This window comes from Spermophilus citellus (assembly GCF_964194105.1).
Source record: "Spermophilus citellus genome assembly, chromosome: 4".
Lineage (NCBI taxonomy): Eukaryota > Metazoa > Chordata > Mammalia > Rodentia > Sciuridae > Spermophilus > Spermophilus citellus.
The window spans coordinates 107,968,830-108,039,988 of record NC_138185.1 but is presented as its reverse complement, the minus strand read 5'-3'; the positions used below and the strand labels follow the sequence as shown (position 1 = coordinate 108,039,988).

Genomic DNA, 71,159 nt, shown 5'->3' with positions numbered 1-71,159 from the left:
TTGGCAGAACCCAACATGCCTGCTCTGTACTGAACAGGTGATTGAGAGCTGCTTAGGCCGGGAAACCTCTCACCCGAGTCTTGTAGAGTGGCGGCTGCACTAATTGCGTTTAAGTAGCCGTCGGGTGCCCACCTTACCCTCCAGAAAGAAAGAGAGAGAAAGATGCACCTCAAACAGACATGGGGTGCATAGAGAGGCGCTTACCTCGGTGTAGATCTCGGTGGGACCTCCAATATGATACCGCTGTTGACCGGTGACGAGTTCTTGCTTTCCCGATGTTGAAGAATAACACCAAAGAAGCACGCCGAGGCAAGGTCAGAGTAGAAATTAGAAGTTTATTAGAGGACAGAGGAAAAGACTTCTCCCGGAGGAAGAAGGGGACCCAAGAGGTGGAATCCGCGGAAGTGCGGTTGTTTCCCCTTCTTATAGTTTTGGTGATGGAATGTAGGTGGGAGGGGTTGGGACACAGGTGGACCAAAGAAGTCATCTGGGCAGGAAGGACTTCATTATCATTTCTTTGGGATGGGGTATCTTTAAGTTTGCTGGGGGCTGTTCATTAACACTTCTTTGAGGTGGACTTTGGCCTAGGGCCTTTTCGGGACTTCATTAACATTCCATTGTCCTGTGTTTTCCTTGAGTCATTCTCAGCATGGCCTCCATTTTAGATTTCACTCGGTATTAGACCCGATTTACCTAACTACACTGACTACTAACTTTAAATCTGGCTTCATTCATACTTTATATACAAACAGAGATATGAAAATTTTTGGTATATATATGTAATAAGAATTGTAATGCAAAAAAAGTACATGAATTGGCATGAACATACTTTGCATACAAAGATATGAAAAATTGTGCTCTGTATGTGTAATAAGAATTGTAATGCATTCCACTGTCGTGTATTTAAAAAAATAAAATCAATTAAAAAAGGAAATTCTAAAATATTTTTTAATAATCCAGTATGTTATAAAGATATTTAAAAATAAGAAAAATATTTATTATATTTATATATATATATTATCATTTCCAGTATTCTTTATTCTTATACATAGATCCAAATTTCCATTTGGATCATTTTTATCCTGCCTAAAGACATCATTGACAAGTTTGCTGGTGATGAATTTTCTATGTATTTGTTTATTTGAAAAAAAATCTTCATATTCTCCCTCTCCGGCTTCCTCTCTCTCGCTCTCCACTGGGGATTGAACCCAGGGTCTCACACATGCTAGGCAAGTGCTCTACACTGAGCTCCATCCCCAGCGCTCATCCTCTCTTTTGAAGGGTATTTTTTCCAGGTATGGAATTCTGCTAAGTCAACAGATCATTTTTTTTTTCAATTCTTTAATGATTTTTTGGTCTCAAATAATTTCTAATGAGAAGTCTACTATTGTTGTGGTATAAACTAATCAATAAAATCAGTAAGAGTATAAGTTATAGGTTATAGTTGGTATTAGCTTGATCATATAGACATAAGGCTTATAGATATCAGTAGTAAAATGATGAGTAAATGAGATAACTGCAAGCATCAAATAAGTACTGGGATAGCGGTGAAGCCAGATTTAAAGTTAGGTAGTCAGTGTAGTTAGGTAAATTGGGTCTAACATCGAGTGAAATCTAAAATGCAGGCCATGCTGAGAATGACTCAGGGAAAACACAGGACGACTCATGGAATGTTAATGAAGTCCGAGGCCCTAGGCCAAAGTCCACCTCAAAGAAGTGTTAATGAACAGCCCCCAACAGATTTGGGGATAGCCCATCCCAGAGAAATGATAAGCCCATCCCAAAAGGTGATAATTAAGTCCTTCCTGCCCTTTTGGCCCACCTGTGTCCCACCCCTCGGGCCCTCCAACCTACATTCCATCACCAAACCTATAAAAAGGGAAACACATTTGCCTGCCAACTGGATTCCACCTCTTGGGTCTCCTTCTTCCTCCGGGAGAAGTCTTTTCTGCTGTCCTTTGATAAACTTCTAATCTCTACTCTGACCTTGCCTCGGCGTATGCTTTTCTGGTGTTATTCTTCAACATCGGGGAAGCAAGGACTGGTCACCGGCCAACAGCGGTAACAGCGGGATGGAGTTACTGTGGCTATATAAACAAAAAGCATGGCAGTAGGGACTCCATCTTAGCTGTTCTAGACTCCATCTTAGTTTTTCTGTTACTGCTCCTGTGAAGAGGGAACTGCATGACCCATTTCTGAGAAACAGAAACGAAAGCTGTCTTCTTATAAAAAATTGTTTTTCTGTACTTTATATCCCATAGAATGTCCCCAACTCAGGATATGATGGTGGTCATGGTGAGCTACATCCTGGGCTTGAGTACATTTATGGGTTTAGGAGACTTTGAAATAGATTATTGCCCCCGCTCAGCTGAAACTCAGGATAGTTGTTTAACACTTGCTGGGACCCCAGATGTGGTTAACCAAGTTGTAAGCTAACGGCTCTTTTTAGCTTCTGTGACTTGCTTGCTTGCATGACGCTTAGAAAAGCCCCTGAGTTGTGGTTTTTGTCCTTGAATTCCCAAGACACAGGCCAGGAAATTGCTGTTCTCCCATAGAGCATCAGTCTCTATGGGTGGGTGACAGTTGCTGGCCAGGTGAATAAAGCCCTTTTTTTGTTTGAATTTGGATTTAGAGTGTTTTCTGAGGCGGCTCCCTGTGACACTATAATTCTTGCCTTTGCCTCATTGAACATAATGTGTCTCTTTTTTTCTGGCTGCTGTTGGAATTTTTTTCTGATCACTAGTTTTTCAGTTTGGTTATAATCCTCCCTTTCTTTCTTTCTTTCTTTCTCTCTCTCTTTCTTTCTTTCTTTTTCTTCTACTTGGAGTTCATTGAGAGTCTTGGATTTACAGGTTTACAGCTTTGATCAAATTTGGAAAATTTTTTATTTTATGCCATTATTTCTTCTGATAGGTTTCTGTCCCTTTACCCTTTTGTAGTTCCAGTTTTTATGTTCCAGTCTGGTGTGTGTGTGTATGTGTGTGTGTGTGTGTGTGTGTTGCAGTCTTTTTCCTCTGAATGATTCTTTTCGGATAGTTATAGCTAGGTGTTCACAGTCACCAATGCCCCCCACCTCTCTCTCTTTCTCCCTCTTTTTTTTTTTTTTATACCAGGTAATGAACCCAGGGGCACTTAACCACTGAGTCACATCCCCAGCCCTTTTTTTTATTTAGAGACATGGCCTCACTAAGTTACTGAGGCTGGCTTTGAACTCTCAATTCTCCTACCTCAGCCTCCCGAGTGGCTGGGATTACAGGTACTATTTAATTTGGTCTTAATCCAATCCTATTTAGATTTCATTTCAGATAATTGTATTTTTCATTCCTAGACATTCAATTTGAGTCTTTTAATGTCGCCTCATTGTTTTGCTTTCTTTTCCATCATGAGCATATTTGTAATACTTAAAATAAAATTTATATTTTTTGTGTGTTTGAACCCAAACCCTTACACATACTAGGCAGGTATTCTGCCACTGAGCCAAATCCTCAGCTCTTTGTAAGATCTAAAATAACAGTCTAGAGTGTAGCTTAGTGGTAGAGTGTTTTGCATAGCACATCCAAGGTCCTGGGTTCAATTTCCAGCACTGCAAAAAGAAAAAAAAAATTCAGTAGCTACTTTAAAATACTCATCTATGGGGTGGGGATGTAGCTCAGCAGTAGAGCACTTGCCTAGAAAGTGCAAGGCCCTGAGTTCAATCCCAGCAACACACACACACACACACACACACACACACACACAAATTCCTTGTCTACTAATTCCACCATCTCGGTCATTTCTAGGTTCATTCCTAATGATCATTTTCTCTTTTGGCTATGGGTTCTATTTCCTGCTTATTTGCATGTCAGTGGTTTTTCATTGGATACCCTACATGGTAAATTTGATCTTACTAAAGGCTACATTTTATTGTATTTCTTTAAAAGAGTATTGAGCTTCATTTGGGCATGCAAGTTATGTGTATCTATTTGATCCTTTTGAAACTTGCTGCTCTACATTCTTTTGGCATCAGAGGATCCATTTTCCTAAGTTTGATTAGGCCTCCTCTGAAGGCCCTCCCCCTCTGAGGATACCCTGTGTATTATAGTCTCTTTACTCTAGCTGGTGGGAACAAACACTAGACCCAGTTATGTGTGAGCTCCAGGAATTGGTTTTGACTCAGTGCTTTCTTCTTCAGCCTCAATGGAATTTCACCCTCAGCATGTACAGATCAGTACTCAGCTGATGGGAGTCTAGAGCTTTCTATTTATGCAGTTTCCTCCTCTCTGGTACAGGCCCATACACCCTAGCTACCTCAGTCTACCCAAATTCCAATCACTGTCTCCTCAGCTCAACAAGGCTGGTACTTTTTGGTTACACCCCCACCTACACTGCAGTCAAAAAATTGCCTTGAGGCAGCAAGCTGGGCAATTATAGGACGCCCTACATTTGCTTCCCATCTCTCAGGAATTGCATCTCTGGGTTGTGTTGTTTCATATATTTTATCTTGTGTTCTAGTTGCTTCTAATGGGATTGTAATTTTTGCAGCACTTATTCCTTTATAGAAAGAAGTGGAAGTCAACTGCTTTTAACTGTTTCTTCTTTAGTTTTTCGAAACAGTTACTTCCATAAGTCCAAATAATATTCTTTTTTTTTTTTTTTTTTTAGTTCTCGGTGGACACAACATCTTTTGTTGGTATGTGGTGCTGAGGATCGAACCCGGGCCGCACGCATGCCAGGCGAGCGCGCTACCGCTTGAGCCACATCCCCAGCCCCCCCAAATAATATTCTTGAGCTAATATTTTTAATTTACCAACTTTCTGTATGAAGGATCAAGAGTTCACACTACCCTCCATATTTTCCCTCCCTTTTCCTGTTTTAATGTTATGAGGTTTTGTTATTTTAATTAATATTAATTATTTTATGTCTTTCAATAAGGTATTTCTCCCTCCATCATATTTTTAAATTTTTTTAAATTTAACTTAATTTTTTGGTACCAGGTACTGAACTCCCCCGAGGCATTTTAACATTAAGCCACATCCTCAGCCTTTTTAATATATATTTTATTTAGAGACAGCATCTCACTGAGTTACCTAGGGCCTCACTAAGTTGCTGAGGCTGGCATTGAACTCATAATCCTCCTGTCTCAGTCTCCCCGGCTGTTGGGATTACAGGAGTGCATCACCACACCCAGCCTTTCATCACCTTTTTTTTCCCCCAATTTTTGCTTTGATGTTGATTGACCTTTATTGTATTAATTTGTTTATAAGTGATGCTGAGAATCTAATCCACGGCCTCACACATGCTAGGCAAGTGCTCTATCACTGAGCCACAACCCCAGCCCCCCCCCATCACCTTTTAATAGTAATAGTATCTTTGGATCTTCAATTACTCTACTCATCCTTTCAACTCCATATCCTGACTTCCAACTCCCTACTTCCACATTGCTGTAGTTGCTATCATTAATATTTTGTTGGATAAAGAAGTTTAAATCTTCTGTACTTTGTCTACAGATTGATCCCAAAAGTTGAAAACTGATAAAAATTAATATTATCATTTACTGCAGAGCCAAACTCTGTAATCAGCTTATATTTCCTTCTTTATAAGATCAACAACATGAGCCTATGATACTTGAAGGAGTCCAAGAGAAATGGATTCTGTTTCTCCCTCCCCACATTTGAACCAAGCCTGTCTTCCACATATTCTTTTTGTGTGTGTGCGCGTTCATGCTTTGTGTACAGGGATGGGGTTGAACACAGGAACCTGTGCATATTAGACAAGCACTCTACACTGAACTACATCCCACCCTTTTAAGTGTTTGGGGGGTTTTGTTTGTTTGTTTTTTAGTTTTGAGACAGGTTCTACCTAAATTGCTCAGGCTGGCCTTGAACTTGCAATCTTCCTGCCTGAGTTCCCGAATGCCTAAGAACAGATATTTGATGCGTGGGGTTACTGAAGCCATCCTGCATTAGGGAAGATGAAAACCAAATTCTAGGAATGAATGAACTGGAAAAAGAAGATGCTCAGAAACTTAAAGACATCCCTGCAAGGTTAAATCAATCATAAAATGTCTCTAAATAGACTTTTTGTGATGGGAGAAAAATAAAACCATATTTCTTTAAGCTGCCATTAGTTGCATTATAAGAGAATACATCAAGAATTCAACATCTTTTTCTTCCTTGGTTTTCACCTTCATGTTGCTTAATTATGTCCCTAAGAATCTCCCTCCTACAAAGTCTGTGAGACAGAAGCTTTCTTAGTTTTTGCATGTTAGAAAAATCCTTATTTTATTTCATACTTGATTGACAGTTGGAATGGACAGACAATGCTAGCTTGAAAATAACTTTCCCTCAGAACTATTAAGGCATTGCTCTATATTCTTCAAGTGTTAAATGATGAAAATTATATTATTAATTTTTCTACGACTTAAAAAAATCTTTTAGAAGTTTTAAAAAACTTTATTTTGGGTGTTCTGAAATTTCACAGTGGTATGTCAAGGTATAGGTCTTTTTCATTTACTTTGCTCAATATTTGTGGGGATCTTTTAATCTGCAAGTCATCTCTTTACCACTCAGGATGAATTCTGACTTTTCATGTTCTTTTTATTCTCTTTCAGAATGTTTGATTTTCTGGGTCAATTCTCTCTTTTATCTTTTCTCTTAAAACTCTCATCCCTTTTGCTTTTTACTCTATGTTCTAACAGATTTCCTTCATCTGCCAATTCCTTTATTACATTTCTAACTTCAGCAATTATACTTAAAATTCTAGGAGCGATTTCTTATTCCATAACTGTTACATAGCAATCTGTACTTGTTTTATGGATATATATCATTTAAAAATCTCTCTGGAAATAGAGTTTATAAAGGTTTTCTCTACATTCTTTATTCCGCTTGAGTCAGATTTTTTAAAAATATTTTTATTTGTAGATGGACACAATACCTTTATTTTGTCTGTGTTTGTTTGCCAGAAGTCTTGGAGTCTGTTATCTTGGGATGGTCCACTTTCATTCCTTTTGTTCTATTAGATCCTCTAATCTGACTATCATTCTATTGCAGCTTCAAGAGGAAGAAAATACCAATGTGCTTAGTCTGTCATCTTTGCTAAATTTTATTTTTAAATTTTCATTTGTCTTTATGAATGAAATTAATCTATAATTTTTTTTCCCTTCATGTGATCTTTCTTTGGTTTGAGTTCAGGTTTACAGAACTCAAACTTCCATGTTTTCCTATGCTTTGGGATAGTTGAATTCATCCAAACACTCATCCAAGAAAGTTTTGCATTACAGCCACCTGAAAATATATTCTAAAGCATAGATATCATTTGTCTTTGTGTAATCACAGGAAAAAATACAAAAGGATATACATAAATTAATACACATACACATAAATTGATAACATTTGTCTCAGAACTACAGGGATTAGGGAGAAAAATCAAAGAGAATTACTTTTTTGTAATACACGTCTACATTGTTTGTTTTACAATCACTAAATATAACTTCTGAAATTAAAAAAAAAATCTTTATGGAAAAAATAGATTCCCAGGCCAAATTTTAGAGACTGTAGTTTATTGAGTGTGAGAAGCCAGAAAATATGTTTTTAAAATGTACCCAGGGTAGGAGTAGGGGATGTAGCTCAAAGGTGAAGTATGTACTTAACATGGGTGAGGTTCTGGGTTCAATCCCCACCACCTAATTAATTAATTAATCAATTACTTAAGGACCCAAATAATTCTGATATGCAGCCAAGTTTGAAAACTGTAAGTATAAAGATTATAGGAACTGGGGCTGGGGTTGTGGCTCAGTGGTAGAGCACTCGTTTGGCACATGTGAGGCACTGGGTTCAATCCTCAGCACCACATAAAAATAAATAAATAAATAAAGATATTGTGTCCATCTACAACTAAAAAAAATACTTAAAAAAAGATTGTAGGAATTATTTTTTCCTTGAAGATGTGAAATTACTTGCCTATAAAATCCTACAGGCCTGAGCATTGGTGGTGAAGGGAGGGGCAAGTGGTGGAAGGTGGTTCTTGACTTCTTTTTAACAATTATATGTCTTTCTTGGAGGGGATCAGAAAATGCCACCCTTAAATATGCCAGTTTGGTGTACTATTATTTTAAGCTGAAGGCATTTGAGAATCAACAGATGCAGAAAGCAACCTTCCCGGAGCTTCCTTTATCTGACAGAAAGAAGACTCTACTGAGAAGTGAGCAATGACAAAACCCCCTGTCCCAGGGATGGCTTATGGATGCAAAGAAGGCAGTCAGTGCCAGGAAGGGCTACACAAATGACCGACTCCATCAGTGTCTCCAGAAGTACCTTCCCATGGTTGGCTGCCTTTGGAAACCTAAAACCCTTTCCCTCTTTCTTATCACTTTTCTACAAATTCACTGTTCTTTGTTAAGGTGCTAGATAGGCCCACGCTCTAACCACCCCTAAGTGTTTCATCATTGAGCTCTTCTGTGTGTTGTGCACTGCACATGCAAATGTACTGGTTACTTTTCCCTTATTTATCTTCTTTTCTTAGTTAATTTCTGGGTCCCCGGCCAGAGAAACTAGGAGGGAAGAGGAAAAAGTTTTCTCCTTCTCTCCTACAGTCTAATTCTTCTGCCTCTTCTTGAATCTGTTGTTGGTACTTTATGCACTTCCTAAGAAATCATCCATTCTACTAAATGTATTCATAAAAAATTGGGTCTTACTAACTTCTTATTACCTTTGCAATCATTCTTTTTTATCTTTATTTCACACTCCTTTCTTCTCTCCTCTCTCTCTCTCTCTCTCTCTCTCTCTCTCTCTTTTTTTTTTTTTTTGTATAGTGGATTGAACCCAGGGGCACTTTACCACTAAGCTACATCCTTCTCCCTTTTTATTTCTATTTTGAGACAGGGACAAGATTTCATCAAGTTCCTAGGGTCTTGCTCAGTTGGTGAACCTGACCTCAAACTTGCCAACTTCTTGCTTCAGCTTCCCAAAGTTGCTAGGATTACAGGCACATGGACTTCTTTATTTTTTTTTAAATGTATTACTGTGTTAAAACATTTATAACATAAAATTTGTTATTTTAATATTTTTAATTGTACAATTTTAAGCATAGTCACAATGTTATGCAACCATCATCACTATCCATTTCCAGAACTTTCTCATCATTCTGAACAGAAACTATGAACCCATTAAATAATCACTACCCATTTTCTATAGCTTGGATCTTTAATGATCCCCAAAGACCCATGTTTTCAAAGGCTTAGCATTCTTTTGGGAATATACTTTGAAGTCCCCAGCATGGCAATACTGGGAAGTAGTGAACCTTTCAAGGTGGGGCTTAGTAGGAGGTCTTTAGGTCATTAGATGTAGGCCCTTGAAGAGGATTGTGGAATCCCAGGCCCCTCCTTGTTCTCTTGTGCTTCCTGGCCATGAGGGTAGCTTCTGCCATGATGTACTGCCTCATTGCAGGCTCAAAGCAAAGAGGCCAACTGATCATGGACTGGAACATCCAAAACTGTGAGCCAAAATAAACCTTTTCTTCTCTCTTTATAAGTTGATTTCCTCAGGTATTTTGTTTTAGTGACAGAAAGCTGACTAACACACCATTCCTTCTTTCTTCATCTCTGACAACCTCTATTGTACTTTCTATGAATTTATTTATTCTAGGCATTTCATATGAATGAAATCATAAAATAGTTGTCATTTTGTGTCTGGCTTACTTCACTACTATGTATTTTCAAGGTTCATCTTCATTGTATTAGAATTTCATTCCTTTTTTATGTTTATATACCTTTATTTTTTATTTGTTTAGTTTTACATGGTGCTGAGGATTGAACCCAGTGCCTGAAATATGCTAGGCAAGCTCTCTAACACTGAGGTACAACCCCAGCCCCTTTTAAGGCTGAATATTATATATATATATATATATATATATATATATATATATATATAAAATATTATATGTATATAAAATATTATAATATTATATATATGTTCCCTTCATTCCCTTTTAAGGCTGAATAATATTATATATATATATATAATATTATATATATGTTACCTATATGTACATAAACACACACAATATATATAAATATCACATTTTTTTGGTTTATGCATTCATCTGTTAATGAAATTTGGGTCATTTCCACCTTTTGGTTATTATGGATAATTCTGCTATGAAGATTAGAGTCCAAGTATTAGCTTTTGATTCTTTTGGCTATATACCTAGAAGTGGAATTGCTGGATCATATGGTCATCTTATATTAAAGTTTTTGAGGATCTTTTAAATTGTTTTCCATAGTACCTGCACCATTTTACATTGCCACCAACAATGTATAAGGGTTCCAATTTCTTCACATCCTCACTGTCATTTGTGGTTTTCTGTTTTTTGTTGTGATGGTAGCTATCTCAATGGGTGTGAGAGTGGTAGCTCAATGAAGATTGTTTGTTTGTTTGTGTGTTTGTTTTGGTGCTGGGGATTGAATTCAAGGGAGTTTTACCACTGACCTTTATCCCCAACCTTTTTTATTGTGAGACAGGGTCTCTCACTTGCTGAGGCCTCATCCTCCCTAGTCTCTGGGATTACAGGCATGTGCTGCAGTACCTGGCTCACTGTGGTTTTGATTAGTTTTCCTAATAGCTAATGATACCAAACATCCTTATATGTGTTTGTTGGCCATCTTTTTTGAAGAAACTTCTGTTCAACTTCTTTGCCCAGTTTTGAATTGAATTGTTGTTGATGTTAGTGTTGTTATCAAGTTGTAAGAGTTTTTCTGTTTTACTGATCTGATTTATTATTATGTTTCTCCTGAATTCCCAAGAAGCGTACTTTGAATCTGCCAGAGTTATCCTGTTCAGTATGTAGCCACTAGCCACCCATGACTATTAAAATTTACATTAAAATATAATTAAAAGTAAATAAGCTTTAAAATCCAGTTCCTTAGTGGCATTAGCCACATTTTGAGACATTGATAGTCACCCATGGCTAGTGGCTATCATATTCAACAGGACAGAAAGAACGTTCCTGTCATCGCAGAAGGTTCCACTGGGCAACACTGTTCTGGATCTACTATCCCCACTTCTTATTTTTTTTTCTCTCATGTTTTGCACCTCTGTTTTATGGTCTTTATTCTGAGAGATGTTCTTGGATTGTTACGAATCAGACATTTAACTGATCTTCAACCCTAACCATCATATTATTGACCTTTAATATTTAATTTTAAATTTTATCTGGCAACTAGTTTTACAATGTCAGTATTTCTTTTGTTTTCTTTTGTTTTGACTGCTACCTTTTTGTTGCAGCATATCCTTATTTTATAGATTCAGTTTCCCCTTGATTATCTCCAAGGACACTAATTCATTTTAAAAATTATTTTTAAGTTCTTCTGTTTCCTGAATCAACTCCATGTCCTCCTGGGTTGAATGTCCTATTTGTTCATCTTGGTTCTTCTCTTCCATGCTTTCATTTTCCTTACATGTCTACAGATTCTTACAATTTATATTTCATAAATGCAAGCCCAGGCTGACAGATAGGTTACATTCACCCTCAACAACTGAGGCTTCATTCCCACAACTGGCGTTTTTCCTTAGTTGCAAGATTGGTATCAAGCTCACAGGGTAAGATCAGGAGCATAGGTGCTAAAAAGGAAAGCCTTACTCTAGAGATGAATGCTTTATTTTAATCGTGGGTAGTACTGCCTTTTTTTCTTCTTCTTCTTTCCTTCCTTACTTTCCTCCACTTATATTTTGAATTTACAGAATTGTCCTGGGCCTAATCAGATTCTCTGGTCTCAAGATCTGACTCAGGCTCCCTCTGGGGCAGATTCTCCAATTTGATTAGAGAGTGCTAATCATGACTTCATCCTGCCGTCCAGCACAGCAACCATCTGCTCTGTAAAGAGAGACAATGGAGAGCTAATGACTGGCTCAGTTGTTCCAGGGCAGACCTTCATTTAGTTTACTCCAGGTTCCACTTCTGTTTCCTGCCCCTCTTGACTCCTTGAAGATCTTTGAAGAAAAAAACAATCTCTAGTTTACTTTTCAAATTTCTGCTATATCTATTTAAGATGTGGATTTCTCTGCTGTGCTTTCTTCATCAATGGAATGCCATCTTCCTTCATTGACCTTTGCTTTTGCAGATCTCTGGTGCACTGGATTGAATTAGTCTTTAATCTGTAATAATCTGTTATCATCCATCTACAATGTTCTTCTTTTTTTTCATATATTGTTAGAAAATTTTAATTTCAAGTTTTAGCTTTCAATTAACTTACATCTCAGGCAATATACTAGAAATTAGGAGTGTTACAGATTTTACAGTAAACACCTAAAAAGAACTTGAAATACAAATGGAATATTCATCTAAATCACTTATAGTGAGATTAGTAGTAAGTTAAATGTATCAGAAAAAAAATATCTCCATAGTATGCTTTAGATGTGTAACTTTTCTGTAATTTTATGTAAATTTTCGGATCTCATACCCTCTCTTACCACAACTTTTCTGCATTAAAAACTTCTTACCACTTAATTCTGTTGAGAAAAGCAGTGGTATGGTTAACTGATTAATTTGGTTAATTAATAGTTAGCCTACCTGAGTGACAATTATCTCTAAAAGACATAGATTTCAATCCTGGAGATCAATTATGGTCAAATGTCTTGCTTGATCTTGATATGATGAGTTTTACAATGTTCTTCTATCATCATCATCATCATCATCATCATCATCATCATCATCACTGTTGGTTTTTGTCTTCAGGCATTATGAAGACTCTCTCCTTGGACCAAAACTTTATTTAGGTTCTTTTGAGTCCTCTGCTTAACAGACTCAAGCTTGGGCTTCTCTCTCTGTCCTTGTAGAATCCAGCTTGAGCAAGAATCCTGCTAAGTGAGCTCAGTGAAAATTTACCCCTCACCCTTGGTATCTGACCACCCCAGCTTGCCTTCAGTAAGAATTCTTTCGAGGGGCTGGGGATGTGGCTCAAGCGGTAGCGCACTCGCCTGGCATGCGTGTGGCCCGGGTTCGATCCTCAGCACCACCTACAAACAAAGGTGTTGTGTCTGCCGAAAACTAAAAAAAAAAAAAAAAAAAAAGAATTCTTTCGAGTCAGTCTAGCAAAAATCACCCTATCCTTGATGTTTCCTCTTGGCAATTTACTGTTCATAGATCCCTACCCTGTTTCATGGATATAAATTTCCATTTATCCTTTTTGGAATCACAGTTGGGTCCAATCTTTGTCCTATTTCAAAATCCCATTGTACTGGTCCCTATACCTTTTATCATGGCCTTTTTAAAAATAGAGTCATCATTACCTTCTTTTTTCTTTTGGTACTGGGGATGGAACCCAGGGGTGTTCCATCAGTAAGCTACATCTCCAGCCCTTTTAATTTTTATTTTGAGATAGATCCCACTAGGTTGTTGAGGTTGGCCTCAAACTTGCCATCCTCCTGCCTCAGACTTCCTAGTAGCTTGGATTATAGACAGATGCCACTGTGCCCAGTTTCATTACCATCTTTTTAAAAAAATTTTTAGTTGTAGATGGATGTATACCTTTATTTTATTTTTTTAAATCTGGTGCTGGGGTTCAAACCCAGTGGCTCACTCATACAAGGCAAGCCTGCTACCACTGAGCCAGAACCCCACCCTCATTACCATCTTTGACAAGTGTTATCAATCATTTTTTTCTTTACTAGGAACCATCTCAACTCCTAACCCTCTTCATAGAATGAGTGTATTTTTTGCTTTGTGTATATTTGTATTTTTAGCATGTAAATATTACCAAAGTTTTGTTTTGCTGCTTTTTTCAGTCAATGTTGTGTTTTAAGTACACATCTATGATATCCTATAGATTACCAATTAATGCTTAGAGTGTATAATCCTATTCTCTGTCCAGAAAGAAAAGAACTGGAAATATTTGGGGAATAGCACTAATGACAACAGCTGTCTGTCCTTCTGGCCAACATATATTCAGTTTGCTTTCCTCCCTCATAAAAAACACACTCACTCCCTACCTAAGAGAATTGTCTGAAATATTCCACCCAGTCAGCCTCACCCTTTATCCTGGGTATCCACCTGTTCCCTCCTTTGGCCCTGACTTCCTGTCCTGGGAGTAGCTACCCGTGTCCTTTGTTCTTTATAACCTCTGGCTTGCCTTCTTTCTTCCCTATTATCTGAAGAAGGCAGCAGCCCATTTCCTGCCCATCCATAGTTGAGGGCCCAATTTTACATTCACAATTTATTTGGTATTAAAATGATTTTTTAAAAAAAATTTGGAAGCCTTCTTAGTTATTTGATTCTAGTCAACACCAGCTGTACAGGCCATCTACAGTTTTCTAGATGTACTTCTTGGATTTGCTGCATTTCTGGTCTTCTCATCCCATCCATCCCTTCCTCTTCACTTAACTATAGGAAAATATGGAGCTATCAGGCTTTGGTGGAAAGGCCTCACCTTTAGTTTCTTTTCCCAGAACCGTTTTGTCAAATAAAAGGAATTATTGCATACCTCACCCTTAAGTAGACATTTTCTCTGAGACATCTTCATCCATTCAAAGGTTTTTCTTTTTTTTTTTTTTTAATATTTATTTCTAGTTTTTGGCGGACACAACATCTTTGTTTGTATGTGGTGCTGAGGATCGAACCGGGGCCACACGCATGCCAGGCGAGCGCGCTACCGCTTGAGCCACATCCCCAGCCCCCATTCAAAGGTTTTTATCAGCAGATAAAATGATCATAAAACTTGACTTGATCCTTGCAGAAAGGCTGAAATTTTAATTATCTTTGTCTTCCAAGGTCCTTTTGATTTTTTCTTTTATTTGACAGGGTTGAGAAGAAGTTCTTACTTCCAACTATTCAAGACTCCAGTTTTTTGCTCTCTTTCAGTATTTTTTTTTTTCATTCCTGCTGGGAAACTTCCCAATTATTTTCTGGCCTTATCTCAAATGCAGTCATTAGAAGCTAAAGCTTGTCACTGTCTTCCTTTCCCCTAAGGTTAAAAGACAGACTCAGCTTCCTGATCATTACAGGTAGAAGTTTTATCCAATATTTTGTCTCTGTATGTCATGAATCACCATTCTTTCAACTTTTTGTTTGTTTTTAAGGCTGGCCTCCAACTTGAGATCCCCCACTTCAGTGTCCTGAGTCTCTGAGATTATAGGCATGTGCCACTGTAACCAGCCAGTACTATTGATTTTTTAAAAACATTTATTTTTTAGATGTAGTTGGACACAATGCCCTTATTTTATTTATTTATTTTTATGTGGTGCTGAGGATCGAACCCAGGGCCTTGAACATGCTAGGCAAGCCCTCTAACGCTGAGCTACAACCCCAATACTATTGATTTTTAATTTTAAAAAAATATTTTGACTGTGCTTATTTATTCTAATAAATTGTCTGATGTTCTGTTACATTTTCTATACATATGATCATGGATATCATTTGAAAATAATGATAATTTTGTCTCTTAATTCCAAACCCTTAATTTCCTTCTTCTCTTTTGGTCTTATAGTGCCCAGTTTGAATAGCAGTGGGGATATCATTCAGCTTTGGCTTGTCATTTTAAATATGTGCCTTCATTATGCATGTTTTTTTTTTTTTAATTGAGGTATAAGTCCCATGTGTTGAAATCCATAGGTCTTCAATGAACTATCCAATCAGCTTTGGTGGATACAGAATATTTCCTTTCCCTTAGAAGTTCCCCGTGTGCTCCTTTACCTCAGTCCTCCTTTCAAAAGCAACTATGATTCTAATTTCTATGTTATATGTTAATTTTGCTTATTCTGGAATTTCATGTATATAGCATTATAACTGAATGTCTTTGAATGGTTTCTTTGGATCAGCATCATATTTTTAAGACTTATCATGTTGTTAGTTGCATCATTAATTTGTCCTTTTTGTCACTTAGTAGTATTTAATTATACAAATATGCCACACTTTATTTATTCTCCTTTTGATGGGCATCTGGGCATCTGGGACGACTATTATGGATAAACTACTATGAGCAGTTTTATACAGGCTTTTTGCAGACATGTTTTTATTTCTCTAGGTGTGGAGTTGTTGGGGCATAGGATAAGTGTATGTTTAACTTTTTAAGAAACTATCAGTTTTCCAAAGTGATTGTCCTATTTTACTCTTACCAGTAGCTTCTGAGAGTCCCGTGATCCATATCTTCTCCAGCTGTCAATCTGTTTTTCATTTAGCTATCTTATCAGGTATGTGGTGATACTTCATTGTTGTTTTTGTTTATATTTCTCTGATGAATAATGATTCGAAGCATTTTTCATCTACTTATTGGCCATTTGTGTATCTTCTTTTGTGAAATGTCTGGCTTTTAGGGTATTTAAAAATGGTGTGATTTGTCTTATTGTTGAGTTGCAATAATTCTCAATATACTGTGGATACAAACACTCCAAACTTAGATATATGTGTTATGAATATCTTCTCTCATTCCATAGCACACCTATTTATTTTCTTAACGGTGCTTTCTGGTGAATGGAAGTTTTTAATTTTGATGCAGGCCAATTTATCAATTGTCTTTCTTATGATTATGCTTTCTGTATTTTCCTTAAGAAATATTTGCTTACTCTGAGGTCACAGTAATATTCTCCTAGAACTTCTAGTAGGTTTATTATTATTTTAGCTTTTCTATGAACCATCTATTTGCCTACTCTGTATAGTGTGAGGTAGAAATTGAGGGCCTTTATTTCCCATATGGGTTTTCAGTAGTCCCAGCACATTTGTTGGGGATATTTTCCTTTCTCCATTGAATTATTTTGATACATTTATAAACAATTATTTGGTTTTCTATATTTATGTGTGTGTTTGTGTATTTACTTTCTATTGATTTTACTAGTTAATTTGACTATCTTTTCATTAAACACACATTATCTTGGCTACAGTGGTTTTTTTGTTGTTGTTGTTGTTATTGTTGTTGTTTTTGGTCCAAAACTTCTTCATTTTCCTGGATATTTTTACTGGATGTAGAATTATATATTTTCAGATATTTTTCATTTGACATTTTAAAAATATCACTCAATATCCTTCTAGCTTCCAAAATTAACTTTTCTAATTTTGATGCAAAATTATCAAATGTTACTATTACTCCTTTGAAAGTAATATGTCTGTATTCTCTACTGCCTTTAAAGTTTGCTAGTTAGCTTTGGTTTTCAACTACTTAACTATGAAGTGCTTAGGTGTGGTTTTCTTTGCATGTATCCTGCTTGGGTTTCAATGAGCATCTTAAATGACATATTTGATCAGTTTGGAAAAGTTCTCAATCATTAGGTCTTTCAGTTTTGCTTCTGTCTCATTCTCTCTGTTTTCTGGGACTCTATTTACACATATGCCTGAATTTCTGACTGTGTCCTAGATGTCTCATGTTCTGTTTCTTCCATTTTTTTTCTCTGTAGGGCTCAATTAGATAATTTATATTTATCTTTGAATTCTTTAATCCTCTTTGTTGATAGTAAATCCATTTAAATGAATTTTTAATTTCAGATATTATATTTTGCCACTCCAGAAAGTCCATTTGCTATTTTATACATTAAAAATTCTCTGTTGAAGTTTCCTTTTTAACCAATTTGTTGCATTTTTTCATTGTCATCATTAACATATTTATAATATTTATTTAAAATGCCTGTCTGTCAGTGACTGTCTACAAGCTGCAGAAAAAGCTTTCATCAGATTTGGGACTTGTAGATTCCAGAAATGTGATAAAATTAATTCTGTTATTTAAGCTCACCAGAACTGTGACATTTTATTATGGCAGTTTAAACAAATGAATATACCCATTTATAAATTTCTACTCTTAATTAATTTAGCCTGAATAGTGTCTTCAAACCTAAATAGTTGATAGCAACATCTCCTCTTTGGTGGTGAAATAAAATATCTGGATTTTTTAATTATATAAACTAAACAAAACAAAGTGCCCATCTGCTAACCTCATTGACTCATCTGTGAGTCTTCTTCTTTTTTTTAATTTTAGTTGTTGATGGACCTTTATTTTATTTATTTGTATGTGGTGCTGAGAATAGAACCCAGTGCCTCACGCATGCTAGGCAAGCACGCTACCATTGAGCCACAACCCCAGTCCGAGTCTTCCTCTTTTATCCTTTTCTTTTCTCAGTATGTGTGGTCTTATTTCTCACCCTTTCATATGACACACAATTCTTTATTGTTTGCTGGAAATAAATGGACTGAAACTGAAGATGATGACATTTTTGTTCCGGTAGGTTTTGCCTTTCTCTTATTAGACAGGTACTAAAAGGGGTCAATCAAGCCAATACGATTAGAAAACAAACTGACTATGGCTGTGCTGATGTTTTCTACCCACAGAAGTGAAGGAAAAGGCCTCCATTGCCTGGGGAGAAAAGTCTACAACTAGAAATCCCTCCCCAGATATATCCATCTATCATGTCTGACTCTTTCCCTTCCAGCCACAGTACTTGCCCAGACTGGGACACATCTTTTTCCAGAGGCCATCCCTCTTGCACTTAACCAGTTTCTCCAAGGTGTAGTTGGGGAGGGAAATCTACAGTTCACTTAATACAGCATCAGCATGGGAATCTGAAACCCCTATCTACTTTCCATCAAGTTCCCAGATATTTCTGGACTGCTGATGGTTCCTCACCTCATTTTTTCTAGCACTGGTATATATTAGTTGGTTGTTAAATTTTGTCTATCATTTCTGCCATTTCAAAGTAAGACCATGTTCTAAAAGCTTTTCTTCTTTTTCTAAAGGATCTAGTAGAAGCAGTGATTTTTGTGTGGCTTTATAACTTACATTCATCCCCTCCTCTCTTCCCACTTTCCCATTTGTAAAGTGGGAACAGATAGACCAGAGGATGTTTAAGGGTCTTTCCAACCCCCATGCATTGTGACTCCAGGTATCAAGCCCAAGTGTTGTTTGACAGGTTTTCTTCTTTATATTCAGTATCAGTTCAGAAATGTGAGTGGCAGCACCATATTCTCCCTGATTTCACTTGGTAATAAATAGTCAGATAGCAAAATGCAGATCTGGGAAGTGAAGACTGTCTTCTTTTAGGAAACAAACAAACAAACATACAAAAAAAGAGAGCATAGACCATCTACAAAAACCATTCCCATGCTAAGCAGCTGGGTTAACTGACGAGGGGATTATTCTGAGAAATGTAAACTTGGTGGCAGCAGGTGGGTATATAGGAGGAGGGGCAGTTCAATGGTGTTTTGCTCCTTCCCAAAGCAAAAACAGACTTCTCACTAATTTTTGTCTTATAATCTGGCCTCTTTCAGAGCCCTTTAAAAACTGCTAATGATGAATGCAAAACTAAAACTCTCTAGATGATGCCAAAAAACAGAATGACCTCCAAGAATCATGCCTATCAGATATTCAATTATGGATTTGTTGAAGCAGAAACCCTTAATGGTTCTGGGAGGGACTAAAATCTATTCTGAGAAGGGTTGGAGGAATTGAAAGGAGCACTAGGATGCTCATTCTCTCTTAGATCCAATGTTGGATTTAGCTGGGGACCCCCAGCCCTAAAGACCTGAGCCTAATGACTCTGGAAGTAGGAGGGCTAGGTGACAGGTGACAGATTCCCAAGAAAAGAGGCACACAGGTCCATGATTGTGAGCATCAGAAAGCCATAGACTATTGGCAAGGGCCTCAGTTCAACCCTCATATAAGATGGGGAGACTGAGGCTGAGAGAGCAGAGACTTGCCTGATGTTACATAGGGAGTCAGTAGCTAAAGTAAGAGTAGAATTCAAAGCCTCTTACTCCAATGCAGGAGTCTGATACTGTACCCACATGCCTCAGGCAAGACCCTGATACTTCTAAGCCCCCCACTGACTCTGAGGGTGCCCCTGGCTTAAGCATAGAATAAGGGCTAATTAAATGTGTGCTTCTGGATAGATACTGTGGTACCCTTCATGGCTGAAGGACTTATTTCTCCAGCTGCTACAAGTCCTACAGGAAGATGACTCTCAGGTCCAAGCCCTCTTTTTTTTTTTTTTAAGAGAGTGAGAGAGGAGAGAGAGAGAGAGAGAGAGAGAGAGAGAGAGAGAATTTTTAACATTTATTTTTTAGTTCTCGGCGGACACATCTTTGTTGGTATGTGGTGCTGAGGATCGAACCCGGGCCGCACGCATGCCAGGCGAGCGCGCTACCGCTTGAGCCACATCCCCAGCCCTCCAAGCCCTCTTTGGGAATTGCCTCTGCTCAAGAAAGTAACTTAAATCAAGGTCATTTCATTTCTCCTCCTAGGAGATCCACATCCTGATTTGTGGTTGGGTATAAAAGACCTGCTGTGTCCCCCACACAGGACAACTCCGAAGAGGTGACCCCAGCTTCAGAGTGCTCCCTATGGTTGGCCAAAACCTTTTTTGAAACTGTTCTGTAACCCAACTTATGCTGCCCAATCCTCTTTTCTTTCCTTCCTTAGTGGAGCTCAAGAACACTCTTTACAAAAATTCCAACATGCTAATCTTAGCGTGTGCTTGCTAAGAACCCATCCTGCCATACTTGGCCTAACTAACAGTCTTGAGGCAGCCAGAACCTGGGTTGGGGCTGGGGTCTGGTGGTTTCAGTCATGGTGAAAGAGCAGCTGAAGAGAGACAGATCTTGAGGTAGGGCATAGATTCTGTACCTGCAGGCCTGCATTCCTGCATTACCTCCTTCCCATACCAACTCTTCTGCCCAGTTGTGATCTTGCCTGCAACCCCAACAACAGAAGAGAGAAAGGGTTGCGTGATTATTGCTATTCTAAACCATGACCTTCATCATTGCTTAAAAACCATGCTACATCACCGGAAGATCAACTGCTGTTTATTATAGCCACTACCCAAAATCTTCACACCTCTTCTCAGGCTTCACCTATTCCCACTTATCTCACTCTGTGTAGGTGATCTTGCCTTATATGTCACAGAAAAAGAAAAAATTATCAGTGGGTTTCCATCAATTTCCAATCTCACATTCTTATCAATTACCCATCCTCATGTTTTTCCCTCCAGACCAAGGGAAGGATTGTTCTCCCCAGGCTCTGTGTTCTGTCCATTCCTGCTTCCTTAGAGATCTCCATATGCCAATTATTATTCCCCTTCTCCCTCATGAGACTTATGGTCTTCCTCTCTCAGGGTATCTTCATATGGGCACATAAATATATTTCGATCTCTTACATCTTGAAAGAAGCATCAACCACAGACTAGGAGAAAATATTTGCAAAATACATATCTGGTAAAAGACTGTTATCCAAAATATACAAAGAATTCTTATAACTCAATAATTAGAAAACAATGGCACACATCTATAATCTAAGCAGCTCAGGAGGCTGAGGTAGGAGGATCTCAAGTTCAAAGCCAGCCTCAGCAAAAGTGAGGCACTAAACAACTCAGTGAGACTCTTGTCTCTAAATAAAATACAAAATAGGGCTGGGCATGTGGCTCAGTGTCCGAGTGCCCCTGGGTTCAATCCCTGGTACCCCATCCCCCCAAAAAAGTGGACCAAAGACCTTAATAGACACTTCACCAAGGAAGATATACAGATGGCAAATAAGTACATGAAAATAAGTTTCACATCCCATATCATTTCAGCAATACAAATTAAAGCAATGAGATAATACTACACATCTATTAGAATGGCCCAAATCCAGAATTTTGACAATATCAAATGCTGGTGAGGATGTGGAGCAATAGGAAGTCTTATTCATTTCTGGTGGAAAAACAAAATGGTGTAGACACTTTGGAAGACAGTTTGGAAGTTTCTTACAAAATCAAACATACTGTTACCATACAATACAGAAATCAGCAAAGGGAAGAGTGGTAGGAAATGAGATCAGAGGATAGAAAGGGCCAGATCATGTAGGGCCTTGTAGGTCAACTTAAGGACTCTGCTTTTACCCTGGAGAATTCTGAGCAGAGAAATGACAGGATTTGCCTATTTTTGAGAGTATCACTCTAGCTTCTATGTAGAAAGTAAACTATAGAGTGTGAAAGTGGAAGGAGAGAGATCAATTTGGAGGACACTATAGTTGGGGTGATGGTAGTGGAGACAGTGAAGGATTGCTCTCGTTCTTTCAAAGGCCAAGCCAGTAGGATTGCTCCTGTGGATTTTGAAAGAAAGAGAAAAATCAGAGATGACTGTAGAATATTTGCCTGAGCTATTTGAAGAGTGGGATTTTCATCACTTGAGAGAGGGGAAAGCTACAGGACCAAACAGTTTGTTGTTTTGTTGGCATTGTGGTGGGGGTGGGGTATTAGAGACATGTTGAGTGGAGATGTTGAGTTGGCAGTTAGATGCATCAAATTCAAGAACATGTTCCAAGCTGGAGATTTGAATTGGACAAGTCCCACTCAGCACATAGATGGCATTTAAAGGCATCAGCCTGGATGAGAGGACCAAGGGAATAGGCAAAGACCCAGGAGGAGAAAGTTCTAAGTACTAAGTCCTGGGGTTCCCAGCATTAAAGGGTTGGGAAAAGGAGGACCTAATAGAGGAGACTAGAAAGAGCGTTCAGTGAGGTGAGAAGAAAAGCAAGAGGGCTGGGGATGTGGCTCAAGCAGTAGCGCGCTCCCCTGGTGTGCGTGCGGCCCGGGTTTGATCCTCAACACCACATACCAACAAAGATGTTGTGTCCCCCGAGAACTAAAAAAAAATAAATATTAAAAAAATTCTCTCTCTCTCTCTCTCTCTCTCTCTCTCTCTCTCTCTCTCTCCTCTCTCACTCTCTCTTAAAAAAAAAGAAGAAAAGCAAGAGAGGATAGTGTGGTAGAAGGCAGAAAGTGTTTCAAGAAAGAGAAGGGGGTGATTCAGGGGACAGTGACTGAAGCAGAGACCTCCAACGAGTAAGAAAGTAGACCTCTTCAGCTGCACTTCCACCAACCACCAGGAGGGGGCTCAGTAGCAATTGCCCATAGCAACCTTGATGGGAAGCCCTTGGGAAAGGGTAGGCAACACGAGGCAAACAGTCCCTTCCTGGCTTTGCAGGGTGCTTGTCTGTAGCGCTGCCCTGCTTCATTAATACTCCTGCTACAGGATGGAAGAGGAGATCCTTCTGGTTCTCTCTGAGAAATAGTCAGTGGCTCAGCATTTGCTGAGGAGCCTGGGGAGGACTTTTTTGGAGGAGGATATCTGGGTCCAGCACAGTTAACACACTTCCCCAGGCCACACAGCTAGTTCTTGGCAGGGCTGGGAGGTAAGCCTTGGTGCCCTGGTCTGCAGCCTGCTGTACTGTCTACATCCCACTTCCATCAGCTAGGGTTAAGGCCTTCCCTCCAGAGTTCAAACTCTCCTATGGTACAACATTGGTGGGGAATGGAAGAGCATGAGGAAGCTCTCAAAATGCCAAGGGAGATATGACACGGATAGCACAGGAGAGCAGAAAACACTGTGGGCAAGGTGCATATTAAGTTGCCCTGTTTCTTAGAGGAGACTTTGGGAAGTGAGTGGATCTGTCTAGTTAGAGAGGAACCACTCTGATAGAACTGGACCGTGTGAACATTTATGGAGGGGCGTGAGGTGTGGAGGGGATGGACAGAGGCCACATTGTTATAAGGCCAGGGATGAAAACTTTGCTGCTGCTAAAGTTTCTGTTAGAAAGCCCAGGGGCCACCGCCTGGCACTCCTGCCTGTGGAGTGTCAGGTTTCCTATGAGAGACTGGTTGTAAGGATTTCTTAAGAAGTTATACTGTGATGATCTCATCATGGGAAATGAGGGAAGGAGAAGAAGTGACAGATATGTTATTGTGCTGAAAGTCCTGTTTCAAGAAAACAAATGCAAGATTGTATTCATCAGCAATCACTAACCACAAAACATGGAAGAAGTAGTTAAGCCAATAAGAAATAATAATCCACATCTGATGTAGTAATCTTGGATGATTTGGGTCCCCGGGCAGAAAGGATCACTTCTGGCAACAGAAACAGAATGGAAGGGAAATTATAAGAGGACTGACAGGTTCCCCTGACCCCCGATGCTGGGGATGGACCTGGAAACTTGCACAATCTAACATGTGTTCTACCATTGAGCTACACCCCGGGCCCCAAGGGCTGGTGGATTCAGAGTGCCCCATTAGAAGAGGATGGGTACATTTCTCTCATCACTGCAGCAACTGAGCATTCCTTTGAGGGCTAAGACTATGGCAAGTTGCCCTGGAGATAACCAGGTAGTGCCGCAAGCCCGTCTGAAAACAAATGTCCAAGAGACCCTGTGACTCTGAAGACAGCAAGATTAGTAGTTAAGGTTCAGTATCTAAATTGAGATTATGATGTCTGGGTTTTATGGGGCTTATTTACTGTTTTCCATAAGGGTGTCAACCCTGCCAGCATCACATGCTGGATTCCCTGTTCTCCAAGCCAGGGCACTTGATCTTATTCTTCTGTCGGAACCCTTCGTCATTCTGATCTGTATTCACTTCTTGGAGCCTGTCATGGTCCAAATCTAAGAGCAGGGCCAGGACTAGAGGAGTGAGGCAGGAAAGGACCCTGTGGTGCAAAATTAAGGGAGGTGCTCATTTTCAGGTGAGCACAAGTGTGAAACCTGATTTGAATAATCTAATTATTTGTATATGGGAGCTATTAGTAATCAACAACTCCCAATAAGATGGAAAGTTTACCCTTGTATAATGAATTACCTCCATTTTTATCTGTTGTTTTGCCTTTTAACTGTCTCAGACCTCCTATTAGGAGGACACCAGTGACTCACTAGCAGCAGGACACAAACTCCGAGACAGATTACTGGTATTGGGAATGTTGTCAACCTGGGCTATGGAGAAGGAATAGGAAAGAGAGAGGAGCTGGGGAGGGGGAGAACAAAATGGGAAAGGGTGAACAATAAGAAGAGGACACAGTGGGTCGGAAGGAGGCTGCTAATTATACAAGCTTGTTTATAGTTTGTTATTTCGTAGTGTATAGGTTGAAGTTGGGGTGGGGAGTTCCTGGATGATCCTCCTTGGAGGATCTGTTCCTCTCTCTCTTTATGTTGCTCCTGTTATTTTGCCTGCCAGATGCTTCCAGATGTAAGCATTTGGATCTAGACATGTGAAGCCTATTTTAAGATTCAATTCCCAGGAATAGGAAGATAGAAAGTAGGAACCTGCAGCGGTCACTGTGTCCCATACACAGCCCTATGCTGGATTCAGTCATCAGGGGGAAATGTGGTTGCCTTAGACTAGACTGGATTGAATGACTCTGGATGGCAGCTCTGTGAGCCCTAAGTGAGTGGGCAGAGCCAGGTGATGGGGGCAGTGGCCTTTGCCAAGATGTCAAGGACCCGAGGCCTGAAAATGCAAACAACTCGGGAAACCAATGCCAAATTAATTGGTTAAGTGTCAGAGCAACCCTCAAGAAAATGCCCAACTGGGGCCCTTAAGCCCAGGCATGGCCAAAAATTGATTTTTCTTTCTTAGAGAAGCAGACAAAATTAATAGATTTGAGTATCATTCTTAAGCAAGGCATCCCAGTTTCTCTGAGCTGCTTTCTAAAAGATGGGTTGCTTTGCTGCTCTAAATAGCCAGGAATGTCTTTACAGCCCCCACTTTTAAGCTCTTAAGGGATCCAGTTTGTTTAAATGCATTTAAATAGATGAGAGAAATACTTGTCCTTTTATATGTCAAAAGGAGCAAAGGGAAGTAATTTCTGATTTTTCACAGTAATCTTATAATTTCTGCCCTGATGTAGTACTCAGCCTTCTGGTACTGTAAGAAATAAATTAGATAATCCACTTATAAAGAGAAAAGTTTGGACTGGGGATGTGGCTCAGTGGTAAAGCATTTGCTTTGTATGAATGAGACCCTAGATTTTATCTCCACTACTGAGAAAAGAAAGAGAGAAGGTTTATTTATTTATTTATTTTTTTCTCCCAACTTCTGACCAGTGAGTTTCACTTTCATCTCATTGGCCACTCCAGCTGCAAGGGAATCTGAGAAAGGAAGTAGTTGCAGCTATGCATAGAGCTTCTTAGAACAAAACTACTCTGTTGGTAAGGAAGATGAAAATAAATTTTAGGAGACCATTAGTCTAAGGGCAAATGAGAACAGTGGAAGAGCTTCAAGTGGCAGAGGGACAATATAGGAGGAGTCATAACTTTAAAAAAAGTTCTCTGGCAGCTGAGGAATTAGAATAAGCAATCCTCACAGCAATCCAGTGAGGAGTGATAGGACCTCAGATGAGGCTGGGGTGGTAACAGGATATTCAGAGAAGGGATGGTTTCCCAAGATGTTCCTGTGCATCCCTTCATGCCAGTTTGGATATTGGCAGTGAGGGAGTGGGAGAAGTGTAGGCTGAATCCTGGTTTGGGGCTTGGGTTCTTCCAAGATATCTAGGAGGAGAAATGGTTTTAGGAGACAGGTGATAGTCCAATTTTGCACATGTTGAATTTAAGGAGACCAGAGGATGTGTATGTAGGGAAAGAAAGTGGGAGAAGGCCTGTCCCAATCTGGATTTTCTAGTTTGTAACCTCTTTGGGGAAATTGAGGCAAAACTGGAGACAGACTGCTCTGAATCATCCATGTCGGTGCTGGCTTAGGAAGCAGGAGGGGAGAAGCGGGTGGGGGGTTGTCCAAAACAAATTTCCATCCTAAATGTCTCTGCTTTTTATGGGAATCTCTGTGAAGCATCCCTACTCCCAAGTAGGCAACCAGAAAACATTCTGTGAACTAAGGAGACTCCTATGTGCTGGAATGATCACACTAGCTGTCTATGTCCAAGTGTCTGGCCCTGTGTCTGAGTGTCAGATGAGCTAGTCCTACACACATACCATCGGTGCCTTGATGAAGCTGCTTCTCTTTCCTGAGGGGTAAGAGAGCCCTAAATTCTGTTTCCAGGAATGACAGCTGATACCCATTTCTTTCCCTCCTGGCTTCTGCTCTCTGTCAGTACAGACTGCCCTTACTGTTCCTTCATTGTCCATCAAGGCTGAGTCACATCTTCCCTGCCAGATTCTAGATCCTCTAGAACAGGACCTGTGTCACTAATGCAGGGCCCACACTGACTCTTCATGAAAGGAAGTAAAATTCCTTTAGATCAGTTCAAATGCTATCTCTAGGGTCCTGCTGCAGGGTTTCTGGGTCTCTCAGCCCAGGGACACCTCTGCCTGGGATACTTTGCCCCCAGGTTGCTGGACCTACAGAGGACTATTCATTCTGACACTTGTGAGGCCTAAGGGACAATGGGAAGCAGTGTGAATTCATCCACAGTCCCTAGAGGTGATGACCATTCTCAAATTCTATTCAGAAATACTTGTGCACATAGACACAAATACAGAGAGTTGCTTGAGTGTGTTCACAAATATACACACCTGTGCCCCACTGCCCTACTCATACCTCAGGGATGAAGTTCAGTTTGACCAAAGGCACATATATCAAGGGACAAATCCTGTCTCCTCCCTAAAGAGCTGAGTGTCTCCAGGTAAATTACATAATCTTTGTGTCTGAATCTTCTTATCTGTACAACTTAGAATAATAGCATTCACCTGAGTTGCCATGAAGATTAAATGAGATAAAATGATGAAGAGCTTAAAATAGTGGCTGACACATCAGACAGACACAACAGTTTCATGTATATTTCCTAAGTGCTCTTCAATATTGCTGCTGTCACTTGATGGCAAGTCTGGCAACAGAGCAAGGTTGGAATCACTTCGCCCCTCTGAGCCTCGATATTCTTATCTGTAAAATGGGAATAACATTATTTTCTTAATAGGGCTGTTTTGAGGATCTAAGAGGTCCAGGACAGAAAGCTCCCAACCTAGACTCTGGCCTACAGCAGTCCCTCTACATTTGAGCCCTTCCTAATTGTGTGAGGAAGAACAGATCCAAACACAGGTGTGGGGGCCAGATGCACAGAGGTAAAATCTGGTAGGGCCTGACTCCCATCTCCTCCCAGGCTGGAGTTGGAACCTGTAAGGGCCAAGCCAAAGGCAGAGGTGTCAGGTCTACTCTTTTGGAGCCTAGGCTGATCTGCAACCTGGCATGGGGTCGGGGACAGGGCTGGTCTGATAGTCGTGGGTGGAAGGAAAAGAGGAAACCAACTCAGTAGAAATTGCCCTGCGGTTGGCTCAGGCGCCCACGACACTGTATTTATAGAGAGCTCCCAGCAGCTCTTAATTTCTCGTGGTCGAGTTAACCCTTTCCGAGCCGCTGTGCCTGCCTAGAGTCGAGGGAGAATAGAGGACTGGGATCGGACAGCCAGAATCGAGCTCTGCTCTGCGGCCAGCAGCCCGGAGGGTGGGAGTGGTCAACGGCCAGTCACCTGTCCTCTCTCACGGAAAAGAAACTTTGGCTTTTGAAGCGTGAGATACGGGTGGGGGAAGGGCAGTGAGTAGACCGTAGACCAGCGCCACCTTCCCAGAGTCTTTCCCTCCAGGGTCGCGACTGGGGTCTGGGGCGGGGTCCAGGCCCGCGGCCCTGCCCAGCGGGCGGGCTCGCTCCAGCTTTTGCCCCAAACTGCTGCTGCAGGGCCAATCCGGCCTCTGGGGCTCACCCGGGCCGCCTTTCTGGGCCCGCGGCTTCCTCCAGCCCGCCCCGCCCCTCGGACTCTCCGCCGCCCCCGGCCCTCCTTCGGGCCGGGCCTCGCGGCGGCTGCGGCGACTCGGCTGCGCTCCGCCGCGTCCCCGAGTCCCGGGAGTCGGCGCAGCGCGGTGAGTGCTTGCGTGGCGCGGCACGGAGCGGCGCGGCGCGGAGCGGGGTGGGGCGGCCTTTGTCTGCGGCGGGGCCAGGGCCGCGCGGCCTGTGGCAGGGTGGCCCGAGCGCGGCCGGCGCCCCCTCCCCCGCAGCGCCCCGCACCCCAGCGCTCCTGGGCCCCTCCTGCTCCGCACTTGTGAGCGCGCTGAAGCCGGGCCGCCGATCGGGCCCTGGCGCTCGGAGTCAGCTGCGGGCTCCAGGACGCACCGCACCCCTAACCTGGCTTTCCCTTCCCTGGGGCCGAGAGCCGGCTGGGGCACTGTCCCGCCCGCGTAGAGCCGCTGTGGGAGGCTGCGTGGGTGACTGTGATGACTGAAGCCCTGGGTGTGGAGCTGGGATGGGGGCAGATCTTGTCATTGTTGGCGGTTTTGGAAGCTTAACGAAGCGGCTGTCCGGGGCTGGGAGGGAAGCAATCTCTGGGGCCCTGCCGAGGCAAACACTCTGCCTGCCAGCTCTGAGGAGGGGGAGCGCGGGTGTTAGGAGGGTCCACCGTGTTTGACCCTGAAGAATGAAGGAGTGGATCATTGAGGGACTTCCACTGGCTGCAGTAGAAATGAGAACAGATTCGGGGAAGGGCTGGTAGGGGCAGCTTAAGAGGACCAAGAATATTAGGTGGTGATGCGGGAACGGTATGGGGCAGTTTGGGCTTGGAAAGTCCTAGAGAGATTGGGGTGAGGTAGGATGGAGAGGAGTTGGGGAAGACAGTGGAGGGAAGGTAGGGGTCCAGGGTGGACACACTAGAGCAGAGGGGGTTGAATCTCAGTGCCCCAGGGGCCCTCCATTGCTAAGGATTACTCACCAGTTGGCCGATTTGGGGAGCCTAAGGCAGTGAACTGGCAGAAAAGGGGATTTATTTCTAAGCCAAACCTGCCTAATGAGAAATGTGTGATGGATGACTCAGACATGGGATCTATCATTGAGGGAAAACATTAAGCAAATAGTAAAGCAAAGATTTCTGTGTGTACTTGGTGGGGTGTTTGATTTAATTGAGAAAACCTATTTATCCTCTTTAAAGTGATTGTGGATAATCTGTAAATGAGCCTGATCTCTTCATTGAATTAAGGCCCCAAGTCCTTTTCTTATGAGCATGAGTGTAGTAGTTACTTTCTATATTTGAAAGTAAGGAAGCTGTTTGAACTGTAAGAGAGCTCTTTATTTAGTTGAGCCTCCTCTCTAATTCCCTTGGGCCTCCCAGAAATCCCTAGGAAATCTGATGCTGGGCAGCAGTTTCCTTGTAGCTTGGGGGCCTGCAAATTGATGGGACATTTCTGAAAGCCAGGGAAATGGAAGTCTGTACTTGAAATTGAATTCTAAACCTGTGGGATGGGTTGGGCGGATCTGAGCAGCAGGCAGAGATGGAGGGCCCTGGGGCTGCTGGGTAGGAAGTGGTGGCTCAGGTTTCCAGTTTGCTTGGGAATGGGAGTATTGTGGATGTATGCATTTCCTTGATTGCTGGAGTTTCCCAGCTTAAGCACTAATCCTTAGTTAACTGTGGGCCGTGGAATCCCCCACCCCCCATGTTGGCTGTGCCACAGTCAGCTTAAAGAGTGTCCTGATGTTAATGAAAAATTTCCACGTGATTTTTGGATCAGCCCTGTGAACATCAGTTTTGGCTCTAAGACATCATATGGCAAGGAGATTCTTAAGGGAGAAAGCTTTTGCTGGTGCAGAAAGTGGCGTCAGCTGCATCATTTGTCCCATGACTGATCTCCAAAGTTCTATGCACTCATGGCATCAGTGGGGTCTTCTGCACCCCTGCAGGGAGCTTTCTAATACACTATAGACTCCTGTGCTCTGAGAGATCAGACCATTGAGCTTGTGAGAGGAGAATCCTGAGCTAATGCAGCATCAGTGTGAGAAGAGGTGTTGGGATTTTGACCCAGTTTTCCTCTTGTCCTTGTCCTTTAGCTGTGTCCCCCCCATCTGATGGGACAGGTTGACTGAATGTCCGAGATGCTCAGATGCCTGACAGCTGGGTTGGGTGCTTTAATGCTTTTAAGGGGAGTTATAGAAGTGGTGTTCTTTCAGAGTACTCCTTTAGGGAGTCTGTGTCATGATCCTAGTGAGGCTGGCTCTGAACCTTCCTGTGGGAATCCCCCTTCCTTAAACACTGGCCTTCTCTGCAGTAGGAAATCTTTATTATTTGGAGTAGGATTTGGATTTGATACTGAAGTGGGCAGTACTATTTGGGGTCAGAGATGCAGTGTGGTCCTAGAGCCATGAGTTATATTCCATACACTGGAAGAGACTGCTAGGAAGTATTGTACAAATGCCTGTTGCCAGATGATTCTTCGTTGGACATACAGGGCTTGGGCCATCTGCAGAAAAATGACCAAATCCAAGCAACCTCTGAGATTATAACTGCATGGGGGCTGCTGAGCTGTGGTTCTGAGTCACAGGGTCAGGGGAGAAGTAAGAAGGGAAGGATGACATCACTGCCCATTATCCTCTGAGTGGATAGGACTTTTTTTTTTTTTTAAAGATCGAGTGATAGAGGGAGAGAGAGAGAGAGAGAGAGAGAGAGAGAATTTTTACTGTTTATTTTTTAGTTCTCGGCGGACACAACATCTTTGTTGGTATGTGGTGCTGAGGATCGAACCCAGGCCGCACGCATGCCAGGCGAGCGCGCTACCACTTGAGCCACATCCCCAGCCCGGGATAGGACTTTTCATTGCTGTCCTTTTCCCATGTCCCTGGGCAGTAGGGTCAGGGAAGTCCACCAGCTAAAGAGAAGGGTATAGCCAGGTCCTGGGAGTGTGATGGGGTCAGATGGGGTCAGAATGGATCACACTCTGGGGAAGGGTCCCAGATACTGTTAATGTAACCCTTGCCTGCCACCCTGGTTCAGCCACCCTGTAGTGTGCTGGATTGGAGCATTGGGTTTTCACATTTTGGGGACAGATCTATACTGGGTGTTTAATAGATGTTATCTGATGTGATTATCATAGCAGACCTGTGAGATTGGGGATCCTTAGCACCATTGCACAAATAAGGAAACCCCAGGCCCAGGGAGGGCAAGTCACGTGCCCAAAGACACACAGTTGGCAAATGGTGGAAGTGATCTATTGTCTGCCTAAAAACTGGCTCTTTCTGACACTCTGAAGGCAGCTGCCAGGTTTTATACTCATTTTGGAGCCTAGCAAACAGGTTAAGTAAGGGTCCCCTAGGGTGGAGAAGACTCATCTGGGGAGCTAGGGAGAAGGACGCCCCAACCTGGAGACCCAGAGACTAGTGTTCCTCACAGTATAGTCAGGGCCATTGCTGCTAGTTCTCGCTGTCCCAGAGGCCTGGTGTTTGTCATAGTGGGCCGGGAGTCCCTCCTACACCATCTGCTTCTGACTTATGCTACCACCACGCTGACCCCACCCTCCCTCTCATTCTGTTTGTGATCCAGAGAATAAATGCTCTCTCCACACCCTTAATGTCTTTGGATATCTGTCCTTCCCAGGGGAAATGCTGGAACAGGTGCTTATGGGTAAGACCTGTCCTGGGAGAGCCAGAGGGGTTTGCAGCTTAAGTGGAGAGATGTCAGCAGAGTCGTTCTGACAGACTGAGTCTCTTTCTGGGTAGAATCTGTAAGAATTTGGAGGCAGGGAGGCATTGAGCAGAATGTACCTGGGGAAAATGTGCCCTTCCTTGTGTAGAGTCTGGAAAGGCTTCTGACAGGGGTGGGACTTGGAGGCCTGTTTAGATGGACACCTGGCAGGGCTCTACAGATGCAGGTGTAGGTGTACATGCTGAGGCCTGCTGGCATTTGACCTGGGATCTGCTCTCTGGTGTGGTCTCCTGTTCTCTCATCCCTTCTTGTCCCCTCTTGTTATTCCCCTTGTGGCCATCCTTTCTTCTGGCTGGACCTCCTTTGGTGCTCAGTGTGGCTTTGACTTCTTTCAGGGCTCTGTGCTTTCAGGGGTGTGTGCATCCCTGTGCACATACAGGTCAGCTTCTCAGCCACTGCACAGATCTCTCTTCAAGATGACATCGCACCGGGGGCATGCCCATAATCCTAGTGGCTCAGGAGGCTAAAGCAGGAGAATTGTGCATTCAAAGCCAGCCTCAGCAACTTAGTGAGGCCCTCAGCAACTCTAAATATAAAGTATAGGGGCTGTGGCTGTGGCTCAGTGGTAGAGTGCTTGCCTAGCATGCGTGAGGTACTGGGTTCGATCCTAAGCACCACATTAAAAATAAATAAATAAATAAATAAATAAAGGCATTCTGTCCATCTACAACTACAAAAAAATTTTAAAAAATAAAGTATATAAAAGGGCTGGGGATGTGGCTCAGTGGTTAAGTTTCTCTGATTCAATCCCCAGTACCAAGAAAAAAAAAAAAAAAAAAAAAGATGGCATCACACTGCCTTGTCAAGTGGCTGTTGGTCCCTAGAAGATGAAAACACATTTTGGGGCAGCCCCCTGGTCAGAAGGGAGTGATGGAGGCAGACTCTCTGCTGTACATGAGTCTCCCCATGTGCTCAAGCCTGCTGAGGCCTATGGTTTTGCCCCCTCCAGGTTCTGAGCCTTGACCTCAGTGTGGAAAAGATGTTTTAGTGAGGACAGTGTGTTTGGGGGAGGCCACTCACTCTGTCCAATGCTTGTTCTGTTCCCTTCTCTTCCTTGTGCTTCCTCCAGGCATGGGGGAAGCAGGTGGAGGATGCCAGGGAGACCTTGGGCTACTTTGCCTGGCAGCCCTGATTACAAGCGGCAGTCCTGACTCACACAGAAATCACTTGGAGAGGAAGACTGGATTGCTCTCTTGGGTGGGATCATGGGACTGGGGCGTGGTGCCCAGTGGACAGCCTTGGACAAAAAAGGCCCACACTGATTCAGATTGTCAGGAAAAGGGAAGGGCAACAGAGGCGCTTCCCAGGCAACTCTGGAGACCCCACTTCCTTTTCCCCAGGGCCTCCACCCATTTTTGGAGCCCCTAGTGTTTATTAGGTCTGTTTAGATCCTTTTACTCAGTTGAGTCCTATAATTATCCCCTGAGGATAGGGTTTATTATTCCCATTTTACAAGTGAGCAAAATGAGGATCAGCATATTTCCCTTAAGCCACCTGACTTTGGAGGTGGCATTGTGAATTTGAACCTGGCTCTCGGACTCCAAAGTCATCTTCTTAATCAGTAGAGCTCATTTCTTGTGATGTCACCAGCCCAGCTTGTGATTATGATCATAGCAAGGGATGGTGGCTTGAGCTCTTCTTTGATGGTTGAGGGGATGAGGACCCAGAGAGGCCAGGGATTTGTCCTAGGGAATGGAGCAAGTGGTGGTGGCACCTGGTCTGAAATCCATATAAATCGTCGATGTTGTGTTTTCCTTTTTATTTTTTTCTTGTTAATTGCAAAAGAATTACATGTTTACTGCCAAAGTAGAAAGGAAATGTAGGCTCACTCTCACTCCCACATTCTGAGGTTGGGTTCATGGTCAGGTTTCTGGATCCTTTTCCTACATACAAACATCTGTCCATCCATCCGCTCTCCATCTGAACACACATGTACTCCTTCAGTGAGCAATGCACCAAGGTAGAATTAAGGACGTGATAGCTAAATAGAGCAGACACGGTTCCTACTCGGGGAGGTACCAGTATGACATGGGGACCACAAACGGAATGCAGTGGATAACAGGGACCTCCTTTGAGTGGCAGACCTCTGCCTTGGCTTTCCTGCCAAGGGCATCTTCAAGGTAAAGAGGTATTAGCCATGTCAACCAGGATGAAGGATGCATGTTGGCAGAAACCCTGTGAGGTTGGAAAGAGGGTCTTAGGATGTAGGAGCAGGAAGCAGATCCCTGTCCACGCAAGGGGCAGGTAGGGAGAAGTGAGTACTGGGAGGTGGGCAGGGCCAAGCCAGACTAGGCTCTGTAGAGGCTGAGATCTTAGCCCAAATAAAATGAGCAGCCCAGGGATTAACTGTCAAAGGTGGTTACTTGATGCAGTTTATGATTTTATAGCAGTTACTCTGGCTGCTGTGTAAAGCATAGGTCATATAGGTGGGGGAGACAGTGAAGAGGCTTTGTAGTCCATCCAGGAAGAAATGATGGTGACTTGGAATAACCAGGAACAGAAGCAGAGGTGGAGAGAAACAAGATATATCCAAATATATTCAAGGACTCCTAGCTCAAATGGCCTTTAAAAAAAGAAAATATTGGTACAAGTATTTGTTAAATATTTGTGTAGCCTGCTTCAGGTATCAGAGCTTAAATCATGATATTAGGGTTCTGTGTCTCTCTAGTTTTCATCTCTGCCTCTACTTATTTGTTTGGATCTGTTCTTTAGATGTTTGGTACTGAATGGTTACTAACAGCCCCAGACCATATCTTTCCCAGCAATCAGCAACAAAGAGCCTTTACTTGAGACTCTTTTGGCTCTTGCAGAAAAGCTCTGGGGAAGTCTCGATTGGGTGCAGCTTGGCTCACAGCCCATTCCTGAACCAATCATCGAGAGGGGGTGGGGCAGGGGTTCTCCACTGAGTCAGATCTGGTCACATGCCCACGCTTGCTGCTGGTTGCAGGCTCCCTTTACCTTCCCCCCAGCATCCTAGGAACTGGGTTCCTTGCAGGAAGGTGGACCCCTATTATCCGAAGGAGCTAGTCTGGAAGGAAAGGGGCATACTACGATGAAGAATACAGAGGAAAATAATTAATTGTTAAAGACTAGCTGCTAGAGACACGGATGATCTGCCTGGCAGCTGTTTTGCTTCTTTGTCGAGGAAGTAAGGAGCAGATATTCAGAAGGAATGGGATGCAGGCCAGGTGGGGAGGTGAGAGTCTATTTTAACTGGATTTGTAATCTAGCCCTTGGGATTACCTGTCCCAGTGCTGAGTGAACTTGGAGATAATATCTGTGATAAGCTGTCAGGGATATTTCAGGACAGTCAGTAGAAAGTGGGAGAGGGGGCGGAGGAGTGGTCACTGTTTCTCACTATTCCTGCTTTTCACCATGTACAGAATCAATCAATCCTTCCAGAATCCTTAACTGACCCCTGAGTACTTCCCTTGCCTCATCTTTGACAGCCTCTCCCAGAGCCCTGTCTTCCTAGAATGTGATGTCATGTCCACTAGTTCATGCCTCTGTGACTGTTCCCCTCCACCCTCTGCCAGGCAGCTGAGTGTCCCCCTCTCTGTGCAGTTGTTACTAAGCCTCCCAACTCCATTGAGTTGCTTTACCCTGTGTGCCCAGACTACCTTGTATAAACCTAAACCTGTGTCAAAGATCTCATCACAGTTCTTTGTTTCCCAAACCCTTTCCCCTATTATTATTATGAAAATTTGGCATTTTAAATATTTATGCCACTTAGCAGCTTTGTACCCTTGAGCAACTTATTAAATCTCTCCATCCCTGAATTTCCTCATCTGTAAAATGATATAATAATAGTACGTAGCATGAATGAATAAATGAATGCTGGAAGGCTTGAAATGGACAAATAACTAGTTTTAGAGGGAAGAAAACAGATTGCAGGAACAGGAAATTAGTGATCTGTGCTTGATTCCTGGCAAAGTTCTAGAACCAGTTATCAAATAAGCCCTTGAGGAAGAGCCCGTCAGGAGGAGCTGGCAGGGCTTTACTATGGTTTTGCAAATGGGCCTTTTTCCTTGTTCTACACCATTTGATTGGTCCCCAGCCAGAAATAGTGAAACCCCTCCTGACAGCCTTGGGGATGAGATGGATAGAGGGCACTGGGTGGCAGCACAGGAGGAAACTTCCTCTGTCTCAATGATGAATTGTGGATGGCCATTAATCTGGGGGCAGGTAGTGCTTTGGGCCTTTCCTATTCCTGTCCTTTCCCTGAGGACCTTGATGACATATGACCACAGCATGGAGGAGAGAACAACGTTTCTATATGATATTCTTTTTTAAAATTTATTCACCAAAAACTATTAAGCATCTTCTGTGCACCAGGAACTATCGAAAACAATACTTCAAAAGCTCAAGGCATGGCTACACACACTGTCAGTGTGCTTACTGCCACTGAATTGTTTCCTTAAACAAGGTTAAAATTGTAAACTTCATGTTACAGGTATCTTACTACATTAAATAAAGAGATCATGGTATGAAGGGATGGACTTGGTTTATCTGGGTAATTATAATAATAACAAATGGAACATTCTACAAGGCTCCACTCCCTCCCCAATTCCATCAGAGGAGGACAGCAGAGAGGTGAGACAGCAGCAATGAGTGCAGATGACTTCCACTTTGTTTTTTGCTTTTGTGGTACTTGGGATTGAACCTAGGGCCTTGTGTATACTAGGCAAGCTGTCTATCACTGAGCTACATCCCCAGTCCTGCAAATGACTTGTGATCGTAGGCCACGGATTTTATAGCCTGTTAGTTTGGTGACCCATGTGACATGGCTCCCCGGTGGTAACTTTGTCAAGATCAAATGGTTTAGGTCTATAAGGAAGGAGGCATGCTTGTTCCTTGTGGTCCAAGGGATTGAATGTGTGGTTCATGGGATTGAATGAGGTCAGTTGGACCATCGTAGACTATATTAGAAGACACACATTGGCTCAGAATAAGGAAGTGCTTTCCACTGAAGAGAGCTGCCTGAAAGCAAGTGGACTATGCTAGGAGGTAGTTGGCACTTGTCACTAAAGAGGGTGAACAGGTGGTAGGGGTGGGCAGAGAGGGGTCCTCTGTTTTCTGTCTCTGTCTTTCTGAGCCCTTGCTGTGTGTCCAGGAGTCCATGAGATATTTTGGAGTGGAAGCTCATTAGCTTGAGTTCAGTAGGAATGGTTCTTCCCCTAAACATGCTTCATCTCCAGGTTTCCCCATTCTATTCTGTGTACCTGGGACCATTTGTTCTTTTTTTCTTTTTTAATTTTTATTTTTTGGTACTGAGGATTGAACTCAGGGATACTCAACCACTGAGCCACATTCCCAGCCCTTTTTATATTTTATTTTAGAGATAGGGTCTCGCTAAGTTGCTGAGGCTGGCTTTGAACTCATCATCCTGCCTCTGGGATTACAGGTGTGAGCTGCTGTGCCTGTCTCACTTGTTCTTGACTTCCAACCATTCTTGACTCTTCTCCTTTTCAAACAATACCCAGGTCCCTTCACCCTTGAAATATCCCCTGAGCTGGGCTAAGTGACTGTGATGAGACAGTCTCCAGTTCATATTTTGAGATACTTATTTTAGATGTGGTTTCCTTTTGTGGCTCTGAGCATGGCAATTTTCATAGCCTGGAGAGAGGGGGAGAAGAGAAGGGGGAAAGTAAGGGAGGGATGGCTCCCTAAATTAGTTAGTTCAGGTGCTGTAAGAAAGACCCAAAATAACAGTGACTTATGCTAGAACAGATGCTTATTTCTCACCCATGTGACCGTCTGGGAATATCCAGGACTGATGCCGCAGCCCTGCAGGATCCTTCTGTCTTGCTGTTCTGCAGTGCCCAGAGTGTTGTCTTTGGCAGTGTGGCCCTGGAAGCCCCTGTCTGTGTGCCAGCCAGTGGGAAGCGGGAGGAGAAAGAAGAAGATAAGTTCCTCCTCTTCAAGGGCATGACCAGAAGTTGTACATATCTGCTTCTCTCAGATCCTGTTAGCCAGAAGATGGTCATGTGGCCACATCCGCCTGCAAGGGAGGCTGTGATCTGTAGTCTGAGTGGCCCTGTGCCTAAGTAAAAATTCTACAGAAGGGGAAAATGGCTAGAAGGGAACTGCTACTGGTTTCTGCCAGTCACTATGTACATTTTAATGTGATGATGGCCGCTAATAGCCTGAAGTTTAAGGATATAGTACATAAAGGCTTAAAATACTGATGAAGTGCTATCAGCTTCTAGCAAATATTTTCTTTTAGAATGGGAACATGGAGCTCAGACAGGGGAAGGCACCTCATTAAGACTGAAGAGCAAGGCTGAGCATGGTGGGTGGCTCTTGCCTGTAATCCCAGTGGCTCAGGAAGCTGAGGCAGGAGGATTTTGAGTTCAAAGCCAGCCTCAGCAACTTGTAAAAAAAAAAAAAAGGGGGCTGGGGTTGTGGCTTAGTGGTTAAGCACACATGGGTTCAATTCTAGTACCAAAAAAAAAAAAAAAAAAAGATTGAGTAGCAAAATATCAGAGCAGGAACTGGAGACCAAACTTTAGACTTACTTTCTGCTATTTCAAGGAAGTCTGGTTGAGTGGGTGACAGAGCTAGGACTGGTCCCTTGAGGTCAGAGAAGGGGTGACTTTGTCTTTCTCCAGCCTTACCTGGGGAGCTACTCATTGTTCTTCAGGAGTCTTGGGGCTATCAGGGGCCCTCACTATATCTTAAAATGTATCCTGTACTGAACTGAACCAATTTATGTGCATATCCATCTTCCCTGTTGTAGTCTGCTCCTTGAGAATAGACGAACTTGGTCGCCTCTGACCCTACTGTCTCCCCACCCCTCCAGGCACTCAGTGAGTAGTTAAATGAATTTCTGAGTACATGAATGAATCTATGTTGAAGGACTTCTTCACTTGCAGATAATAGAAACTTGACTCAAATGGCCTTAAAGAAAAAAACAAAGATTGGCTCAAGTATTTGGCCGTCTAGGCATGTAGCTTGCTTCAGATATAGCTGGATCTAGGAGTTAAGATATTTTCAGAGCTCTGTGTCTCTCTGATCCTTCTCATCATTTTTGTGAGAAATTTGCCCAAGGAGCCCCTGCAGGGATTGGAAGGAGTTGGGGCTTGGGAGATTGAGTGATGCTGGTGGTCATGGAGGGGTTAAGCAGTTCTTATGGGGCATCCCAGGTTCAGGGCATTTTGACCCAGAGCCTAGTCTCAGCCCCGTTTGTTTTGGGTTCATGGGGATGCATCTTGGGTCCTCTCTTGGGAGTGTCCCTGTGGCAACTACTTCTGCTGGGCTCTCTTTGTGCTGTGGAATTCTCAGTTCTCTTTGATTCTGGCTATCAGGCCCACAAGGGTGGGCTTCCTGGGTCCATAGTCTAGGAAAGGAACCCAAGGAAGCAGGCCAAGTGCCCACCCATGAAAGCCCCTCCTCCTTCCTCTGGAGGAAAGGACAACTTGGCCCTTTGGGGAGTCCTGATCAAGATAGGTGCTTCCTGTGCTCCCCAAATGCACAGAGTCAGCAGACATGCCCTGGTGACCCTAGGTCAGCAATCACCTTGACCAGTATGGACTACAGGTACGGACTAGCTTGTCATAAGAAGGGTCTTGAGAAGCAGGCAGAGGAATGTGGGTTTCCTTCTGTAGTGAATAGGGAACCACGGGAGGTTCTTGAGCAGGGGAAGAATGTGAACAGATTCCTGTTTTGGATGCAGCTGAGAGAATGAGTTTGGAGGGGGAAAAAGTGGAGGTGGCAGGCACCCGCAGCAGTGGGGCAGTGGGGGAGGCAGCCCAGGAAGAACAGATAGGCCTTGGTTCTGTCTGGGGGTGAAAGAGAGGAAGGAATCTGGGAGCTCCTTCGTCCTTAGTGCTGGTGCTTCCTGCAGAGTGTGGGTAGGCACTGTGGAGGCAGCTGCTGAGGTTGTCCTGTGGGCTGCAATGGCCCTTGTAGGGCAGGAAGTGGTGCCTGCCAAGGGTGCCTTTATGAATGGAGCACGGGAGGCTGCTGACTCAGCAGGCAGCAAGGCTTTGAGGCCACCAGATTTTGGACCGGAAGTGTCTGGAAAGGAAGTGGCTGCTCAGGGCTTCCCCACTGTGGGTGGCTGGGGCTGGCCAGGATGCACCCGGCTTAGCTGAGGGCCTCCCTCAGCGCAGCTGCTGGGGATGGGGGAAATTTGGCAGGGATTGGAAGGGTTGAGCCTGGGCATCTGTGACTGGAACCGATGCTTTGGCTCTAGGTGAAGTTTGTTGCGTGGACAGGCAGAGAGGTAGCAGGCCTGGCCTCGGCTGTGTTAACTGGCAATTGACATGACATTAACAAATTAATTTATCTGGGCTGGAATTTTTTTTTTCTCCTGCACAAATACAACCAAGTCATGCAGCCTGTCTGCCAGGGTCATTAGGAGATGGGGACCATTCGTATTCTTGCTGATCGGGGTCGGCTGGCATAGGTGGACACTGTTTACGTGGGTTAAGCAATCAAGCCTGTGGGACACAGGGAAGAGGCATGTGCAGCCTGCCTGAATTGGGCACCTTGGGGGAGATCAGACTGGAAGCAGGGCTGTACCCAGGAAGTCTAGGGTCCCCTGGCCTAGGCCTGATTTGTGGCCATAGATCCACTTCTCTATCAGTCCTGACTTCAGCCTTAGATGTCACCCCCATACCTGGCCTCTTTCATTTCTGATGGGTCTTGGTGACTCAGTACACATGTGCTTAACTAGCAAATAAGCGTCTGAAGCCCGACACTCACATACTCGGCTACCTCCTAGACCTCCCCACTGGGAGTTTCTGTAAACTCCCACTTGCTTCACATGCCCATCACTGAACCCTTCCACGCTCTTTGCCTCAGTGAATGCCCTCCCAGTCATTGGGGCTCACAGCCAACCAAGGACAGCCTTGCTACTTCCTTTCTTGCTCCCCACATTCTCGACTGCTGTCACTTTTACCCAGACCTGCTTTGTCATTTTGGTCCAGGTCCCCTTGATTATTCTGCAGTACCTGTCAGGTTAAACTTTAGGAAGCTCAGCTCTGACCATGCCATTCCCACTCTTCGGGAACCTTCAGTGGCTCCCAGCTGCCTTCAGGGCAGAGTGTACACCAAGGGCTGATCCCCGAGTCTGGCTGCAGTCTGAGTTCCTACTGTCCCCAGCAGTTCTTGTCTAGAGTCAAGGTGATCTGTGCACAGCCTTGACCCACAGCAGGCTGGCCTTGCGTTCCTTGCTGCCTGGCCACCTTCTCACATTTGGATGCTCACATTATAGGACTGAGAGTGGATGCCAGCTGCCCCTGCCCACCTGTCCTGGTCCAGCCTTCCCACTGACTTCCTCCTGCAGCACCTCACCAGGCTCCCACAGCCAGGAGTCTTGCAGGTGGGGGCAGTTGCAGTATTCTTCCAAGCCAGTTCTGGGGAGCTGAGAAGAAAGGGCCTGGGTAGGACCTTTGCAGACAAAGACCTCATTTCCTTTTCCTATTCTCCACAGGCAGGGCCAGGGCAGTCTTCCACCACGGAGAGCCCAGCTGTCGACTGCCTCACGGGAAGATGCTGCACAGACTGGTCAGCCCTGGCATGGGTGTACATGTGGGCACAGCCCTGGGGGTACTGTGCTTCTGCCTCACAGGTGAGGGGAGGGTCAGCCATCATGGTAGTGTGTGTGAGAGTACTCACTCCCACCTGGGCTCCTGTTAAGCTGGTCTGGCAGGGCCACACTCATTTCCACCTCTTGGGATCCAGGAGGCAACCTTCTTTACCTTTCTTAGCATCCACTATCTTGTCTGTAGAATGGGTATGTGAGCACTGTGCACTAATGTAGTGATAGTGCAGTTTCCTGAACACACCGCGTGTTCCCTCCTCAGGTACCTTTGCACGTACCATTTCCTCTGCTTGGAACTTTCTCCCCTAGACACCAGCATGACTCCATCCCTTATTTCATTCAAGTGTTTGTTCAGATGACATCTCTGCAAGGTTTCTCTGGCTACCTTGTATAAAATAGCATGCCACCCTTTGTCCCTCCCCATCCCCTACCTCACTGCATTCTTCCAAGTGTTCACTTCCACCTGACATACTGTACTTGGTTATTGGGAGCTGCTACTCTGCTCAAAGAGCAGGGTATATCTCCAAGGTCAGGATGAGCGTCTAACACATAGTAGGTAATCAGTAACCATATTGAAGGAATGATGTATACCCACACAGTTCTTGGTACATGGTAAAGAAATGTCTGCCTCCGAGGGGAAAGAGTCGTGTGTCTGGCGCCATCTAGTGGTCATAAGGAGGTAATGCATGTCTCTACTGTGGCGGGTCTGATTTCTCAAGACAGGGCTTTGTATGAGTGACTCCCCAGGGGCTGCTCCACATGTCCCTTAGAAGGGATACTCTGGTCCTGCTGGAAGGGGATGAGAACTTGCTCAAATTCTCATGGGTTTCAGTAAGAGATCCGGAGCTAACTTAAGACCTTTTGAGATCTTCACACACTGCAAAGATTATGTGTGTAATTTACAGTAAAAGTATTAACCATAAAATGCTGTTTTCCTAAACCGTCCATGGGTGCTATATTCAGTTAGCTTCATTTCAAGACCGAGCTTCACATATCTTGAGTGTGCCTACCCAGAGCCCTTGCCTAATGTAATTGTTACCTAAGGAACGGCAGTGCTAGCTTCCCGGAGAAAGGCAGCAGACCCTGCCCAGTCTTCCAGAGCAGTGGAGGAGAGCTACAGCGGAGGCAGAGGTGCCTGGGTTGGGAGACTGCAGGAGAACTCCAAGGGACAGTGGCAGGAATGGGAGAGGGGATCCTGCCCCTGTCTGGGAGAACTGGACATGTCCTGGGGCCTGCTCTAGTGCTGGAGTTGACCTATGCTTCCAGGATTCAGGCTCCTGTCTTCCCCTCACCCCAACCCATCAGCACACTCATTATTCTCCCTCCTGAATCAACTTTGAATCTGGCCACTTTTCTCCATCTATTTCTACTCTCCAAAGCCAAGTCACCACCACTTCTTATAAGGACCACTGATGTCACCCCTAACTGCTTTCCCTCCTGCCCTTCTACCATCTAGTCTCCCTCTGCAGTGGAGCCAGAGTGAATTTTAAGCATTATGCCTGATTAACACCCCCAACCCCATGACTTCCCATTACAGATAAAAAAACAAGAATCAAGCAAACAAACAAAAGCCCCTAATTTCCTTCTCTGGTCTCTCAAAATTCTCTGCATATGGTTCAGACAGGCCCTCTCCCATCAGGGTACCTTCTGGATGGTTTAATTCTGGGTCCTGCCTCAGAGCCTTCCCACCTGCTGTTCTACCTGGGACACTCTTACATCGGCTTTCTATCTCAGCTGAATATGGACTCTTTCAAGAGCTTGTGATTTACCACCACCATATTTAAAGGCATGGCTATTCTTTTTTTCTTGCATAAAAGCTAATGATATTTATTTAGGAAGAGAAGAAAAGAAAAAGCACTTGTCATCCTCTTATCCAGAGAAAATCGCTATTAGCATCTTGGTGAATGCCATGTTAGGTTCCACTTCCCAGTTTGTAAAAGTAGAATGTGCTTAGAGAAAATGCAACTAGCCCAGCAGATGTAAAGTACCTGCCAGTGGTGCATGCCTGTAACCCAGTGACTTCACGGGCTGAGGCAGGAAGATCCTGAGTTCAAGGCCAGCCTGGGCAACTTAGCAAAACTCTGTATCAAAATAAAATAGGAATAGGGCTGGGAATGGAGCTCATGGTAGAGCACCCCTGTCCCTGGTTTCAATCCACAATACTGCATACAAACACTTAAAACAGTACCCTCCAGATTTTGTAAAAAGCTACTTTCTTTCCATTCTAGGGGTAAAACCTAGGGGTACTTTATCACTGAGTTACATTGTTATTTTATTTTGAGACAAATAAATTGCTGAGGCTGGTCTTGAACTTGTGATCCTTCTGCTTCAGCCTCCCTAGTCACTGGGATTAAAGGTATGCATCACTGTGCCTGGCTACCACCTTGCTTTCTAATCCATCCTCTGCTTCTTTCTTTCTTTCATACCCTAATCACAGGCCTGTGAGCATTTGTATGCTACTTTGTCCCTCTCTCCTATTAAGATATATGCTCTGCAGAATGTAACCTTGGTCTCATTCTCTGTTGCTTTCCTAACTCATGCTTGGCACATAGTAGGTGCTCATCATATTCTTTTTGACCGAATAAAGAACAAAGGCAATGAACTTACTTTGGGTCTCAGACCTAAAAGGCAGGGTGGACAGAGCCTAGGGATAGCTGAGGAGAGAAGGAGGATCGGGGAGTCCCCTCCTCACCTCCACCCCATAACCCTTCCCCCAGAAGCCATGGCAATCCAGGTTCCTGAAGACCCGGTGGTGGCCCTGGTGGGCACTGATGCCACCCTGCACTGCTCCTTCTCGCCTGAGCCAGGCTTTAGCCTGGCACAGCTCAACCTAATCTGGCAACTGATGAACACCAAACAGCTGGTGCATAGCTTTGCTGAGGGCCGGGACCAGGGCAGTGCTCTTCCCAGACCTGCTGGCACAGGGCAACGCTTACCTGAGGCTGCAGGGTGTGTGTGTGGCTGACGAGGGCAGTTTCACCTGCTTAGTGGGCATCCAGGACTTTGGCAGCGCTGTTGTCAGCCTGCAGGAGTGGGTTGCCATCCTCTGCCCCACCACTGATCCCAGGACCCTAGCCCCACTGCTGACCCTTGTGCTCACAGCCACACATGCCCTTGCCCTGCTCTGCATCCCCCTACCCTTATTGTGTCCTTGACTCCCTGCTCTCTGCCATTCTCCAGCCCCCTGTTAAAAACCCAGCATGACCCTGGAGCCCAGCAAGGACCTGTGGCCTGGATCCATGGTGACCATCACTTGCTCCAGCCACTGGGGCTATCCCAAGGTCAAGGTGTTCTGGCAGGATGGGCAGGATACATCCTTGACTGGCAATGTGACCATGTCGCAGATGGCCAATGAGCAGGGCTTATTCGATGTGCACAGCATGCTGAGGGTGGCGCTGGATGCTGATGGCACCTACAGCTGCCTGGTGTGCAGCCCCGTGCTGCAGCAGGACACACATAGCTCTGTCACCATCACATCTCACAGCAGCCCCACAGGTTTTTTTGTTTAAATATTTCTCTGAGGGAGGGGGCTTCTGGTTCTTTCTACAGGGGCTGGGAGGATCTAAATCTGTCTTCTATTACGATCTCCCAGAACAACGAGATGTCTGACAATGATGAGGAGAAAGCTGAGGGGACCCCAGGTGGTGGCATGGTATCAGTGTTTGTAGGCTTTCTTGACTCCAAGGCTTTTCAAACTTCAGGGTAGGATAGAGATGCATCTGGTCAGCAGAGAACCTTGGTATAGGAAGGGGAGCAGTCCTTCCCAGGAGGGGAGATTGCTGGCTGGAACCCCTGAGAATCACTCAGCCCCAGTCCTGGACCCCTGGGATGGATCTTGTCAGTCCAAGGCCAACCTGTTGTTTCCTCTCAGACTAGGGGGACTCCATATCTGAAAATCCTGTTTTGGGGTCTAAAGAGAAAATAGGAAGATGGAACAGGGACTGGGGTTTGATGGTGGAGGAGGCTGTGGGGGGTATAGAGTCCCTGCCCGTCCTCACTGCCTACCCCTCCGGTCTTATCCTCAGGAGCTGTGGAGGTCCAGGTCCCTGAAGACCCGGTGGTGGCCCTGGTGGGCACTGATGCCACCCTGCACTGCTCCTTCTCACCTGAGCCTGGCTTCAGCCTGGCACAGCTCAACCTCATCTGGCAGCTGACGGACACCAAACAGCTGGTGCATAGCTTTGCTGAGGGCCGGGACCAGGGCAGTGCCTATGCCAACCGTACCATGCTCTTCCCAGACCTGCTGGCACAGGGCAACGCGTCCCTGAGGCTGCAGGGCGTGCGTGTGGCTGATGAAGGCAGCTTCACCTGCTTCGTGAGCATTCGGGACTTCGGCAGCGCTGCTGTCAGCCTGCAGGTGGCAGGTGAGCACCAGGAGTGGGGTGCCATCTTTTGACCCACTGCCCCACCACTGATCCCAGGACCCTAGCCCCACTGCTGACCCGTGTGCTCACAGCCACACGTACCCTGCTCTGCATCCCCCTACCCTTATTGTGTCCTTGACTCACTGCTCTCTGCCACTCTCCAGCCCCCTATTCAAAACCCAGCATGACCCTGGAGCCCAGCAAGGACCTGCGGCCTGGGGACATGGTGACCATCACTTGCTTCAGTCACCGGGGCTACCCTGAGGCTGAGGTGATCTGGCAGGATGGGCAGAGTACACCCTTGACTGGCAACGTGACCACGTCGCAGATGGCCAACGAACAGGGTTTGTTCGACGTGCGCAGCGTGCTGAGGGTGGTGCTGGGCGCTGATGGCACCTACAGCTGCCTGGTGCGCAACCCTGTGCTGCAGCAGGACGCACATGGCTCTGTCACCATCACAGGTGAGGGGGCAAGATCAGTTGGGGAAGGACAGAGGGAGCAACTGCCTCTTTTTTAAGTAGAATCTCAAGATGGTCAGAAAATTTTTTTAAAAATCACTCCGATTTTGGGTGTCTCAAAATCTCCCAAACAAGAAGTCCTTAAGAGACTTGCTTTAATGAGCTGATAAGAATCATTTATAATATTTTCTCTCTTAAGCATACTTGAGATGGTGCTTATGCTTCTTACATACAGGAAAAGTGCCTGCCTGGAATCTGGAGGAGTGGGTAGGAATTTTGGGGCAGCCACAAGGCACACCCAGGGACTTGGTGAGGATGCTTTCCTATAGGAACTTTTCTGGGTGATGTGAAGGCATTGCTGAGTCCATGGGCACCATTTGATTCTAAAGCTCTGGGAGACAGTGGGGCCTCCTCTGGTGGAGCTCCCTAAAGGCACCGGTTGGATTGGCCAGGGCTGTCTCTGCTGCCCCCATGTGGTCAAGATGCCCACTAGACCCAAACTGCCTGTTGGGTGATCCCTTAATCTGTTTTTCAGGTCCCAGTTAGCCCAGGTGCATACCCCTTGCATCTGGAGGTGCAAAGAGGGCTCAGATCCACCTTCAGGCCAAGGGAGGCAATCACCATCTGTGATTGGTCCTGAGAAGTCTCCGTCCAGTCCTTTCATAGCCTGTTTACTTAAGTCTGACTTCTCAGTTCCACAATCTGGGCCATCTGAGCTTTCCCAGGGACCTCCCACATCCCTGAGGTCAGGACAGCAGGTCCTGTGTATCTGCTTCTCTTTTTTTCTTTTCATGACTTCTGCTTGACCTTCCCAGCCCACCCAGCTTCTTATCTCCACTGGTCTCCTGTGTTTGCATAAACCTCAGGGCTCACTAACTTATTCCTGTCTTGCTTCTCTCCCTGGAATGTGCTAGGCCTTCCGTGGCCTTCACTTTTTTTTTTTTTTTTTGGCATAGGGGATTGAACCCAGAGGTGCTTAACCACTTAGCCACATCCCCAGCCCTTTTTAATATTTTTATTTAGAGACAGGATTTTGCTGAGTATTTCAGGGCCTTGCTAAGTTGCTGAGGCTTTGAACTCACAATCCTCCTGCCTCATCCTTCCCAGCTTCTGGGATTGCAGAGCTGCTGCACCCGGCCATGTGTCCTTTGCTTCTGAGGAATCCAGAGCCAATGCCCACCCTGCTAGTCTTCTAGGGGGGCAGGCTTATTCTTCTGTTTCCCTTAGGCATTTCCTTTCTGCCAGCCTAACTTTCCACTGCCCAGCCCCTCCCTAAGCCTGAGACCATCCTCTCCTTGGAGGCCCCAGCAGGTGACTCGTGAGAAAGTCACTGTCTGTGTCCTAGGATGTTCTGAGCTATCTTGACCTTTCAGAGAACAGCATATGATCTGGAAGGGGAAAACAGTGTGTTCACAATAAAGACCAAAAAATGTAAGATAGAGTGAGGTGGACAGAGAACATGAAGCTCTCATTGGGGAGGAGGGAGGAATTTGAGATCATTTGCATGCTGGGTGCTGCTGTGTGCAGAAAGGGCTTTTGAGTTATAAATGTGATTGCAGGAAGAGCATTTACTCCACTGGAGAGAAAATTCTGTATTTTACACTTTAGTAGCTAAGATTTAAAGGGGTTCATTTAGGCTAGTGTTGCCAAATATGTTCCACAAATGAGGAAGCCGAGATCCAGAGAGAAGAGGGTACTTCTCCAGGACCACAGACCAGCACTGTGGCTCTGAATCTTTTGGAAGTCAGGCACCTCTTTAAAAATTGAGTAAATGATAATTGTGATAGTTTGCATATAATTCAGAAGGTTCATGACCCCTCTAAACTTGTCGGCAGGGGGTCTGTGAATCTTGGCTCTCGCACTCTGCAGCAAGCTGACGAACCAGGATCCGAATCCAGCTTTGGCCTCCCAGCCTAATTTTCCCTCCGCCCTGCCAGCCAACCTCCTGGTTTTGTTAGAGCAGGTCTGGCCTACTTTGGAGCCCTTGGCCTGCATTTTGTTCGGGCAGCTTTGTGCTTTGTAAAACATTCTGGGATTCAGACTCTCAGTCCTCCAGCTGGTCTCTCCCACACCTGATGGGGGTTAGCGATGTTGAGTGTGCCATGCCAAGCCTCTCCACGGAGAGGACTTTCTGGACCAGGATCTGGACATGGGGCCTGAAGAGGAGAGTCTGGGCCCCAGCTGGCTCTGTCCTTTACTAGGTGAATGAGGGCGAGTCTGATCTGTGTTCCAGGGACCACCATTAGCTTATAGGTGAATGTAGAAAGAGATACTCCCTTTGAGGATTTCTGTAGCTCTGTCCCCTCCTTTGCTGCTGAAGCCCCATCCTGGGATTTCCAGATATATTTTCCTTTTGGGGGGGCAGTCCTAGGGATTAAACCCAAGGGTATTCTACCATTGAGCTACATCCCCAGCCTTTTTAAATTTTTTATTTTGAGTCAGGGTCAGGCTAAGTTGCTGAGCCTGGCCTTAAACTTGATATCCTCCTGCCTCAGCCTCCTGAGTCACTGGGATTACTGGGGTGTGCCACTGTACCCAACCAGAGTTTTTTGTTTGTTTGTTTGTTTGTTTTTAATGTGTGCTCCTTGGACTGGCCCTCCTGGCTAGCCATGTCAGCTCCTGCTGACCTGGGTGTTGAGCTCCTTGGCTTACAATGTCCAGAGCAGCAGTTTTGCCAGCCACGCCCTCTGAAAGTAACATCTGCTGCAAGCAGATGCAGTGGGAACTTCCATGAGCTTTTTTACTGCTTATGGTGCATCTGTCCGGGTGCCTCTGCAGCTGAACTGTTAAGGACCCTGCTGGCTAAACTGCTGGTAGCTCTGAAGAAGCTGCTGGCCCCGTGCTGCTGATGCCATGGCCATGTGTCTGCAGAGAGTGAGGAAGGGAGCACTGTTTTTGTTAGATTTTTTTTCCCCAAGACTCTGCCCAGGACCCATAAAGGGACCTAGCTGGGGGATGGTGAGGGTGATAGGCTCATGGAAAACTGTGCTCAGAACAGCTTCTGATCCTAACCTGGCTTGGGGTATGCAACTCCTTCTCTTTTGACACAAGATATCTAACAGGAGGTGGGTGCCTCAGTGTTTCACGTGACTGTTCCCCTGGCAGGGCTCCCTCAGACCTGCATGAATCCTTGAGGAAACTCAACCCTCTCTCCAGGGCCCTCATCTGGCACAGAACTAAGAATACATTTTCTGAAAAGGACCAGAGAGTAGTAAATGCTTTATGGGTCACATACGCTCTCTGCCTCTGCTTCTTTTTCCTTCTGTTCTTCCTTCTCCTTCCTTTTTTTTTTTTTTTTTGTAACACTTTACAAATGTAAGAATGAGTAGTAGTAGCAGCTCAGGGGCTGTAGTAAAACAGGCCACAAGCCAGATTTGGCCCACAGGCTGTAGTACTGACTCCTGATTCATAGGATGGAGATATTGCCAGGTGGGGCCGGAGTGGTCAGGAGGCCTCCCTGGGGCATGACTCAAGCTAGGTGGAGAGTTTGGGAGCACTCTTTGGAAAGGGAAACTGGCAATGGTGTGGAGGCTGGAAGGAGCCAGGTGTCTCTGCAGAAGGTGGTTAGGACACCAGTTTGGCTGGAGTCAAAGTTCCTGCAGTGAAACTAGAAGGAGAGGCTGGGAGAGGGTAAGCAGCAGCCAGATCATAGAGATCCCTGAATCATCCGGAGAAAATTGAAGCATTATTCTAAAATCAGTAGGGACCCTTAGAAGGCTCTTAAACATTACTCAACTGTAGATTTCCAGGTGGAGGCCTGTCTTCGACAGCTGTAGCCCTGTCAGGGTTTGGCAGGTGATTGGAGAAGAGGTAGCGGGAACTGAAGTGAGCTTCATTCATGGTGTTGGGGGTAGGGAGGGTGAGAGCTGCTGTTTGCACCTTGGAGTTAGGGGGTGCTGTCCTCAGGGGTGTGGGGCCAGGAATAACAGTTTCCTTCTCCCCTCTTCCCTCTCAGGACAGCCCATGACATTCCCCCCTGAGGCCCTGTGGGTGACTGTGGGGCTCTCTGTCTGTCTTGTTGCACTGCTGGTGGCCCTGGCCTTTGTGTGCTGGAGAAAGATCAAACAGAGCTGTGAGGAGGAGAATGCAGGTGAGTGAGGGGGTGCGTGTGTGTACACACATGCGGGTCTGGGGATATGTTGCTGTCTTGATCCATTTTGTACTCTTATAACAGTATCAGGGACCAGGTAAGGTAAAGAGCAGAAGTGTATCAGCTCATGATTCTGGAGGACGGGAAGTCCAATATCAAGGTGCTAGTCTTGTTGTGTTGTTACTTGGCAGAAGGTAAGAAGGGACAACATCAATCCAACTCATGATTATACATCATGGGGTAAGCATGTGTCTGCCTTGGTGTGCAAAACCTTAAGCTGCTGCTTTGTGGGCTGAGGGTCAATACGAGTTGACTTTGGGGATTGGTAGCTGGGCGAGTGGCCATTGGTGGGTGGTACATGGGCAAACAGACAGAGGCATGAGCCTAGGTGTCAGGAGAATGGGGAAGAAATGGGCCAGGTGCAGGTAGGTGGGTGCCTGTGCTACGGATGTCTGGGTGGGCTAGTGGAGGCCTGGTGGGTAGACAGAGCTGGGTGCTCATGTTGGAGGGTGGCGGTTGACTGGGTTGGTGAGTGAGTGGGCAGGTAAGTGTGTGGGGTGGATGGACTGGCGGAGGAGTCAGTGAATGGGCCTTGGCTAGGTGAGTCGTGGGCTGCAGGCTGGGAGCTTGTTCACACTGTCCCAGGATCAGCTCTGCTCTAATCTCAAGCCCCAACCCTGTGCCTGGCGTTTGGATTGTAGGTGATGTCCCAGGTGGGACAGTGCAGGAATGAAAGCGGGGCTGAGAAAGTATTTTGTTTACTCTGAGTTCTTGTCTTCCAGGAGCTGAGGACCAGGATGGGGATGGGGAAGGATCCAAGACAGGTGAGTCTGAGCTTGGAGCTGGTCCTCTTGCTTGGGGGAACACAAGGGAAGGAGAGCAAACTTGGGGAGCTGAAGGGGCCAGATTTGCTTTGAGGTTTGAGTGAAGTGCATCCCTGGACTGAGGTCTCCCATCCCAGAGTCGACTCTTTGCTCAGAGCTAGCTCTCCTGAACCCCTCCCTCAAACTGCTCCCTTTCTCCTGCCTGCATTGGCCCAGATGCCAGAGTTGATGTCACCTGATGAACCCTGCACTGTGCATTTTGGGGGCTTCTAAAGGGTGGGAGCATGGCCTCAGGAGACAGGGCAGACTGGGCTGTGTCCTCCAAACAGTAGCCTTCAGCAAGCCACTGTGCCTCTCTGGCCTCAGTTTCCTCTTGTGTAAAATGGACATAGCAACAGGTCTTTAGGTTTTCTGGGTTGGTTTAAATGGGATAACACATATGGAAGAAAATGTAGTACATACCTGGTGCCTAGTAAGTGCTTAATACAGTGGAGTCCTATTGCCATTAGGCAAAGAGCTGTGTAGCTTTGGGTGAGGTGCTTTGCTCCTCCAGGCTTTAGTTCCCCATCTATAAAATATCAACCTGGTCCTTCCCTGATGGCACCAGTGCTCTTTTGAAGCTTTCTCTAGTGACTTCATAGGAAAATGCTTTTCAAAGGACACGGAGCTGGAAGACCTGGAGACCTGCTTGGGGCGGGTGCTGAGGCCCTGGTGCCCCACAGCCACTGGAGGCCTCACTTCCAGGAGCACCCGGGCTAAGGGTGGCAGGTTCTCGCTGAGCTGTTTGGAATGGTTCCAGTTGACACCACTTCCCTGCCCACCCCCACACGAGGAAGGGCAGAAGATTGACACCTGGGGACTGCTATAAATTATGCCAATTAATTCTCCACGTGTTGGTGCCCATGTGGCAGGCGTGGAGACAGCCCTGGGAGCAGGCCTCATTTTTCATGCTCAGAGGCAGATGTCATTGGCAGAGGGAGGGAGTGGGGAAAACAGGTGGGGCGGAGAGTTGGGCAGCCTCCGTTGCATATGATCCCAGGCTCCCCTGGGGACATCTGCAAATACACCAGCCTCCTTTTGCTCCTCACCGCACTGTCTGTACAGTGAGCTCAGTGCAGTTCCACTTCTCCAGCAGAGCAAGGTGTTTGTCCCCAGTCTATAGATACAGAAAACTGACAGAAAGGGGAGGGATAAGACACAGAGTAGAACTAGGACTTATGGACTGAGGGTTAAGATGGCTCCCTAGGGCTCCTCCCTGGTGCAGTGATGGTGTCCCCATCCTGCCCACCTCTTCCTCCTGCCCCTTCCTCCAGTCTTTCCCTCTCTCATTTCTCCTGCTTCTCCCCCTCCCCCATTTTCCATGGTCTCTCCCTCAACGTAGCCTCCTCCTCTTTTTTTTTTTTTTTTTTTTTTGCAGCCCTACGACCTCTGAAACACTCTGAGAGCAAAGAAGGTAAAGATCTATGGTGCTGAGCCTGCCTGTCTGTGCATTCATGCATCTGCATAAAGGAGGGTGGGTGGTGATCACCCTTTACTAGTGACCTGAGGCTTCCCCAGAAAGCAACCTTCCCCTGGTGAGATGGCAGAGGGCTGAGTAACCCAAGTCCTAGCTGCTCTGATAGGAACCATGTGACAGAGGCTCATCCAGGCCAGGTATTTCTTTCTCTCTCGTAATAGTCTGAGCATAATTAATCATAAAGCAGCTGATGGGCTGGGCCAGTTTCCACTTTCCAGGATTCTGTCCTCTTCAGCTTGAAGCTTCCATCCCTAGGTCCACAGGCCACTCCAGCTCCATACCCCCTCCAAAGGCAAGAGGGGAAAAGGAGGGAAGGAAGTGTGTCTTTCTAGGGCGTCGCTAGAAATAGCTCCCTTTGCTTCTGCTTGCATCCCATTGGGCAGGACATAGTCATGTCATCTGTAACTCAGGTGAGACTAGAAATAAAGTTCCCAGCCAGGCATTCACATTCCTGGTGTATAGCACTTGGTTAGTCATTATCAATTGTTGTTAACCATTGAGGTTAAAATAATATGTTTATCTTAGGGAATGTAGGGAATAAGTTGTCTCCCTCCTTGTTGTTTAGAACCAAATGAGCATAGAAGACTTGAGCAGATGGGGATGAGGGTGCCCGCCTGGTGCCTGAAGACAGCTGCAGGGAATGTGGCCCTGTGGGTGAAGCAGTGGGCTTCCTGATCCCGCCTCGCAGGGAGGCAGCCTGCCTGCCCTCCCCAGGTGTCTGGCCAAACTGGATAAGCACAGAACAGTGCCCGGATGGGAGAACTACTTTCCCTGGGGACACACAGAGAGAGAGGGGCAGGGTGACACATGCCCCTGAGGTTTTCTTCAAAACACTCTGCTCAGGCCAAGATGTGGACAGAGGCCAAGTGGTAGTTGTCACTCCACAGAGAGGTCAGAAGCCAGAGTGGAGGAGGTTCCTCTCAGCTGTGTTCTTAGGAGCATCCATGTGGGATGGGGAAATTGGGGAGGGGCTTCCTGCTGGAGGAGGGGGAATCGAGCCAGGCCTTGGAGGGCAGGGCAGGGGGGCCCTCGGGAGGGAGCTGTGCCGGGTGAGTGGGCTGGTGGGGATTGAGAGGTGGTCTCCCTCAGGGCCCTTCCTCGTCATGCCTACTACCCAACTCCTGTGTCCATGTCTGGGCCTCTAGCACAGAAGGCTGTCAGCCTTAATGTCCCCCCCCCTTTTTTTTCTTCCCTCATGAAATACAGATGATGGACAAGAAATAGCCTGATCAGGAGCTGCTGCCCTGCCTGGGGGCTCCCACCCTCTGGCTGCATTGGGGCCTCCGTGTGAGTCTTCCCCCAACAGATGAGTCCTGCTCTGACAGGTTTGCCTGTTCCAAAGGATGCGGTACACAGACTACCCTGCAGCCTTATTTCTCTCATGGACATCCTGCTGCCTTAGAACTCCAGCAACACAACACCAAATCTTCCTGCTGCTTTTTCTAATGGACACAATACACAGACCACCCCACGTCCTTAATCCCTCCAAAGCCACATGGGCCATCCGGCTTCCATTTTTCTCCAAAGGACACAATATTCAGACTAACCTCATGCCTTATTTCTCCAAAGACACACTATACAGTCACCCATCTTGTTTCCCCATGGCTCTGATACACTAGTTACCATTTCTTAGCCCTTTTCCCATCCTGTGTGTAATCATATCTTCTTGAGTCTTGAAACTCTCTCCTGCCTCCTTTTGCTCTGGCCCTGGCCTTGGCCTTTTCCCACCCCCACTGAGACTTGGCATACTCCTGGCCACACACACAGGTGTGCAGAGGCCTGCAGCAGCACGTGCTGGACCACGTGTCATTCCCCCACCCACCTGGTCTTCCCTGTGCCGCCCCTGGGCTGTGCCCTCTCCTCTGCCAGCCTTCTGGTAGGAAGCTGGCATTGGTCACACTGGTTCTCTGGGGGTCTGTAGAGGGCTCCCTGGGGGTCAGATTTTATTCCTCTGCTTTTTCCGTCTTTGGAGGTTTTGTTCCTTTTATTTACCCTGTAAATTAATGTTCGTTGAGCAACCACAGGGATCAGCACTGTGTTGGATGCTGAGGGCCCTGTGTGGGAGGCTGAGTCTCTCCTGCAGGATGTCTTCCTCCTGCTGGGAAACAGCTCACTGTGCTGTGGCCTGCTACTCCTGTCCTGCTCCCTGCTGCGCCCTCTGTGCCCACAACTTCTGAAATACCTCACCCCCATCCCATCCGTGTCCCTCACCCAGAGCCTGGGATGGGACAGAACCCTGGAGAGAGAGACGCCCCCTTGCCACACTGGAGAAGCTGGTGGTTTTGGAGGGTCTTCCCAGGTGCAAGCTGCAGGCAGGAGGCTAAGGCCTCTGGACCTTGGGTAACAGCCTCACAGTTAAAGTGGGACACCTCTTCTCACTGACTGGAGCCCAGGGAATGAAGGGACTGCTTCCTCATCACGGTGCTATTCTGAAGCCAGTGCAGACACCTCCTGGCTCGTCTCTGGCCAGCCCCTGGCCTGCAGTAGAGTAGAGCTTCACATGTTCTGGTCCTCCTGATACCATCTCTCCCTACCTTGGGAATGGAAGATGCGAGGATTTCTAATTTAAATGTGGGACTCTGTAAACTGGGGGTGTACTTTGGGAAAAATAAATGCCTTGGTCAAAAGCCTTTCCTTTGTGACGTGTCTGGATGCTGTGGCAAGGGCCTCAGGTCTCAGCAGGAAGGAGCCCTCCTGGACATTTCAGGCTAGAGTTGGGTCTCCGTGGCCCTGTAACCCCATCAGTTTTCTGGCCTAGTTTCCTTCTTGAAAAAGTGAAGTTGACCCACCAGGAGGCCAGACTCTTTGTGAGGGACTCATCCCACTTATGGGAGTGTCACCAATTTCTCTGCCTCAGAAAAGTAATCCTAGGCTTATTTAGGGCCTCTGCTAAAGTCCCCATTTTACAGATGGGGGAGCTGGGGCCCAGGAAGATGCTGACACCAGGAAAAGGGTGTTGTCTACATGATATTGTCTGACCCAGTGGAATGGGTACCAGGCTGGGACTCAGAGGCCCAGGCTCAGGCCCTACTTTTTTTTTTTTTTTTAATATACAAAGGATTGAACCCAGGGGTACTGACCCACATCCCCAGCCCTTTTTAATTTTTTATTTTGAGATAGGGTCTCACTAAATTGCTGAGGCTGGCTTTGAACCCATGATCCTGCCTCAGCATCCTGAGCTGCTGGGATTACAGACATGCACCACTGTACCCAGCCCCAGGCCCTACTCCTGCCCTGTGATGCTGAGCTGGACACTGACCTTTTCTGGGCCTTGGTTTTCTTGGATTAAAAATCTACTAAAATTTTAATCATCATCGACGCAGGAAATCTAAGAGGAGGGATGAATGTGGCAGGTTTCCAGAACCAGACTCAGGGATGTGTGAGCCTGCAAGGTGTACTGCATTCCTTTACCTCTGGATGACTATCTCTGTACTGGACCAGTGGTCAATTTCGGAGCTTTAAAGGTCCTGGGGCAGCAGGAGGAGCCTAGGTGGGGATCAGGATGCTTGGCTTTTAACCCTGACTCGGCTACTAATTTGTGACCATATTCCTCATACCTCTGAATCTTAATTTCTTCATTGAACCAATGACGAGTCCTCTCCTAAAAAGCATGTGACATTCCTTACAAACTGGAGGTTTTGGTATAAAGCTAATGTCTCTGAAACATAAGCCATCTTGCTCAAAGTCCCATTGGTGCTCTGGGTAGATTTTAGAATCAAAAGACTAGTGGCGGAAGATTGGCCTTTGCCCCTAAACACACCCTCATGCCCTTGAATGTGTTACTTCACCTCATGGAACTTGGATCCCCTCCTGAAGTGGGTAGGCAATAAGTGCTTGTTTCAAAGGATAAGAAGTTCCAGCAGAGTGTGAAGTGCTGGGTACCCGTGTGGGTGAATTCTTCCCCTTTCCGCATCCAGGGCTACACACTGTTGCTCTCTAGGTGATTTTGTAGATTGGACACAGTAACCCAGAGCTGTATGGGCCTCGTGGCCTATCTGTAAAACAGGCATAATGACCAATGCTTTTTCTTTCTGTCAGGGCTGGAGTAAGACTCAGACATGTTGTACCAAGTGCTTGAAGGAGGGACCCAGCAGCTGTGGGATTTGCCTGTGAGCTGAGGGGTGAGGAGAGTGGCCACCAAGTTCCCCAGTGACGAGTGCCCTCAAGAGCAGTATTTTTAGCTGCCCTTCCTGGGCAAAGCTCCAACTCCTGCATTTTAATGGAGAAATAATTCTCACAGTGCGACAAGCTGTAGCCTGCAGGTGTCACATTCATATTAAAGAGGGGACAGAGTGAGGGTTCATTTGCCTGGCTCGGGGTGTGACCTCCAGGACCATTTGTAACCAGGACTGTGAAGACCAATTAGTGGGCCTGACCACTCACCACATGTAGGGAGGAGATGGGGGAGGGATGAAGGTGGTGTGCTGGGGACCCCGTGTTGTCCTGCTTCTTTTACTTGCTTGTTACAGAGTGCACGGTCTACACAAACACAAACGAAGGATGCCTTCCCGGGGGGTCTGTTCAGGGAGACATGCCTGCCCTTGCCTTGTCCCAGGATGCGGTTCCCATGTAGGCCATTGAACAGAGACCCTAGTGCCTTCTGAACAGGGCAATGTAAAAAGATCCAGTTGCAAAGTCCAAGTTTTAAACAGAGACATGAATCTAAGTTTGCCCTGAGTAGCCAAAATGCCTGGCCTCCAAATGCAAGGGACTAGGAGAAGCAGGAGGTTGGGGGACTGGGGTTGGGGTGGGCATGGAGTGGAGCCGGTGGGCAGCAGACCTGAACAACACATGCAGACCACATGGAAATGTAGAAGGTGGTTGTCCTCACCTCTATTTCTCCCGCTCAGAAGGAAGTGTTCTTTAGGTTTTGCTATCCTTCCAGACTTTTCTCCAGGCTTCCACATTTACAAAAATGCAATCATACATATTATCTTGCAACTTTTTCTGTTTTTCTTTACCATTTTCCTAAGTCAGGTCTGGAGTGCCCTCCTCGCTTCAGTCCTCATATTGATGTGTAATTCACATCTGGTGTTTAAAAGATGCTAATTCCCAGTGTGTGGTTCCATGAGTTTTCACACAAGCTTCTACTACTCAGATAGGGATGTGAAATAATTCTGGAATTCCAGAAAGTTCCCTTGCATCCCTCTCCAGTCAGTGTTGTTATCTGGAGATACTCTTCTGGCTGCTTTCCCCTTGGATTAGTTTTGCTTGCTCTTGAACTTCACATAAATGGAATCCTACAGTGCCTGCTATTTTGTATCTAGCTTCTTTCAAAGACCTTCTTTATTCCTTTTAAGTGGCTACGTAGCATCTCAGTGCTGCTGTTCTAGAATGTATTTTGCCAGTTCCTATGGTTTGGATATAAATAATGCAGCCTTGTACGTTGATTTCCACAATATGGAGTCGTAGAAGTGGGATCTCTGGATGCATTTTAAATGCTGGTAGAGTTGCCAATTATTTGGGCTGCCTTTTTAGCCAGTCTCACATAAGAAAGTGCCTGCAAATAACACAGGGCCGCGAGCAAAACTGATTCTAGACAGGGCAAGAACTGTGCTTGGAATTAATGCTCTGGCCGGGCTCTCAGGGATTCTCAGGGGTGGACAGGGCCTATGGTCATCCCATCCTCACATCTCCTCTATCTTTGTGTCTGAGGACCCCAGTCCCTGGGTGAATGTGTCTGCCTCCTGCTGGACAGTGTGGGTGCTGCACCACAGTCTGAGTGTGTGCCAGGGCTGGACTGAGCTCTGTGCCCAGGAGAGTGGCCATAATTGATGGAGGAAGTTCATCAGCATATTGCTGATGTAGGTGCCTCAGGGCAAGAGAAATCTTCTGCACTTGTGTCTGAAGGTATTCATGACATACCTTTGGCTCCACCAGCTCCAGGGAATTATGGTGACAGCATTTTATCATTAATGAGGCAGTGCTCTGAGAGAGCAGAGAAAAGCCTGGGTTTCATGGAAGAAGGTCTGTGATCTTTGCCACCAGCCTTTCCCCAGTATCTGAGCAGCATAATATCCCTCTCCCCTCCACCTCCCTGGAGGTATCTCCACCCCCATAACCTCCTCTGGACATGTTTCACAATTGTTCCTTTTAAATTGAGGCCCTGACTTGGATCATAATATTTCTGCTCATAATTGGCCAGCCCCTCACCTCCTCAATCCTGGTTACTATGCTCCTAGTAATACAGTTCCAGATCTTATTAGTCCAGTAGTTTTCAACCCTGGCTACTCATTAAAATCACTTAGGGCTTTTTAATAATGCTGGTGTCCTGGCTGCTTCTCCAGAAGTGATGATGCAATTGGTTGAGATCATTGCTAAATATTTGATGTGCATACCCCAGGGGCTCCAGCCTGGCTTTTAAGTTAATGCAAAATAGAATTCAGAGGGACAAACCTTTGAGATTAGGCACTTGAGAAAAGCCAGCTGCTCTTAGTGATCACTGTATCAGACCAAAAAAGGTGATCAAGTTTAGCATGGAGAAGAGGAGGGCTCTATTCACAACATGGGTCCAGGGGACAGCAGGAACCTCAAGTTTTTGCCATCAGACCAGACACCAGGCTCCAGGAGAGCAAGGATGGGGTGCCACAGGTGACAGCTAAATTCCTTTCAGCTTGTGTATAGGAAATTAGGGTCCCTCCCTACTCCTGAGTGTCACCTCCTCCCTCTTCCACTGCTTCCCTTTCTTCCTCTGTGCCTCTCTCTTGTCGCCCTTGGGCCTCCAGATGTGCACAGTCACGTGGCTGGTTCAGGCTCCCTCCTCCCTCCAGCACTGTGTGCTCCACGGAGGGAAGGACCATCTGTCCTGCTCCCCTTAGCTGTCAGTCTGTGCATTTGTGCCAACCTCAGAGGGAAACAGCTTTCTCTGTCTTCCTGCCCCTTCCCCACATCATAGGTGTGCTCCCCCCAGGGTATCCTGTGATCTCCACTATCCCATAGACCCGTAGTCTCCTGAGTGACCAAGCGCAGCATCTGGAGCTCCTCTACCACTGTCTCCCACCCCCACAACCTCCTGCAGGTCTCTGGCCCCTAGTTCTTCCTGTTTCAAGACTTACCTACCTGGAGTCTACCTCCTGAGTCCCAGGATTCACAGGCCTCACGTTCCCTGGGTCTGAGTCTGCACCCTGTTCTGTTTCCTTCTTGCCCTTGTGTCAGCATCCTCTCAGAAAAAGCCTCTGCTCAGCGTGACCCCACTCCGCCCCCACTGTTGGGGGTGGGAGAGGGCATCATGTCTCTGCAGAATGCCAACCACTGATCTGATGTTTTGCCTTACTGGCTAAGATAATTGAGTATAATTTGCTGCTAATGAATGAACGCACTTCTTGGTCCTATTGCTTTTGTAATTGCATCAAGGTCCATGTGCTTGCCGATGGCAGTTTAGTGGACATTCTTGGAACTGAAGCTGGTCAGGTTACTTAGGTTGCTCAGCCTCCTAGATGACCTGGTCAGGGGCCTTGGTGACCTGGGAAGCATGGCCAGGGTGCTGATTTCCTTGGTGCCTGTGCATGCTGTTCTTCTAAGAGTCCTACAGTCTGCGGCAGCCAGGAGGATCTGGGTCAGCCCAATGGGAGCTCATGCTGGCAGCTGGACTTCCGGACCTAGGACATGGGTGGAATGGACTCTGCAGGGCTGGGAAAGGAGAGTGCCTTTGGAGGACAGGGGATGGGGAAGTCAGGGTGGTATAAAGAAAGAGATGGAGAGGACTGACTGAGTGGCACAAGTTGCACGTCCCATGTTCAACTGTGTCTCCAAGCTGGTGCTCAAGTTCTCCCTTCCTCCAGGGCCGCCCTCTCCTCTCTGCCTGTGGTTATCCTTTACTCTCCCTCCCCTTGTCCCCAGATCACAGCCACCTGAAACACTTGCTCCTTCATAGCTCCCTAGGAGGGCCTCTCCCTCTCCCTAGAGAGTGGCAGGTTGGAGCTCTCTCTCCAGCTCGGTCCTGGGCACAGAGCAGCCCATCCTCAGATTCACTGCAGGCAGGGAAGGAGCAGAACCACATTAATTCAGGTCTCTGAATGCAACTGAATATGGCTGGAGTTTACTTCTGCACTAGCCATGAAAAAAGGATTTCCCAGCAAATGAATAATGTAAATGAGGCTGCCAAAGGGTGCTTAACCTATTTAAAGGCATAATCTATTTTAAAAATCTTTTAGAAGCCCCTATTTACCCAGAAACAATTGATATGGTAATTTCAAATCATTCTTTTTCTTTTTTTTCCCTTTTATTTACCAGAGAAGGCTCCTAGGGCTCTGTTGGCCCACTCCCACGCTCTGTGGCTCCGTGGGGGGAACACTACCTGCCAACCCACAGGGAGCTGGTTCTGAATACTGTGTGTCCTCACAGCCTGCAGGTATAAAATAGGGTCAAGAGTAGCCAGCCCCCTTTCCTGGTTGACTAAAGGGGAAAGAGATTGCCCAAAGGACAGAGCCTTCATGGGGCCACCTCACTTGCATCCCGCAGGTCTGTGCAGATGGTGCTAGACTCGGCTAGGACAAAGGGGCAAGATTTGACCTGAGCTTGACAGTAGGGGATGGATGGTCAGATGGGGTGTGTGTGTTGAGGGACAGGATGGAGATGGAGGCAGAGATTGCCCGTTGTTGGCTCAAGATGGCACGCGAAGGAGCCTCAGGCACCCCAGGGGAAGCAGCCATGGCCCCCTGAGTGCCAGTACTGCAGATCAATGTAATTTCTTGGCCTATAGATCGATGTTCCTTTCTTAGAGTTTAATTGGCTTGTTGGCTTTGGCTCCGGGAAGAGAAAGAAGCTCTTTCTCAAGGAGAGGAGCTGAATTAGAAGTGGCCATGGTGTTTCCATTCCTGCTACAGTCCCCCCAGAGGCATGATGGTTCAATAGACAGGACATCCGTCTTATCCCTCCCCAGACCCCAGCCAGTGCACTACCTGCCTGGTGGTGTGGGACGAGGCCCACCAAGCTGGCTTGGCTGAGGGGCTCCTAAGGACGGTAGTCTAGCCCTGTTGCCTGCTCTGCCTCTCCTGCTCCTGATGGCCCTGGATGGTGGGTGGCCTCTGATGTATGTGTGATTGGGCAGCAGGGAGGGAAGGGAGGAAGTAAGAGTAGGAGGACAAAGGACACCATCCACAAATCTAGAAATGTCAGCTGTGGAAGGGATCCCCTAGTCTCTTTTCTACTGTATTGTTGAACTCAGATGAGGAGGAATTGCCCAGCAATTAAGGATTAAGCCCAGAGTATCACCCAGGAGGCATCTGCCCCAGCTTAGTGCCATGTCCTAAGAATTCTGCTGTATACCTCCATGGGGTTCCATCTGAGGACAAGAGTATGAGTACGGGAGGTGCCACTTCCCCGGAGGGAGAGGGATCTCAACAAACTCAAAACAAACATCTCCTCTTTACATGCACAAGACCAGTCACTCCAAGTGGGTAAATGTGTTATTGGTGGCAGTAGGGGTAGCGGTGGTGGCAGCTGAAACCTTACAGGGCACCTTTCCTCCCAGCCTCACTAACCTCCTCTCTGCTCCTGGTTTTCCTAATAAACATCTCTAAAATATTAATGGAGGCAACTTCAACGAAGTAGCACAACATTGCTTTAAAATGATTTTCTTCCAATAGGAAGTTCGAGCATGAACTGAAATTCCCAAGCTTCTCAGGGCAGCCCCTTCAGGGTGGGGCAAGCCCCAGGTGGGCACTCAGGTTAATGAGCTTAGTATGGGGATCCCTTTCCTTTCTCAGGGAAGAGGGGTCCAGGCCTGATGGTAGGGGTGAAAGTATGGCCCTGTGACAGGGGTCAGCAACTGGACTCTGGAGTCAGTGATGAGGTGGTTGGGGAGGCAGGCAAGCATTCTGGAAGAACTTCTGACAAGGGAGAGAGCCGAAGACGGAGTTGCTATAGAACCATGGACAGCACCTCCAAACTCTGCCCCTGGGAAAGAGAAGCCCAGGAGATTGGGAGCACATATTCCTGGACCCAAGCCCCACCTTGTTGATAGGAATGGGGAAGGGCCATACTATAGCAGAAAGTGATGGATATCATGGGTGGTGGGAAGGAACCTGGGGTACCTTGACTTCCAAAGAGTTGGAGGCTGAACAGAGCTGCAAGAGGTCATGATAGCAAAGCTTTGTATGCACATGTTGTGGGAGTAGTTTCTTTTTTCTTTTTCTTTTCTTTCTTTCTTCTTCTTCATCTTTTTTTTTTTTTGTGTGTGTATGTGTGTGTTATTTGGGATTGAACCCAGGTGCACTTGACCACTGAGCCATATCCCCAGTCCTTTTTTTTTTTTTTAAATATTTTATCTACAAATAGGTCTTGCTGAATTGATTCACTAAGTTGCTGAGGCTGTCTTTCAGCTTGTGATCCTCCTGCTTCAGCTTCCCCAGCAGCTGGGTTTATAGGTGTGCAGCACCACGCCCGGCAAGTAGTTTCAAATATGCATATGGACTCCAATTTGTTTGTCTGGGCTGTGAAAGTCCAAGCAACTCTTTCCTGCCCTCCTTGCACAAACTCCTGAGCTGTCCTCTCCTGTCCAACTAGGATGGCACCTGGTCCAACCTCCACTTGGCATAGATGGGGAAAATGAGGTTCCTCCCCACCCCTGCCTCTTCCCAGCCAGAAGGAAAACCTTGCCCATATCTCTGTGGCAGGCAGAGAGACAGGAGGCCTTGATGGAGAAATCTGAGAAGAAGGGCTCACCCTCACCCCGCTGGTCCCCAGCAAAGTCTCTTTCTAACAAGAGCTGTTTTCATCCCCATCACCTAAAGCCCAGAGCTGCTCTAATTACGTGTCAGCCTGGAATCTGACAGGAAGCATTTTAATTATTAATTTGAAGTGTGCTGAGCATCAGGATGGAGGAGGGCTGGTTCTCTGAGCTCACACCAGCTCCGTCTGCTGGGATCTCATTAGTGACACCTCACGCCTCCCGGCCTTCCCTCCCTAGCTGGGGCCTCTTTCCTGCCCCGGCCCAGCATCCTATCGCCTCTCCCTTGACCTTCCCTGCCTCTCCCTTTGCACTGCCCATTCTTACTTTCTGTTTTTCCTTATGCTCTTTGGCACAGAGTCTTCCCATTAAGAGATGGAGGAGACTGAGACCCCGGGAACGAAGGGGTCTGCCCAATGTCATGGTGTGTACTAGTCCCAGTCAAGGTGCGTCCTTGGGTTTTCTGATTTGGAACTCTGTGGTTCCTGCCTGCCAGTGAAGGTGGACTTCTGCAGGGCTGTCCCTAACCTATTGTGTGCCATCTTCATAGCACATCATCAAAAGTGACGAAGTTTCTCCTTTTTTTTTTGTTTGTTGTTGTTCATTTGTTTCTTCAATTTATCTGACATTTTAAGGAACAGTTTTCTTGCTCCATTTACACCCATGCCCTCTGAGTTCTAGGGTCCCACTGCTTGTCCTGTCCCATGAGAGGTAGAGTCAGGGCCTGTTGAGGACTAAGTCATTGATGCCTGTTTCCTTTCCTGCCTCCAATCAAAAAAGATTTTATGATTGGTTGTCAGCTCACTGGTTGTTTTCTGGATTCAACTCCTGACACTCTCCTGTGGGGATCTGATTCTTCTGTCACAAGTCATTGTTTCTGCATTCTGGATTCTGGGCCACAAATCCCCAGCTAGAATGTAGCCCAGGGGCTAAAGAATGCCTGGTTTCACTTGTGTCCAGCTTTGATGTGGCTGGTGAGGTTGAGGTGACTTTCCTATCCCTGGTTTCCCTCCTTGTGCGGTTGGCAGATCCTCCGCCTTCCCAGGGTGTCCCTGCCTCTGCTTGTATCCAAGGCTTCATGCTTAGCAACCTGTGCTCAGCCGAGGGCCCCTAGTTTGTTTCTTTATGCAGCCTTCCTCAATGTTAGTTTTCGCGCTGTAGTGCATGAGAAGTCATAACCCGCTAGCAGGGATAAACACTTATGCTAATTTGATCTAGGAGGACCTGTGGGATCCAGAGGAGGAAGCAAGGATCCTTGGAGAAACTGGAGAAGACTTTGCAGACATGGTGACATTTGAGTTGTGCCTTGGAGAAAGAAGTCTTGGCATATCAGTCATGGTGCAATAAATGGAAGACACTGTATTTTAAGCAGAAAGGAATTGAAATTAGGGTATTGGATGCTTACAACATTGTTGGATGGGCCAAAGGAGCCATCTTGAAGTTGGGTCTCTAGCAATAACTTCCAGAATATAGACTATTATATTCTGGAACTAACTAGAACTGACAGGCCATGGAGCAACTTCCTTGGCAGTAGTAACCTGGATAGTGGCCCCCAAAGATGTCCATGTCCAATTCTTGGAGACTGTGAATGTTACCTTATGGCAAAAAGGACTTTGCAGATGTGATTAGGTTAAGAATCTTGAGCTGGGGATTATTCCAGATTATCCAGGTGGGCCTCATAGCATCACAAGTGTCCTTATAAGAGGGGGGCATGAAAGCAGAGTCAGAAAACCAAACAAAACAAAAATTGGAGATGGGATGAGAAAGCCAGAGCTGCCCTGAAGAGAAAGAAAGGGGCCAGGAGGCAAGGAACCTCCAGAAGGAGCACAGTGCTGCCCACCTTGAATTCAGCCCAGTGAAATTGCTCTGAACTTCTGACCAGCAGAATTGTAAAAGATAGGTTTGTGTTGTTATAAGTTTCGAAGTTCATGGCAATTAGTTACAGGAGCCAAAAGAACATGGGGTGTGGGGAAGGAATCACTGGAACCATTGGGTTCAAGAACACGCTTCCAGAGCCTGATCCATTGCTGCTTCCTCTCTACACCTGGGAATCAGAAAATTCAACACGGAATCACTGCTGCATTTCCATGGTGAGTTTTGCTGGCTGAAAATAGCCAAACGCAGCCTCCAACTCTCTTCTTCCACGTCTTGCCAAAGTGCCTATAATTGCTGGAACCTGATTCACATACAGAGCCTCAGCTGAAAGGCACCCACATTTTTAGTTTTCCAGTCACCACAGTCTAACCAGGCTCGAGGACATGGTAGGAATGGAATGTTGAGTGTTAGTCAAAGGTGTCAAACACAGTGGGAAATAACTCAGGATTAAAATGAGCAACTGCATGTTCACACCTGTCCAGGGTATCACAGTGGAGAGATGGCACCAGCTGAGGCACAGGAGCTGGAACAACCTTCCATGTCAAGGTGAGGCTAAGCTCTTTGCCCAAAGTCCCCCAGCAAGGAAGTGACAGGTTTGAATCCAGCTTTGGTTGACTTTAGAGCTTGGGCTTCTAAATAATCACAGTACTGAGGAGGGGCAGGGACAGGGGAAGTCATGGAGAACACAAGAGCACAAAGGAACTGGGTGCTTCAGAGAATGTGGGCAGCTTGTATACCTTGAACAAGAGCTTCATGGCAGGAATGTCAAGGAGTAGGGAGGCTATCAGACACCAGGTGACAGAGGATTGAAGGTGCCCTGATAAATGCTGTAATAAAGGCCACAAAGAACTACTGAGATTTCATTTTCTTTTTCTCTTTCTCTCTTTATTTTTTCTCCCTCCTTCCTTCTTTCCCTCCCTCCCTTCCTTCTTCCTTCCTTTCCTTCTTGTTCCATAGAAGTTTTGCCTTTTGTAGTGAAGAATGATTTACAGTAGAGATCGGGGAGCTAAGGTGGGGAGAGAAGACTGAACCCTGACCCTGGTCATACACCGAGCCCCACTCTTGCCCTAGTCTGAATCCTATCCTTGGCCTCTGCCTGGGCACTAACTCTGGTTGTAGTCTGGGCAAGTCCCATAGCAGAATCCTTCTCTCATGCATCCTGGGAAGGCAATTGGACAAAAAAAAAAAAAATGGTTCATTCAAGGCAGCCCTTCTCTATTGCTGTCTGCAGCCCAGAGCTTACATCCTTAAAAAGCTTAAAAAGTGTTAGTTTCTAGGATGTGAAGGATGACTGGACAATGCTTGCTTAGCACTTGATGAATGGAGGAGGAGGAAGAAGAAAAGAAGGAAGTGGGGCACAAGAGGAGGAGGAAGAGGGTGGGCCCAGGAGGGAGACCATAGGAAGGTGAGACCCTAGAACATTTGGCACCCTTTCTACAATAAAGGGGGCTCTCATTACAGACCTGAGCTCCCTGACAACCAGATGGGGGTAGGGGAGGGTGTAGTGACAATCTGCTGGGCCTCTAGGAGAGAGTTCAGATCCCAGGCCCTGCCATAGCCATAGGTCAGTGGGGTCTTAGTGAGAGGAGGGCTGGAGAAGCCTGTTAAGCAGGATGTCTCTCCCTGGCATCCACTGGCAAGACACAGGCCAGCTGTGGATGGAGGCAGCAGGCAGTTGAACCCTGGGGCTGAGCCCTAGGGAAACAGCCCATTTTTCTAAAGTGAGGTGGGGACAGGTCCTCACAACTCTGGGATCAGCCAAGGTGGTCAGAGATGAGGTGATTCTCCCAGGTACTGAAGCCTTGCATGGCCTCTCTGTGTCCCACCTTTCCTATTGTCCCTTCCAGCTCTAAGAGTCATTTTGGCCATGCCTCCCTGTCCCCATGCAGATTTCCTGTTTTACTTCCAGTTTAGGGGAATTCTGTCCTTCTGGGACCTTTCTCCTGAGCTTAGGACATTTCCCAGAGCCAGTGGGAGAGGAAGCAGAGAGCCTTTTAGAAGGAAGGACACATATTACTGGTTGCATCCTGCCATCTGGGCTTTGCACAGATGTCACTGAGCCTTCACAGCAGTGCTGTTGGTAGGTCTGACACCCTTAAGAAAGGGAAGTTCCAAGAGTAGGAGACAGGGCCCCAATTCAGATGTAGTCTCTGGCTCCAAAGACTGAGACCTCACAATGTGTCACTTGTAGGCTAGTTTCATCACCTTCTACAGGCAGCTTCTAAATTTGGCGGAGGAGTCAGTGACTATGAACCTCCAAGCTCCGGGCCCCTGTCTGCCTGTCTGAGCTGCCATGAACCTGTTCTCTGCATCTGGAATTTTGGAATGAGCTCTCTGCCATGGGTAAAGGGCAGTGAGGTGAGAATGATGGCTCTCTGGGATCAGCCTGGGTCAGGGCAGGGACCCTTTCAGTAGACACACCTGCCTCCTGTTCTGTTCCTTGAGGAACCTCTCCAGACCACAGTGCATGGGATGAAGGTGTTCAGGACAGGTGGAGTTCAGAAAGATGAGCTAAGAGGAGGCTCTGAACCTGGACCAGTAGGCCCCAGTAGTCTCAGCTCAGAATCAGGACCATGTGTCCTTGTGGTCCTGTGCAGATGTGAGCATCACTATGTTGACCAAATGCAGGTGGCATCATTCCTGTGGTGTCCTCTGGGGAGCTGTTCCTGGCAGATACCCTCAGCACCTCCCAGTGAAGGACATTCTGATAGGCTTGGGGCAGAGTCAGTGGGGTGTCTTAGAGGACTTCTGGAATAGCACCCAACCCCAAGGCACCAGCAGCAGGGAAGCTGAAGGACACAGTGCTGATGTGGTCAGCTAGACCTATCTTGTCTGGAGCTCGGCTGGGACTTCAGAATAGAGATGAGAATCACCTCTATCTCTGACCACCTTGACTGATCCTGCCCTTACGGGGTTTGCAGTCTGTAGGGGAGACAGCTGGATGTATATGTATGTGTGTGTGTATGTGGGGGGGGACTTAGGGCAAAGGCACTTGTTAAGCAAAAATTCACTTAGCTAACACTTCACAATATCCCATCCAATACTTGAACAATGGCAGTTACTTAGTGAATGCGTTGTTTCTGTGGCTGATACTCTGGTGGATTGATGGAATAGCAATGAGAGCTACTTGATTTGAAGATCCCTTTATTAAAGAATGTGAAATCATTCCTCAGCTATGAAACAATGCTTTGATTTTTAAAAAATGGCAAAAATAAAAACAAACAAACAAAAAGAACCCCCCCTCAAACAAACCAAAACAGGGTGAGTGCTTCTGAAATTCCAGCAGAGGCCAGTGGCCACAAAGAGTAAGAGGTTCCAGCAAAGTGGCCGCTCAGGCCTCCGCTTCCCCAAGACCCAGCATGACATCCTCTCCTTTCCCATAAGTCTTCAGGAATCATGACTCCCCTACACCTGGAACCAGAAGAGACGTTTAAATCCTGAGGGCCAAGGAGGTGCTTTAGAGAGCTGGAGTGGAGGCAAGAGGTACATCACTGAGAACTTGCCATGTGAAGCACATCAATTGTTCCTGCCCTCATGGGGTTTGCAGTCTGCTAGGGGAGACAACTGGATGTATATGTGTGTGTGTGGGAAAGGGATGGGGGGACTTAGGGCAGAGGCAACTGGGCTTCATGGTGCACGTCTGTAATCCCAGCAGCTCTGGAGGCTGAAGCAGGAGGATCATGAATTCAAAGCTATCCTCAACAACTTAGAAAGGGTCTAAGCAACTCAGCAAGACCCTGTCTGTAAATAAGTCATAAGCTGGGTCCCCACCCCACCCAGACGTTCTTCTGTTCAGCTCCTGCTGACTTGTTCAGTGAGTGAGTGCCAGCTCTGTGTTCTCATATCTACTGATTTTTTTTTTCCTAAGAAAATCTAGATATTTATGTAAAATCTTTTTTGAACAATGTGGGAAGCAAAGCAGGTGTGCAGGCTACCAATCTGCAATCTCTGAATGAGAGGAAGAGAAATGCCCAGGAAACTTCAGGGTGGGTAGGGTCAACTTGACCTGAGGGAACCTCTAGGCTCCAGAAGTTTTCAGAGTTCTCTACCCTGGGGCAGAACCCTGAAGCTACTCTACCCTGAAGCTACCTCAGCCTCTAGTAGAGTACAAGGAGCCCCTTTATTAGGAAGCCCAAGGAAAGGGTCTTCCTCAAGGAAGGTCACAACCTTGGGGAGACTCACATGCTAAATAGGCAAAACTTGACTTTATATGGTGACCCACCCCAAGAAAGTTATCTTCTTTTGACTATACCAGCTCTGGAATGGAGTCTGTTTTGACAGAGGCTGGCACCCTACTCTCAGGTACCAGAGACCTTGCAATGTGACCACATTTCAGTGATACCAGGCAGAATTTCCCAGGGAATAGCACTAGAGCTGTCTGAGTTTGCCAAACTAAGCAGCTTTCTCATTCTCCTGGCCAATAAATAGCCTAGGAACCTCCCAGTGCTCCCCTGGTGTGTCTGGGATCACAGGCCAACCCTGCCCATTCTCACCCTAAGAGTGCTGTGTTCAGCACTCCTGGGACGCATCTGCCTTTATTGGGTGATTTTCTGGATTTAACCCTTTACACTCCCTGCTGAGTTGTGGAGGCAAATGTGCCTCCTCCTAGCAGTGACCCCACAGTCATTATCTGGGTGGGCAATGGGGAAAGATGGTACTCAGTTCCTCGACTATGAGGGGTTCCATAGTTCTGTAACTCTCCCTGAACTCCTGGGTCACTACCTATTAGTGAGCCTCCTCCTCCTTCCCCATTTCCCCAAAGTGCACTCAGCTCTGACTACCTCCTTCTAGAAGCCTCCCGCAATCAGTCTACTGTTTGGTTCAGGACAAATTCTCCACTCTCCAGGGATCTCCTGGGAGGGCTCCACCACTGGGCCAGAAAGAGTCAAGGAAACACCACAAAGATCAGGTCCTCCAGGCCTCTTTCCTTGGTTCCTCCACAGCCTGTACCTTATCGTGAGCCCCACCCTGTCCTGCTTTCTTGAGGGTGGAGGACAGGTGTGGTAAGGCCTGGACACTGGTTTTCTGTGGCTTTTCTAAAATGGCCGCAGGGGAGGATGCCAAGGTGGGTCTGTTCCATTGTGGGTGGCTCCTGACCTCTGCACATCCCAGCAGGAACAGGAGGGAGAGTAGAGCTGCAGGCAGCTATGTGAGCTTGAGTGTTCCTGGCAGGGAGTCAGATCTGATCAGCACAGGGCCTGGGCTATGGGCAGCATCAGCCTGAGGTTACCCATCAAGACCCCTTGGTTTCCTTGGCTGCTTGGGTGGATGCAGGTAAAGGGGAGAGGTGTGTGGTGATAACAGCTCTGTCGGGGTGCAGGGCAAGCAGATGGGATAAATCAGGTCACATTGGAATCCCAGCTAGTTTACATGTACAGAGGCGATGAGACCCCGATGTCCCACCCTACTGACCTGAAAGGTTGGGAATGCATTGTAGGAGGGATGTTTAACTTGCTGTGCAGGATGAAATTATTTTCAAGGGTTCTAACATGATCACACTACTTACCAATGTGCTTATTTGGTGTTCTATCTTTTAAAGGGGTCCCTATCTCGTTAGTCTCTATGGATCTATCTAGTCTATCAGACTAGACAGGCCCACAGCTTCCTTCTCCCTTAATTAGGAGGATGGAGTCCCTCCAAGGGGGCTGGAGGGCTCTGAAGTTGC

At 46.0% G+C, this 71,159-nt stretch overlaps 1 protein-coding gene across 6 annotated transcripts; it reads left to right on the top strand.

Annotated features, from left to right (window-relative positions):
* Positions 1-28,117: 28,117 nt before the first annotated feature.
* CD276 (CD276 molecule) lies at positions 28,118-55,579 on the top strand. 6 transcript variants are annotated; one of them, XM_081289067.1, is made up of 10 exons: positions 28,118-28,201; positions 41,369-41,476; positions 41,588-41,725; positions 45,724-46,062; positions 46,227-46,523; positions 50,476-50,610; positions 51,393-51,434; positions 52,852-52,887; positions 53,516-53,664; positions 54,157-55,579. In XM_081289067.1, the coding sequence occupies exons 3-9, from the start codon at positions 41,647-41,649 to the stop codon at positions 53,623-53,625; spliced, it is 1,038 nt and encodes a 345-aa protein (XP_081145193.1). In that variant the 5' UTR covers positions 28,118-28,201; positions 41,369-41,476; positions 41,588-41,646; the 3' UTR covers positions 53,626-53,664; positions 54,157-55,579. The 6 variants fall into 6 exon arrangements, with proteins under 6 accessions (XP_081145193.1, XP_081145192.1, XP_081145191.1 ...); XM_081289066.1 differs by lacking the exon at positions 28,118-28,201 and adding an exon at positions 28,208-28,549; XM_081289065.1 differs by lacking the exons at positions 28,118-28,201; positions 41,369-41,476 and adding an exon at positions 28,208-28,549.
* Positions 55,580-71,159: the final 15,580 nt, after the last annotated feature.

Bases quoted from the DNA above. Each gene is read 5' to 3' on its own strand.
- CD276 (XM_081289063.1), top strand. From the start codon at position 44,899: ATGACCCTGGAGCCCAGCAAGGACCTGTGGCCTGGATCCATGGTGACC. The intron at 45,194-45,723 runs GTTTTTTTGTTT...TCTTATCCTCAG, and splicing joins ATCTCACAGCAGCCCCACAG to GAGCTGTGGAGGTCCAGGTC. The intron at 51,435-52,851 runs GTGAGTCTGAGC...TTTTTTTTGCAG, and splicing joins TGGGGAAGGATCCAAGACAG to CCCTACGACCTCTGAAACAC.